Source organism: Psittacula echo (assembly GCF_963264785.1).
Source record: "Psittacula echo genome assembly, chromosome: 5".
NCBI classification, from domain to species: Eukaryota; Metazoa; Chordata; class Aves; order Psittaciformes; family Psittacidae; genus Psittacula; species Psittacula echo.
The window spans coordinates 50,118,359-50,179,306 of record NC_137739.1 but is presented as its reverse complement, the minus strand read 5'-3'; the positions used below and the strand labels follow the sequence as shown (position 1 = coordinate 50,179,306).

The window sequence follows — 60,948 nt, the reverse complement described above, 5'->3', positions numbered from 1 at the left end:
TTTCTCAAGGTGTAGTTTCCAGATCCCATATAAATCCATGGGCTACTGTGGCAGGCGGTGGTCCTGCTGTCCCACTAGTACTTGTACAACTATGGGCTTGGCTGGATTATGGACCTGACTGATGTAAACTAATCATTTGTTGCAGGATTAACGTGCAGCTGGAGTGATGCGCTTGCCTGTCTACTGTATGCCTGCGGGAGTGCGAGCTGTCCACACCTGCCGCCATCTCTCAGCAACGGCACACACTTACGTCAGTTTATGCTGATCATTAAACCTCACCCTGAGGCCATTTCTCGGCTCTGATTCACAGAAAAATGCTGTCCTGGGCTTGGACTCCCTGCCCTCCACGCTTATGTCCGGTTTAGTCTGCGGATGCTGGTGTTTTCCACTGTCATTAGACAAAGTGGCATTCAGTGGCTGTTTCTTAGCCTGAATGAAAGGCATCATCAGCCTTAGTCACGTAACAACCCATAGACCCAAGGCATATTATAAACCACTTAAATTTCTATCACTGTGTCATTGCAAAGTCCGTTTCACACACACGCTTGTAAAAATGCATGGGATGAAGCGCTGGTGCTGGGAAGCCCATCTCTCGCAGGGATGATTGATGGACAGAAAAGCAGGACAGCACGTAACCCATCGGTTATGCATACAGCTCAGGGATGGCAGCAGAGTTCTGCCTGTTATGCACGTTTTCAGGGATTCTGCACACTTGCTCTCGGTGTGCAAAGCAGTCGGGGTTTGTACACATGAACAAAGCCGCTCTCCGTTCTGCAACCGCACACGAGAAACATCCACCATCGAGCCGCAGACGCACTTTGAAGGCCAGGGTCTCGGTGGCCACCGACCAGCCCCAGGACCGCCGCTGCTGCGGCTGATCCAAAGATAAAACCGGGGCGGCAGTCGCCTCCTCCCCTTCTCCTCACGCCGCGGGAAGGGCCCGACTCCCGCCAGCGCTGCGGAGGCCCCGCCCTCCCCTCAGCAGCCGCCTACAGTCGGCGCAGGAAGGGGAGCGCCGCTCCCTCGCGAGAGGTGCAGCTCTCCGCAGCCCCGCCCCGCCCCGCCTCGCCGCCGGGCCGCGGGCGGGCTGTCGGGGGAGGGCCGGCGGGCGCGCAGCGCGGCGGGCAGCCATGATGGTGGGTCTCGGGGCGGCCGCGGTGCCGGGGCGGGGCGGGCTCGGGCGGCCGGGTCGCTAACCTGTGCGCTTTGTCTCTCCCCCCCCCCGCCCCCGTCCCGCTGCTGGCCGTGCCCCTCCGCGTCCCCCCGGCCCGCTCCGCCTCCTCCTCCTCTTCGCCCCCAGCAGGAAGGCTCGGACGACGGCCCAGATTTCCTCTCGGAGGAGGACCGAGGTGTAAGTGCCGCGGGGAGGTGTTAGGGACCCCGGCGCCTGGGGGCTGGAGGGGAGGGAGGGCGGGTTGACCCCTTTCCCCGTCGCCCAGCCGCTGCTGCTCAGCCCGAGCCCACTGTTGGGTACCCGGAGGGAGGCGGGATGCCTGGCGGAGGCAGGCAGCCGCGGCGCGGGGTGTGTGTCTCCCGGGGTCTGCGGACGTGGAGATAGCACGGCCTTCCTCTGGGACTGGTGTCCGTGTGTCTCGCCGTGAATTTTTCATTGTTCTGTCACCCAAGTTTTGGAAGGGCAGTTCTTCGTGCTTCTGTGGGGCTAGCTTGGCAGGGGATGTTGTGACTGTGCTGGAGATTCACGTCCCCTCTCTGTGTCCTTCCCTGCTCTGATATGGGCCCTCTCCCTCCGCACACGCCCAGGTTGTCCAGTGCCCCTGACCAGGCTGACGAGCCCGGTGGAGAGCACCAGGTTCCATCTTTATTCGTGAGCCAGGGCCTGTGTGAAATAGCCCTGCCCTCTCTTCTCTCTTTAGGCCCTAGAGGCTCTCCCATAGATAACAATGGGACATTTACAGGCACACGCTGCATAATAAACTCTTTATTGGAAAGAAGTTTTGTCGCTGGGACAGGATGCCACGATTATGTTCCTTACTGAGAAAACCTTTTCTCTGCCCTGCTGTTTCTGGCCTTCATTTCTCTTCTAACTGCTGCATCCATCTTTCTTTAACTTGCCTGCCTTATTTAAGCAACAAATCAGCTTATCAGTATAACTTACTCAGACTGATTGCCCCTATTGGTTAGAATCTTAAGAAAGAATGACTGAGCAAGGTAGGAGAGCAGCTTCTGGGTTGCCTAGGCTGTTGGTGGTTATTAAAAGTGGCTGCATCTAGTACATAGCTAAAAATACAAAATCTGAAAAAACACTATGTTGGTATATCCTGTTGTCATGTATGCCATACTCAAGCATCAAATATAATGTTAATTATTAAGCATTTTTTGACTGTATATATGTGGCAGGAATTCAGTGCGTTTTATGTTCAGCTTATGGCCAGAAATTAAAAAGGAATTCAAGTATTGTGTTAGGCCAGTTCAGGCCACTGTAGAGCTTTTGTCTTTAATTATACACCTACTTAGTAAGAATACTGGATGAAAAAGAGAGAAAGTGGAAATTGTTGTCCTTTGAGCATCTTCGGAACAAGGACGGAAGAACTTGTTATTTATGGAGTGGTATTTTGCCTAGGTTATCCCCCGTGTATAGGAACAAACACTGAAGTGCACAGTTAGGTTGTCTTTTTACCTGAAGGTGCAGGTAGAACATAACAATGCAGATCTGGTCCTGCGTGAAACATGTTTGTTTGTTTGGTGGGTTGTTAGTTTTCCCTCTAAGGCTATAGGTAGTCAGAGTTCACAAGGTACTTTGAAAGCCTTAGGAAATCTCTTAGCAGTCTTGTTTGTGCTGTTGGACAACTTACATCATCTCAGTTGGCCAAGTGCAGCTCTTCATTTTCCTTCCCCTCCCCCATCTTCATCCAGCACTGAGGAATTAAATGAGAACAGTGTCTTCCTCCTTTTGCTAATTTTTTTTTTATGTTGCTTATTTTCAGTCACTGGAGTTTTAATTTTCTCACTGCTGTGTAGATCCCTGGGGTTAAAACACAGTGTATTTGCATGATTTTGATACAGAAAATCTAATCAAAAGCAATACTGTCAATCTGTTAATGAATGGAGTTGCTGTGCTTTAATCTTCAAAATGGTAACTTTTTCTTAGCAGTAGTAAAAATAAGCAACTCCTCATAAAGTGTTTCCCTCATTCTGATTTGTTGCCTTTCTCTGTTTGCAACTGAAAAAGGAACAGGTCGCGCCTTTATTTGGAGGCATGGATGGCAAGTTCTGGTTAAAGTAACTGAGCTTTTCATTTTGAGAAAAAGTATTCTTTCCTCTCTAGAATTCAGATATTGCTATGATTGCTAATTCTTCAGAATCATTTTGGTCAGCTACAGTTGTGTTAAGTTTAATGTGGGGCAGTGGGATAGGAAGTGGCCTGGAAATTATGCTGATGCCACATAGAACAGTAATTCTCAAACAATTGTATGATACCATATGGAGCCTTTTCTGGAGAATTGTCAGAGCACTGAGAATCATCTTTGAGGAAATGGCAGTGGGTGGTCTATAGAAGGAACTTACTATAAATGCTCTGCATAAAATGAACTTGCTGGAGTTGCTTTTCTGAATCTCACTTAGGAAGATACGATTGAGTTCGCTTGGAGTAACTCTTTTCCTATTGGGGTTTTTTATGCTCTCTCTACTGTAAACAATATATGCTTTGAAAGGTAGTATAGTGTTGCTCTACTGGTATTGTCCTGTGTATTTTATGTAGATGTAAACTTAAGCCGACTTGGCTAATGCTCTTGTCCAGTCATTCAGGGAAAACGAGCTACCCCTTAGAACAGGTCTGCTAGGAACTTAATGCTGTGAAGACACTGTAATCTCCTGTTGTAAAAGTATTGTTTCCTTGCCTTGTGTATTTATCTGCCTATAAAGAACCCACTGAAGGAAGAGTCCTTTTTCTCTTAACAGTTTTGAAAGAACTTAGAGTACAGAAGTTACTGTTGTTAATGGATGACATTACCTAGGAATGTAGGGTTTGATTGTTTCCCTTGTCTCTACCAGCTTCCTTCCATTACCATTTAAAGTATAATTGATGCTTGAGCAAGAGCTAAATCCTCTTCCTGCATTGCGTTCTTTTAGTACTCTAACATTGCTTAGCCCTTGGCTTCTGGTGTTTTCAAGACTCTGAATAAAACTGGATATTTCTTGGTATTGCATAGGAAAGTGTAAAGCACCTAAATTAAGTTAACTTTTGTTTTGCAAGTTGTTCAGCATGGGTGTACAGTATATATCTAAGCATAAAATTACTGTGTGTTGTTGTATGTATTAGGTTGGGAGGGAGGGGCAAGATACAAAGGGACTGTATCCCACCTCCATTTTTTCCTGAATTTAAGGTAATTCCATTTCAGTTTTCATCCAGATCAGATTTTTCATCCAAATCAGGTTTTGTAGCCTTTTTTTTTTTTTTTCATTTTCTATTCTTTGTGACTAGAAAACCATGGTAGTGGTTTTCTTGTGGAAGTAGTGATGAAGAGATTGCTTAAGTTTGTTGTGGGATGATGTTGTTTGTGTATTTAATTGCCGGTAATACAATGTGAACCATTGTGTCACATGAATACATATAAAGTCTTTCAACTTTCTGATTGTCTTTGACACCTTTCGTAAATGCTTCATTACCACTGCAGATGAAAGGGTTCCCTGTTGGCAGTCAGGCTACACAGCATAATTTAATATATGATTAAACTCTTCAAAACTGTTACGAACTTAACTAGTATGAATCAAACAAATAGTCCTTTACAGTTGTATGTCATGAGTGAAGTTGTCATGTTTTGGTTCTAATTTTCTCTAAGCATGTTGTTTCTGGAGTTGTGAATAGTGCATATGGCCAGGGTGCACTGCGCTAGAGACTGCATACACACTAGTGACAAACTCGAACAGCTGTTACACTGAAACTTAGAGTTTTGTGTTGCACCACTTTTAAAAAAAGGTGGGAAAAAAAAGCATTTGAGTAGAAACTTTTGTGACCTGTGAAAGACTAGAAAATCCTTTTGGATAAGCCAGATTATTTGCTGAGATTGTTTGGTTAATGTATCCTGGGGGACCGGTGAAAAAAACAAACAGTATCTCAGACAGTGTGGCTACTAAAAACTTTTCTGCAAGCCGAAAAATGTGGTGTCATGACATAAGGCAGACATTGGTATGTCAGATTATATTTTTCTTTCCTAGATTAGATGGTAAGCACATTGGAAACTCAGTAGGAGCTAGGAGATTCTGTGTCTGAGAAGTGATCTGCAATGGATCGTTGCATGATAATATGCCTTTGTGTGAGGCTGTGACCCCCTAAACCTTGGAAGAACAAAACAAAAAGCGATGCCTGAATCACGTGTCTGAATATGTTACTGTGCAGTGGTTTTAATGATTTCCAACTTTGTAGTAAGGAAAAGCTATAACTATTTCTGTAATAGCTATTGAACGGTTATATTTTGCTAGCTTAGCAGAATATGCTAGACTGTATGATTTTGGTTTTACTTTAATACATTAATTCTAAAATATGCTAGTCTGGTTGCTGCTACATAAGCATTGAGGTTAACAAGAAAACTAGAATGGGTGCTGACCACTGTGATTTAAGATAAGGATTAAGATAACTGGTGGAAAACAAGATGTGGCAGTTGATGCTTCTCTCCTAGTGCTGTTCAGTGCCTTGCAGACTTACCTTCTAAATCTGCTTGTTTGTAACCTTTGTACTCTCTGTTGCTGATACTTAAAGGATTTTTGTACTTGAGTATGGACTTCAAAATGCAGTCCTGAGAATGCTTGCAAGGAAAAAGTCTTTATCCTTGTGTGTCGAAGTATTTTTATGCCGTAGAACGTAATGTAGAATTTCTAGAAAAAATGCAGCACAGAATAAAATGCAGGGTCTCAGTAAGGAGTAGGCCTCATGAGCATAGCATTGATACTTTTTTTTTTTGACACTGATTGGAGAAGATTTCAGAGTTAGCCTTACTACTTATAACAATATTCTGAATGTCTGTTGATCATGATGATGAAATTGTCATGGGACAAACTGCTCTAAAACAGTGAGGGTGCAAAGGTGAGGGGACTCAAATTCCTGGTTGGGGTCTAGATGAGGTTAGTTTCACCAAATACTGTTGAAGCCTTTGTCCAGTTACTGCCAAACATTGCAGTGTTCAGTCATCTTCAAATTTTTTTGTATTTGACCATTGTCTCTCTCGGTTTTTGTTTGTTTTTTTTCCCCCCCCCCACAATGTGAATTTGGAATTATTTTGTGAGACAGTTCAGGTTTCATGTCTTGTGGGAAAAAAAAGTATGTATTCCTTGTACTTTTGCCGTCACTCATGCTGGTTTTGAAGAGATTGAAATCTTAGTTTTAGTTGTTTGTGTGTTGGGGTGTTTTTTCTGTGTGTGGTGGTTTTGGTGGGTTTTCAGTTTTTGTTTCCCCCAGAGAAATATTTCCAGAGAGATTTAGGTCTGTGAAGTTCAGGATATTTTTGTCTTTTTTTTTTTTTAAGCTTTTTCAGTGTGTCATGGGAAATGTTAAACAAAAGAATAGTGTTAAGACATTGTGAGTAAACCATGTCTTTAGTAGCTCTTGCTTCTTTGGAATATAGGACCACTTTTCTCCCATAATTACCTTTACAAGTACATTTATTTACAGCAGGTTGTCAGTTTGGGAGAGTAGGGGGAATGAAGAGAGAAATAAATAAAAACGCCTTCTGAACTTGCTGCTGTCTGTAAGTATACTTTGACCATATCATTACTAGCAAGTTAATGATACACAGAAATAAAAATAGTGTACTAACAAGGAGTATGGTAAAGGAGATTGCTTGTATTGTCATGTGTGCCATAAGGAGAACTGCTGGATTTCTTTTTCTGCTGGAAACCATCTTTTAATGTTGATTTTTTTTGTAATCTTCAGTCTTTTATGGATGTTCAGCATTGCAGGATCATAGTTTTTCTCAAGGGAAGAATATGGGAAATATAATTAACTTTTTTTTAAATTAAGCTAAATAGATTTTTATTTGTTTAGCTTAGAGCAATAAATGTAGATCTCCAGACTGATGCTGCTCTGCAAGTGGATATCTCAGATGCACTCAGTGAGAGGGACAAAGTGAAATTCACTGTCCATACAAAGGTAAAAGCTTGAGTTTGTACACTGAACAACTTCTTAGTTATATAGAAGAGAAAGTTTCTTTAAACTATGTATTGAAACAAATGTAACACAATCCAGAGGAAGTGAAAAGCTAGCTTTATGTCATGTTTAAGAGATTGTGTAGCTGCAGTGCTAAAGTTGGCTAAAATTTAAGGAGTTAAAAAACTCTTTAGAAAAAAATGACATTCCAGTTTTTGTATTGTTAGGTTGTCATGCCATTCCCATGCTTATAAATTGGCCTGATTGCAGGTAGAATCTTTAATATATCTCAGTATACTTCAGTGTAGTTTTTTTTAGTTTTTTTTTTTTTTTTTTTTTTAGATTAGCTGTGATTTCAGATATTAAAATGTATTTCATAATGGAGTTACATTCAAGACTAATTTTTAATTACTGCTTGTTTATGGCTTTTCTTTTCTTTCTTAGATTTGAATGCTTATTGATTGCAGAATCACAAAATAGTTGAATAAAATTTCTGGAGATCATTTAGTCTCCTCCCTCCCTCCCACCACTAAATTGGGTGAACCAAAGCTCAGAACTTGTCCATTTGGGTTATGAATATCTCTGAGGGTGGAGACTCTATAACCTCTTTGGGCAGCTCATTCCAATTGACTGCTGCACTAATAAAGATGGGAGTAATTACTGTTGTATGAACTTTGATTTTGGTCAAATCAATACTTGGATGATTGGATTATTTTTATTTTTACAGGGATATTCTGTTGTTCCTTTAGGGTGCTTTTCCTGTAGTAATGGAAAACTTTTCATTATTCTTCTTCCTTTTTCCTCTCTAGAGTTCCTTACCAAATTTCAAACAAAATGAATTTTCTGTTGTCCGGCAACATGAAGAGTTTATTTGGCTTCATGATTCTTTTGTTGAAAATGAGGACTATGCTGGCTATATTGTAAGTATTACAGTTCTTTTGGTTTATGTGCACTGTTTTCTGTGGGCTGTATCTAAAGTACTTGTGGCTACTTTTAAATGCAATGGAAATGGCAGATGTTCGTTCCTTCTAAAATCAGATCAGATGCTCTAATACTTCATTTTATGCAGTTACACAAAATAAATGGTTGGAGCAAGGTTGGAGGAATGTTAATGTAGTTGTCATACTTTCTTGCCCTTCTCTCCAAAGGACCGAGTAGTTTAATCTGTATCCAAGTACATCTTCAGTCCACCATGCTAAAATTGTGGGAGATAGGTGAACTGTATAACTCGGTGGTATTGTTTTTACAAGCTAACGTTTAACCTAGTTGCAAGTTTCATGTTGCCTTTGTTTTAGCTGGAATGGCAGAGTACAGTGACTGACTCTAGTAATTACACTTTTCCAGTTTTCATGATGAAGATCAGAATCATTTTACCATAAATCAGTTGAAGGGAAAAAAAAAAAAAAGGCAATGCACATATCATCTAGAACTACAGAGAACCTTAATACACAACTGAACAATTCATGTTTTGAAGTTTATTTCAGGCCTCCAGGGAGCAGAGATCCCAAAATAGTCACCTTACAATGCTACCTATTAAAATTGAGCGCTGCTGTTCATACTTTAATTACAAATAATATTTTTTGTCATCTTTATGTGAAAGTTAGGTATTAATTTTGTTTTGGGGAGAGTGTGTGTACTGATTCACAAGGTAAACATATTTCTAATTGACATGGGGGTACATTATGATGAATATAATCTGTGATGTGTCATACCATTCTTGAGCTAGTCTTTTTTTAGTCAGAAAAACTATTTGAAGTGACTAGACCTTCAGTGCGGCAATAACTAGTTTCAGACAATTGACTACATTGATGCCAGATTTTTCTTTTTTTTTGTAACGCATTAATGTAATGGACAAATACTGGTGGCATAAAATTTAAGCATAGCTTAACTTTGTTCTGTGTCCCTTTTCTTATGGCAATTGAGGATTAGTTTGAATGAAGTGTTTTCTTTTTCAATCTTAATATACTGTATTACAAGATTAACCTAGAGACTTTTTTACTGTGTGCTTTGTTATTTCAACAGATGTATCTTTAATGTCAACTGTGCTGCAAGAAAGAACTAGTGCCTGCAAACAATATGGAATGGGTTTTTTGGTTTAAAGTTTTGGGGGGTTATAAATGGATGGTATGAAAACAGTTGTGAATTTATTTTTATTTTTTGCTTTAAATAAGAAATATTCTTACCAAATAAGCTAAACCAAAACCAACTAAAAAATAATGATTTCAAGTTTTAGTTCGTTGTCATGGGAAAGCTAGGTATCTAGATATTATTTAGTTTCTCTATTAAACCATTGAAGCCATGAATACATTAATAAAGTATTAACTAATACTTTCGTAATCTTCAAGAGCACTTGGCCAAAATTGGTATAGTAATGCAGTATGTCTAACTCATGAATGAGGCACTTTATCCATGAATGCTGTAATGAGTGATGAAAGAGAGCACCATATACTAAAAAGCTGCAGGCAGTCCACAGTTCCTGTACTGAATGGGTGTTGTTTGGCTGAGAAGAAGAGCAATTAAAAGAAAATTGATTGAATTCCAGATTCCACCAGCACCACCCAGGCCTGACTTTGATGCCTCAAGGGAGAAATTGCAGAAACTTGGAGAAGGAGAAGGATCGATGACTAAAGAAGAATTCACCAAGATGAAACAAGAACTGGAGGCGTATGTAAACTTGATTACTACTTTATTCTTTCTTTTTTCCTGTATCTCTCAACTTTTAATGCTGTTTGCTATTTCATGTTTCTGATCTCACTATAATGGTTCTCTGACTTATAGGCTTGAGAATCCAGTTGCTACATAACCAGGGTTATCTTAGTGATCATGATCAGAGCCATTAGGAAAAATGTAGAAATTTAATGGAAGATCTGAAGCAGGAAAAAAAAAATCAGGCTGTTCTTGAGCATTCTTTTATAAGAAAAAGACTAGTTAGATCCCTTTCTTCATAGAATATCTGCAAAGGGAGGAGGTAACCTCTATCTTAGTTCTGGTGTTCCACAGTTTATAAGCAGAGTGAGACTTTAAGGTTTATACATGCAGTGACTGAACTAGGGAGTTTTGGATGTGGTTAGTACTGTAAATATGGATGCCAACTTTCTATTCCCCAAGAAATACGAAGATTACTGGAAAATACTACTTTTTTTTTTTTTTCTTCTGGCACTCCCTTTTTAATTTATTTATCTTTTTTTTTCCTCTTGCACAAGGAGAGTGTACTTCCTGAAAATAGTATTTTCCTTTACTGTGAATTTAATGTGTATTGAAATACCAGCTCTAAGGCTTTTTGTTTCATTCTGAGTTACACAGTGAAGTTTCTCCTTGCTTCATCCACTTTCCTTATCATGCATTCACTTCTTTGATCTTTTTCCTGTCATTGGTTTCAGTTTTCAAGTGTATATTTACACTGCTTCTAGACTACTGCTATCACGAGCTCTGAATTGGCAAGAAAAGTACATAGAACTCTTAGAACTGCTGCTTTCTCTCCAAACTCCAGCTGCTGTGAGCAAATGTCTTAAAAAGCTCTGTTACTAGTGTTATGTACACAACATAATTTATAGCAGAGTAGATATACACTTCATATGCAGAAAACTGGAAATTAGCAAAACACTATAGATTTTAAAGAATCTGTGGTTTTCCAGCGGCCCTGATCATGATTCTCTTGTGGTCTGGTTAGGGGTTGGATAACACAGAAAACTTTGGGTTTCTTCTACTGCCACCTCCATCCTCTGCATCCTCCTTTTTTGTCTTCACTGAATGACTACTACTCTCACTGAGATCAAACATCTCCCAACACTGGCCCTGCTGGTTTGCTGGTATGTAAATCTTAACCTCCTTGCACATAGTGGAAGCAAAAGTGTTAATTATCATTTCACCGTTTGACCTCAGAATGGGGAAAGAAGCCCCTTCCTCATTTCTAGACAGGTTCTATCTTTTTGAATTTCCAAAGCAAAATGAATTCTAGCAAACTTGTATTGATAAGAAAGCCTTACCATTAAATTATAAAATGCTTTAATCTTGAGTTGGCTCAACTGAGCAGCTGTGTGATTGTCATGATTAAATGTGATTTTTATTTTTATTTATTTTTTTTTGGTTGTACCTGCCAAATGCAGCACTTAATTTTGCTTTTAGAACCACTATGAAGCAAGACATCCATGTAAGCTTTGTCCCCAAAGGCTAGGTGCTTTAACATGGAATGAAAGACTTCCATCTAAACAGCCAACAAAACTACAAGAACATTTAAATAAGTAAGGAGGGTGCAAATAGGCAAGGGGATGGAGATGGGGAGGAAGGAATTTGCACATCAGCTATATTGTGCCTAGCGACTGTAATCTGTATCTCAGTTTTTTTGTTTTTGGGAAGTTGGGAAAAGGACGATCAAATGAGGTTACACTTTCAGCAAACGTATGTTAGCTAGCCCTAAAAATTAGAATGCATTTGTTGCTCCTTCATTAAAAGCCTCTCTGTAATGTGTTCAGGCTTCAGATTTCCCACTAGTATTAACATTGTACTATTTATTTATGCGTATATCAAATACTGGAGTGATAACCTCTACTACATCAGCTTATAATTTTGTAGCCTTACTGAGGATCCTTTAAAGATGCTCACTAGGCTTACCTCAAGCTTAATCGCTTCATGTTAAATTCTTATGTCTTGTTTTGTTTCTTGTTTTCAGTGAGTATTTGGCAATATTCAAGAAGACAGTTGCAATGCATGAAGTATTTTTGTGTCGTGTGGCAGCACATCCTATTTTGAGAAAGGATTTAAATTTCCATGTATTCTTGGAATATAATCAGGATGTGAGTATTGAAAACTGAATTGCTGGGAAGAGAAATCAAGATGTACTTTTATGGTAGGATGGAAAATTGATTAAGAGGGCTTTATCTCCTGGAGCAAATGGCATCAACTTCTTCATTCCAGACATACTTGTATCATAAAAGGTAGAAATTCATTTAGGCTGTATGAGTTCGTTTTCCTGTGCCCTGGGGAACCAAATGCACTATGTGCTCTAGCCTCAGCTTCAAAAATACTAATGATAATCCAGTATGTTTTGGGTTGTTTGTTTGTTTGTTTTTGTGGGGTTGCTAACAAAACTAGAGATGATTTCTAATGGAATGTTCTGATAAGTAGAGCCTTTTTGTTAATAATGTAGGTGAAAATTTGTTCAATTTTTTTTTTTCCTAGATATTGGGCTACTGCAGGTATCTGCATGTTACATACTGAATTGCTATCTAATTTTTGAGTCAATGGAGACTTACTGGATTCATGATGACTGGTGTCAGAGATTGCTCATATTCTGCAAACAGTTCTTAGTTGCTTTTTAAAATTGCAGAAATTGGCATTAAATGTTGAAGAAATTATTGGAAAGATTGCTCAACTGAATACATGCATAACTTCAAAATATGTTACAGAGGATCCTCTTGTTTCTCAATGTAGAAATGCTTACTGGTTCAGGAACTCAGTTTACTTAAATTGGGCAAATTTAGATAGACAGGAAGAGTCTGAGACTGAAGCCAACATCTTCAGTGCACTGAGGAGTAAATGCTTTCATAGAAAGTCAAAGATCTGCCATTTGATAAATACTGTATTATTGATAACTGAAATGTACATCTTGTACGTTGGTATTGTTTGTAGGTGCTAGAATGTTGCTGGGTTTTATGTTGTTTTTTGTTGTTGTGGGTTGTTTGGGGGGGTTCTGGTGGGTTTGTTGGTGTTAATGCAGAGTGTAAGACTATCTGTTTATTTTTTTTTTAAAGCTTCTGTTGCCTTCAGAAAATGATCCAATTTGATAAATGAATTTGTTTTTCAGTTGAGTGTTCGTGGGAAAAATAAGAAAGAGAAACTCGAAGACTTCTTTAAAAATATGGTTAAATCAGCAGATGGTGTCATTGTTTCAGGAGTAAAGGTGATTACTGCTTAATTTGTCAAGATTTAAAATATATTAACTTTGTTGTCCCCCTTTTTTAATGAAGCAGAATTTTACATAGCTACATGAAAGCTATTTTTCTAGCAATATCTAACTTAATTCTTGAGAGGCAGAGCATGGAGAGGAACCTGCAGCCCTGGATGCAAGATAACTGAGAATTATCTGAGGGCTTTTAGTACTCTTTCCCCTGGTTTATGAAATTAAGCAATTTTTAAATCCATATCAAATTGATAATCTGGGTTTTTTTTTGTTCTGGCCTGTCTTTTTATATGGCTGGAAAGCTTTCCCAAGTGCTGCAGCTCGGAAGTTACTAAAACAAGTGTACATTTTACCAGCCATGTAACATCCTTCTACTGTTTCAAAACTAAGAGCAGTGATAAAGGTGATACTGTTTTTCCCAATAGATACAAGAATGTAACTGAGACAAAAAAAAAAAAGGCTGAAAAAGAATTTTTATGAAAATTCCATTTCATTTTGACTTTTCCAAAAGTGGAAAGATTGGTTTTGTAACAGTCATAAATTCTGCAGAAGATTATTTTGATCTTCTTTCTTCCTAGTGCTAACTTTCAATTTACAAGCCAATTAGAGGAGCTGAAGTTCCTAGTTGTAAAATCTTGAGTTTTAGAACTGCTGGATAGTTTCTGTAGCTGTGAATTATGACTTTGAGGAAAATATAAAGCCCGAATAATCAGGGGTTTTCATAAGCACATTGTTCAAAGCCCATGTTGTAGGCTCATGGTAATGAGCATCTGTGCTATTTTAGAGGTTTTTAAAAATAAGTATAAACTAAGTATCTCCAATTGTAATACAGAAAATATTAAATTTTACCTCTATTACCAACTTGAAAGAAATCTGTTACCAAGCTCAGTGTTCCTGAGCTTAGGAGTTTGTATTTTCTCTGCTGTGACTTCAGCATCTGTGCAACTGGGTGTCTCTCTTTCCCTGTCCCACTTCCCCCACTGCCCCCATTTTTCTAGGTAGGTGTCCTTTTATTAAGTACGTGACATTTTTTGTGGTTTTCTGTCATGAAAGTGGTAGTTAGCGGTTAAACTGTTTCCTTCACTTCAGGTTTAGCTATTTAGACCTTTAAGACAATTGGTATTAACTCTTATTGAGTTCTTCTTAAATTCTTAAGAAAACTTCAGATCATAACAAAATAAATGAAGAAGAAATCCGTTTACATAAATGGCGTTTCAAACAGTAAAAATAGATTGCATTTCATGTCACAGCAACAACAATATATGCAAATTTACTCTGCAGTTGCTCTGTACAGAGTGAGTGGAATCCTGTTTTTTTTAAGTTGTTCTTGTTTTTTGTAGGATGTGGATGACTTCTTTGAACATGAAAGAACATTCCTTGTAGAATATCACAACAGAGTCAAAGATGCCTCTGCCAAATCTGATAAAATGACAAGATCACATAAAAGTGAGTTCTTTCTCCAGGGTGAAAATAACGCTGGCTAAAATGTACAGAAGTGGTTCATGAGGAGTAGTAATTTTTAGGTTTTGGTTTGCATGTAAAAAGTGAATTAATTTCTCCAAATTTAGTCTTCAGAAAGTCTAAAGAAGTTTAATCTGACTTTCAAAGTTTAGCCTTTGTTGTAATAGACTAGATGAAGTAAGAACAGCCTGATGCAGCACTGAAGATATCTTAATGCTTCATGTGGAGAGAAACACACTTTCAGTAATAATATTTTTTCAAAGTCTGATTCTTAGTCTTATATGTGGAGGTCTGCAATATAGCAGTATGTGTGATTTTACTCCAGTGCAGTTGCTCTTAACTGGATGAGCTTGCATTCATCAGAGCACAGTTTCTTGCCACACTAAACATTGCATTACCTTGCTGAGCAACAAATTCCTATTTGGGCTATTAGTTCTAGACCCGGGAAGTCAGGTTTCCATTTTTCAGCTTTTTAGAATGGAGACGGGAATGTGTGCATGCAGTAGCTTGATTTGCAGGACCCCTTTTCTTACTGAGGCAAGATTTTCCGCTTAGCTTCCTGAGCTGAGTGCTAGCTATTGTGATTTCTGGAAGCTCAAGATAGTCCTCCAAAGTGCAGTGCATTTATTTGCAAAAATGGAAAGTCTTTGTTTTAGGATTACTGTGTTTGGTTTAGGATTACGGTGGTTTGAGAAGCTTGGAAAGAAGATGACCTTTATTGCCCCTGACTTTGAGCTTTTAGCGTCAATAAATCAGAATTGAACAACTACTAGATTCCATCTACTTTCTTGAAAGTTGTGTCTGATTCATAGTTTCCGTCTTTGCTATCTGTGGTAACACAGTTCACACAAAACCAGGCCACAAACCTTTAGTGAATTTTCATTGGTAAGGGCTCTAAATGGATATTGAATGAGACATTAAACCAAGAATTTACAGAGCTCTTCAAATGTTTCTCTTGCTGTTGTATGAAGAATGAGTCTTATGTAGTTTTAATGTTTATGTTAGGAGATGGAGAGAGTCATTTATGGCTTAATGAATTACTAAGGAACCCTGTGCCTTCATTTAGTTCCCACCCAGTGTGGCTTCTGGTGTATTGTTTGCTTTCTTGAAATGAAAACTGAAAACTGAACTTCATTTGTGGTAGGTAGGTGCCAGACTTCAGGTAGTGAGAGGGTGTTTCACATTGGTTGTAGAACCAGGAAAATGGTTAGAAATCAGGTTGTAGAGGATGTGATGGGAAAGGATTGATCAAACCTGTGACAAAGCTGCACTGGTTTTCAAGCTCAGATCACCTAGGATGTTTACTGGTAACTTCTATCAAGCTGCAAATGGAGAGAAATGGCCCCTTTAGAAATTCTGGCTAGTGGAGTACAGCAATGACTGGGAAACCTGTTTTGGAAATGGGCAACCTGTAGTAAAAATGTAGTAAAAAAAAAACCCATGTAAGTATGGATAACTTATTGACAGAGAGCTGCAGGGCTTGCCAATACTAGCTTCCTATTTCCAGCAGAAAATCTACTTTTACATTTAAATGGGAGGAATAAAAAGGGAGATTAATGGCTTCCTAATACCATTCTGCACTGTAACCAACTTCACTGATTCCCTTGGGATCTATGGAGTAATGAATTGGGAGGCAGGAGACCCACTCAATCTGTTAAAACAAGGTTGCGTTATCTAAAAAAAACCGTAATTCTGCTTGAAGGCATATAAACTTCAAAAATAACAAGCCAATGTATTTTCCTGTTCATTGCTTGGATCTGTTAGCATTTTCATCATCCACTGAGTTTATACTAAGAGCTTTTCAAAAAAGCCATCTGTGCAAAGATCTTATGTTTATGATTACTGTATAGTAATACCTCACTAGTCAAGTTATGCATCCTTCTTTATGAACCCTGCTTCTAATTTCATTGTTTAAAATGCTTTAACAATAATGTTATTTCAAACAGTGATCACTTTTTCATGAGGTAAGGGTTTCCTGGAAATGAGGTATGCACTAGAAAGTGTTGTGCATGTAGCACTGTATTGTGGTAGTTAGGAGTCCGTATTCACTTTACTGCTCTCAAGCACACAGACTTTACTCTTCATTATTGTTGGACAGTGATTATTTTTTTAATAGCTTTAGACTTCAGATTCAGATTTAAATTCAGACTTTAGCCATTGAGTTTGTACATCTTCCACCAAAATAAAACCTAAGTTGCACATAAATTCACCCAGCAGCTTCTAATTGTATTAAATACTCCCAAATAAATTACAGACTTCACGATTTGATGGGAGCTCTGTGTTTGTTGTGTGAAGTTATTCTTCATAATAAATGACATGATTGGAATTTTACTTCTGTTCTTGTGTTGTAGCATGTTCCTTTTAGGAAAACATCTCTGCCTGAAGAAAGAGAGCAACTTCAAAATTTTCAGACAGAGGAGGAATGAAATAGTAAAACTAGTGCTTATTTGTTTTTCTAGATGTGGCTGATGACTATAATAGAATTGGTTCTTCATTATATGCATTAGGAACGCAGGACTCCACAGATATATGCAAGTAAGATATTGTTAATAACTTACGGGGGAATTTGCTAAGTAGCAGTCTTAAATGGTGGCCTGCTGGGATCAGTAGTTCTCTTGTTATGAGAAAACCGGAACTTACTATGGTTATATCACATGAAGAGACTTTCTTCTCTAGTATTTATTTTCTGTAAAGGCTGCTTTAGTATTTTTGCTTTGCTCTTTGTCCGGAAAAAAAATGGTGTTTTTTGCAGTTTGTAGAAAATAACACAGATGAGATGGAAAAGTTCTCATAGAATAAGAAAAAAGCCCCAACTCACCAGATTTTTTTTTCCTAAGCGTTTTAAGTGCTTTGACATGTGCAGCAAGAACAGGTCTTGGGCTGAGTACGCTGACTTTTGTGGGTATTTCCTGCATCAACATCTTGAAAAGTAGTTTTGCTGTTTTGGCAACTTTACTGCAACTTTCTTGGAAAAGAAAGGGATCTACGGAGATCACTAGAGCTCTGAAAATAGAAGAGGGTCTCTATGTACAGATGTTTGTCCTTTTATCTCTCAGTGGTTTACCTGAGTATGAACTTTGATGTATCTGAAAGTAAAACTTGGTTAACTAGCTTAAAGATGCTGATGCTTGTGAATGTATACTCTTAGAAGAGTCAGTGTGATGACAGATAGGAGATTGGTATGAAAGGTAACTAACTTATTTTCAGTAATTTACCTGAAGTACCATGATACAGTTCCAGATCTGGTGATAGCTTACATACCAATTACTTTGATGGTAGTACTGAGATTTGATGGGGTCTGTTAGGAATTGTGTCTGACTTGTATCGAAACAGTATGATTTGACTGTAATTGAGTCTGCTGTCACACTGAACTCTTGTATTGTCTCCTGTGATAATGATGTGCCACATTGTTGCTCAGCCTCCCTGAATTCCAAGTCGGGTGTGTGTCATGTTTACTGCGAGCAGAAAAGCACATTCAAATCTAAGTGAAGGACACTTGATAATAACGTAGGACCATTAACCAGTGTGGTGGTGGTGGTTGGGGTTTCATTTACGAAAGCATAAAGAATCCCTGAGGAGCTGTGCAATTATTCTTTGGTAAAAAACATCCATCCCTTATGCTTTTTGTCCCTTATCTTTTCTTAAGTTGTACAATTCCCAGATGTTTGAAGCGCTACAATTTGGATCCATTATGTTCTCTGAGTTCTGTGAATTACAGTTCTGAGCAGTGCCTTTACAGACTTTATTGCCAGATACAGATTATATTTCGAATTCTAGAAAGTAATTAGACTGTTCAAATTAATGTTGTAATATAAGCTGTTTCCTTTGTGCAGGTTTTTTCTGAAGGTATCAGAGTTATTTGACAAAACAAGGGTATGTACTATGAAACCTTTTTAGATACATTCTTTGTGTACGTCCTGCAAGTGGTAGGACATCTTGTGTCAACTAGACGTTAATATGTGGATGTCTTATGGATGCTTCTATATGAAGCATTTAAGCAGTGTGTGGTAGGGAGTGAAAAAGCATAAGATTTCAGTTATACATTTTGTAAGATGATTGATCTTTAGGACTCTTCAGACTACTACACATTTCTAAGCAGTCTTCCTGTTTTCTATGTAATACACTAGTAAAGCTGCTGTTCCTTTGAAATGTTTCAATACTTGTTAATGGGTTATCACAGAACTTGCTATGGAAGAAAAAAAAATCAGGAATATAATCCTTAATCAAAAAAAATGGTAGTCATGCTGCTTTTTTTTTCTGGAGCCAAGATCTGTTTCTGCAGTTCTTTGACTCAAAGATACTATTGTTGATGCTCCTAACTAGATTTTCAAATATCTTATTTATTTTGCCTTATTTGTTTGGCTTAGTAGAGCGGGAGATGTGTGCCATGTATCAGGAAGACTTTCAAATAAAAAATGTGTGCATTTCCTAAACACAAGCAATTGTACCTATATAAGTACATACTTTAAAGAAAATGAAGTTAACAGAATTATTTGCTTTGACCTAAAATGTTGCCTTTTTGATTAAAAATATACTTGCAGATTCTGTTTCTAAATTCATAGAAATGTGTTCAAATACAAGCAAATAAATGGTCCAAGAGACCAATGAACTTAATACACACAGTTACACAACCAGTCTGCAAAGGTGCCTTAAAAATTTGTTTTCCTTTGATCTCAAAAACATCACAACTTCTTGTGCAACTCTTTATACTAGGTATGTTTTTGTTTCTCTGCTGTCTTTCTAGTATTTGATACATACAGTTGAAATTTGGAAGAAAGTGTTCGTTAACATAGAAAGGTAGTTGTCAGTTACTGCTCGAATGGTTGTTTTTTGTTTACATTTTAATACAAAATCTTAATACTGCCTCTCATGATGCATTTTTTAAGTATTCTGTCACAAATGCATCATCTTGATTTTTGAAAAAGACAATCTGTCATGTATTATTGTATATTCTATGTTTATTTACATCATACAAGTGAATACCCAAGGTCTGGATGTTTTTAAATTGATGCTTTTACTTACTGTTTTTCCAGAAAATAGAGGCCCGGGTATCTGCTGATGAGGACCTTAAACTTTCTGATCTTCTGAAATACTACCTAAGGGAATCTCAAGCTGCTAAGGTGAATTTATGGGCATTTGTTCAGTGCAGTAGTATTTATTTAAAAACAAGAAAGGGGGAGGGGGTAGAGATAAGGGATCATCTTGAGAAATACACAGTATGTAGGTTAAAATGCTGCCACCTGTAGCCTGCAGTTTATCCCTCAAGTGTAAAACTTGGATCTGCGTTGTATATAAGGAGTAACAATGCATTTGCTGACTGTGGGACCGTTTGGAATTAGCTTGGAACTGTGTGGTCCACTTATCAATGCCAAATTGTGCAGTATAATTAAAAACAGTGGAAGAGCTGTTGGTGAATTTTTCATGTGTTTGCTGCTTGTAGACTGTAAGCAATATTTTCTTTTTTTTTTTTTAATATTAGAAGTGGATGTTCCAGATGACCTGCAAGTGCTGATACAAAAACACATGGGCCAAATTTGATATTCTGTACCTACAGAAAATTTCATTCTTAATGCTATTTGATGTAAGGTAATTAAGTAATATGACAGAATTAGGAAGCATTTGACAGAAAATGTGTGTAGTTGGAAGATCACAGCAATAACTGTTGGACAAAAAATGCTACTACTATTTCTTGGGCCCTGTGTGTATTTCAAATACATAATCTAAATGTAGTTGGTTTTTAATCTAAGAAGCTGTGAAATTTCCCATGATTGCCCTTTCATAGGCTTTTTGTAGTATCATCTAAGCCATCTGTTGTTAGCCTTTGTCAGACAAGATGTAGACCAAACAATATTAATGTTGCATGTCTCATTCAGTATGGACATTGCTGTGGCTTGCAGGATAAAATAATGTGAATGCAGATAATTCAGTAGGAACTGAAATACAGCAAGGAAGACTAAATCTGATGTTTTCATATATATATATGTATATTCAGTATGTACTAAAATCCTTGGGTAGATTCTTGTAAACTCCATATAACCTTTATGTGATTTTTTTTGTAGGATCTCTTATATAGAAGATCTAGGTCACTAGTGGATTATGAAAATGCTAATAAGGCATTGGATAAAGCAAGGGCAAAAAATAAAGATGTACTGCAAGCTGAAACTACTCAGCAAATATGCTGTCAGAAATTTGAGAAAATTTCTGAATCTGCAAAACAAGGTACTTGGTGGCCTTTGATTGTATGTTACTACTTGAAAAGTAACAGATTTTAGAATATGATTAGTGAGAATAGATTTTTGTTCTATGTCCTAAGCAGAGCTATTATCTTTCAGTCAGTATTTACTTATTTTAGGAAGTTGAAATAATATTTTCCTTTGGCTCCTCACAGCTCCATTAGGCAGAGCAAAGTCTAGGTGAAGATTATTTATTAACCACTTTTTTTTTTTTTTTTTTTAGTATTTATGCATGGGATAGGATACAAAATGGTAATTGCTAGCAGTAATGGCAAACCTCATCTTTAAACGTATCGTTGAAATTCCCCTTTTGGTTTTATGCATTCTACTGTGAAGGCAGAAGTCTGTCACAGAGATGATACTACATACATGATAAAATGCTACTACATGATAAAAAAGGGAGAGACGTGAAATGGGATTTTGCTGAAGTTGCAGATTTATAGTGGCTCTAGAGAAAAGGAACCTTATTTACGTGTTGCCCTTTTCCTGAGAACTTAATTCTTTTTTTTTTTTTTTTTAGGCTGAAATTGTTTTGAATTAGTAGTCATCTAGCTCATTATTTGTGGCAGATTTGTTAAAGGCTTAAACACCACGCTCTTCTTTTTTTATCATTTAAGAGTTGTTTGACCCTGTAAATCTGACTAATGATTCCTATAAATGAGACAGTGGAGAATGAGTGATCCTGTTAGCCACAAAAGTATATGCATAAAGCATATGTGCTAATTTTAGTTTAGTGTCTTCCCTAAAGACTTTTACATAAAGCCTTGGAAGAACAATGCATGTGGAATGAGAGAAGTAAATGTTTAAAAGCACCTACATTGCAGTCTTCTTTCAAAAGAGCTTTGTGTTCACAAAAGGTTAGCTGGAGATGAGGAACTGCAATGATAATTTGCTTTCATCCAACAGTATAGCAATATCTTTAGCCTGGAATGTGCTTGGTTTTTTTCCCTGTTGCCTTCTCTGACCCTTTACCTATCCATCCCGAAGAAAGTCTGTTAGCAGTTCAGGGCAGTAGCATAATACTGCTAATTAATACATTTTTATTTTCTACAGAACTGATAGACTTTAAGACAAGAAGAGTTGCTGCATTCAGAAAAAATCTGGTGGAACTAGCAGAACTGGAATTAAAGCATGCTAAGGTAATTGTGATCCTTTTTGACCAGTATTTAAATTGATTTTAAATATTATATGCTTGAATAACCAAAATGGTTACATTTATTGTGTGATATGTACTTCACTTTCGGGAAGGGGAATTCAAAGGTAGGCACCATCCAGAAAGGTGAACTTTCTTCAATAAGGGGGGCAGTGGGGAAGTACATAGGTGAAATATCTCTGAGGGACTGGTGTGCTTGAGGTGCCTTTGGAAAACTCATCTCCTTGAAGACAGTTTTGGCTTCAGTTTTATGTTTCTCTAGCTGTTTTGATACTTCTAGAGACAAAGTTTGAATACGTGCCTGTTTTTAAAACCCCATCTTTCCCATTTTACTGTGAGATAAGAAGTGGTTTCTCCTGTTATCCAGGTGTTGGGGACTTGGTGTATAGGATAGGCTAACTATTAAGTATGAGATCACACAGGAAATATCTGAAGTCAGATCAATGTTACTCTGGTTTTTGAGCCTTTTTGCCCTTAAACTATAAAATGCTAACAAAAGAGGAATGTTGCAGATAGCCTTTTCAGTAAAATAAATTTTTGCAGGAAAAAGCCTAAGGGGCATGTACTGTCCTTGAATTTCACAATATATTTGATTCTTCTAATCCATATGAAATTATTGGTTTTGGTTAAATGGGGTTAACTGCTCTGGTTTCACGGGCAGGTGCAACAGTCTGTTACTTTGACAGTCCTATACCAGGAGGCGGCTTTCTTTTAAAAGGAAATTCTTTAGCGATTCTCATTATTATCACAAATCTGAAAGTGTGTTGACTACCAGGCTTTGAATTAACTCAGAATATATCTGTTGAAAGGACTAGGTAAGAGTGTATAGTGTTGCTGAGTTAATTTGTTACTGCTTCACACTTCTTTCAGCAGTGTTGGCAGTGTTCATTCTGCCAAACCCATTGTTTGTAAAATTAATGCACTATAAAAAGGGTTCTTTTGGGGACATTTTTTTATCTTTGTAAGTATAAGTTCAGCTTGATGGGATATTTTGCTGGTAATCAGTAAGGTTTGGAATACTCTAAACCCTTTTCATCTGAGAAAGGAATAATGTGCTATATCAGAAATTCAGCTATATTTCCCCTAGAGTTTTAAAACGTCTCATAATACTTGGCACTGTTCAGCCTTCCTATGTCTCTGTGTGTAACAGTTGCCTTTAGCCAGCCCTGAGTCTTCCAGAAATCCCCGTGTCTGGTCACGAATGTGCCAGTTACGTGTTTTAGTGAAATTAATAGTCCTAACAGTCATACTTGCAACAGTTTTTATTGATTTGCTGTATCATGCTTTAATAAGGGAATGAATCCACACCACTTATGTCTTACTTCAGTTACTGACTCCTCATCGTCTCTTGTAACTGACCCTTGCTGAAGTCCCCATGTGCCCTCAAGTAGAATGTTTTAACAATGTCTCTATCTTCTAAATTATACTTAAAGAATCATTGTATTAACTTTCTGTACAAGTCAAAATCGTGTAGCAATATTCTCTTGAATTTTGACAGCCAATAACTGTGGAAGGCAGAGGGAAAATGATTAATTTCTGTAGCTTTCAACTTCCTTGATACATGCTTCCTGATGTCCTTAATTTACCTGGAAAAGCTTGAATTTTTTTTTAGCCATTCTTCATTTGTCACCACAGTCCATGTTTAAGATGGAGGTCTTTAGATAGTCTGTTCTGTTTCAGTCTGTGACTTACCTTTGTCTTAGTAAATTTACTAACAAGGAGTATATAAGGCTATATTAGAAGTTTTGAACTGTAGTCCTGGTTTTGAAGGTGAACTTTTTCTTTTTACTGAGCCTTTTCACCTACTTTGTTATGGAGCACTGTAAGATTCACTAGACAGTTTTGAATATTTAAAGCTTTACAATATAAAAGGCCATTTGGACTAAAAGTGACGCTTTTTGAAATATTAACAAATGTTGAATGAAAAGATATTTTGTTTCTCACTAAGTTTGAAAGTTCTGTGTTTTCCAAGCCTGTGTTTCATATTTATTCAAGGCAAGCTACTACAGGTGGATCACTTTGGTTGCTGTGCTTTTGTTTCTACAGATTCTGAGTTGGATTATTACAGAATTTAAAAGTGCAATAGATCATATTTTTCGATTTTATATAGTGGGAAATTTTATTATTAACACTGTAACCAGCGTATTTGAGCACAGTCTTATGGATGGGATTTTATTAGTCAGTACAGAGTATTGAAGGATAAAAAGGTTTGATGGAGACTTTCTGAGGTAGTTCCATGAAAGAAACAAAGAAGATATGAAATGACTCCTGGGTTATTTTAAGGTAGCATTGTACCCTGATGTATGAAGTGTTAGGGGAATATGAACGTTTCTCCTTGTCCCAGAGAGGACGTTTTTATGTTTGTTGTTGCAGTGCAAATCATGAACAGTGCTCCCACTGAAAAGAAGCCAAGTGACCCTAGTTTTGGCTGGGCTAAGCTGGGGTGTTTGTAGACACCCGATTCCTCTTGCAGTAGAGTCAAAAGAGGGCTGGTAGAAGCAGAAAGAAAGCTGCTTTTTCATGTAGGTAATAAATTAAGGCAGTCAAATTAAAAGCTCCCTGGTTTTAAGGTTCTGGACAAAAGACTTTGCTTGATGCTGTGGCAGTCTCTGTGTTCATGCTTTTGCAGCTACAGGAGGCAGGTGAAGTTTTAGCAACCCCAGACTGGAAAGTGCTTGTCTTGTCAACGGCATGTGAAACACAGCACTCCCAGGCTTTGCAGCCTTATCTGTTACTCAGGTTGTAAGTGCGCTTCTCAGCAAAAATTCTAACTGGTGAGAAGGGGCTGGGGGCAACAGATAACACTGCTGCAGGTTTTCACTGCAAGTCTTCTATTGTGGGGTTTTGTTGTTGTTTTTTTGCTGGAACAAGTACCTCCAGACTAGATGTCATGCAAAGGCATCTGTCTCTGAAACAGTCTAGCTTCTGGACTTGGATTTGCCTGGCACAGAAAGCATGGAGGTGAAATCTGATGCAGCAGTGGGTGCTTGAACTCACCTGAGAGGCTGTCTTTGGGAAGAACTCAAGTCACAATGAAGGCTGCTACATGACTTACTGTTAAAAGTTATTTGCTCTGTGCAGAAAGAACACAAATCCCAAAACAGAGATAGCTGCACCAAAAAAGTCAGAATGGCCAAAGTATTGGCAGAAGGTTCAGAGGCACAGCTTGCATTTCCTGAGCTGTGTCTGGCCGTATGGCTGGAGAAGACTGGAAGGTGATAGGGAAATCAAGCTGTTAGAAAATCAAGGACACTGTATATCCAAATACTAAGCACACTTTCTCTGCCCAGTTATGTTTATAACACTTCCTTATAAAATACTTGCTAATATCTTCTTGTCCTTTCCTGATTGCAGCTCCAGCCTTTTGAAAAAGCTAAAAATTAGACTGTGGGTTGACATTGCTTTAAGTTGATGCAAGTGCAGACTGCTGCCAGGAAGGATGATGATGATGCATAACTCTGTTCCTTTCACTTATGCTGGCACTATTATGTGTGCAGCTGTGTAGTAAGATGAAGCTAAAAGTTGCTCTGTTTTTTTCTGAGCTTTACTTTCAGTCTTGTTTTCACAGCATGCCTTGTGTCAGAACACACAGTTTTGACTGGAAGGGTCTGGGACTAAAAGACAGCTGCCGCCTTAGCAGCGGCATGTACCCTAGATTTACTTAAAATAGCTGTCAGACTGCAGCTTCAGGTTCTGCTTGGTCTCTGACCTATACTAAACAGATCGATGTTTCTTTTTCTATGGCTGTTCTGTCTGATTATCCCCCTAGGTAGTGTTTAGCTTCTGTTTTGCTAGCTCTGTGTTTCTTTGTGGCTTCATGCAGCTGTAGTTAATGTAAGACATGATTAAGTGTTTTGATATTTAGTGCAAAAGCTGCATTTAAACCTATTCAGTATTTTAAATGATTGGATTTTGTGGAATTCCTGTGTTGGACTTCATGTTCAAGAAAGGAGGTTTGATAGTTGGTGAAACTACTAAGGCTATAATCATATACTTAAAGCATTTGTAGCCATGGCTATACTTTTAGAATCTTTTGACATATGAATTGTAACTGAGTAAAATAGCCACTTCCCTCAAATAAAAAAATCTCTTTCCACAAATATTAGTATATATGCTCTTGCCTTTGTGAGGTTTTTTTGGAAAAAGAATTAGTTGTGCTATACTTGCAACAGATGTCTGTTTGGAACTAACAGAAGAATAGAGTAAGCAAAATCCAATGCTAAGGGATTTGGTTATATGCTTTGTCAGTAATTCTTTCTTTCTAGAAAAGAATGTTTCCATCACAATGGTTTTGCCAGTAACTGTAATATCTAGACCTTAGGAGACTTGAGTTGACAAGAAAGGCTTTTCTGAGTCTGAATTTGTAGGACTTTCTCGAGCTATGTGATGTAAGTCAAGTATATCAGATTTTGCAGCCAGAAAGAGTAATGGCTTACAGCCTCTATTTTCCTTGATTTATTTTAATTTAAATAAGGTTGTTCTTGTGAACTTTGTACATTTGATCTAATGAAAATGAATGATGTGCCTGTTTGGAAAATTTCAGTAGACTGGCTGGCTGAGTCTAGAAACGACTGATGTGTAAAGGATGTCCTGGTACCATCTTTTCTTTAGGGTGCTACATAGTGGCCTGTGAATTGCAAATATACTTCCTGCTGCTGCTGAGCTATAAAGAGATGGCCAAAACTGTCATGCTTTTGTTATAGGTAACTTGTGTGTAGTCCACAGGTGTACTTCAGACTGAAGTATTTCATTTGAAGACTGAAGACTTCAGACTAAAGTATTCCTTTTTATTCATTACAGCCAATAATCAGCTTCAGTAACAGAGGCCTTAGATTTATGCATCCTCTACACAACAAAGATGAGCCACCAAGTCCCCATGCATTTCACATACATTGAACTTGTTCATCTCGCAGAAGCTGTTGAAGCCATAACTGAAACTGATGTCTTCTGGATAAGACCAAAAAGGATTCAGTAGGCACAACTTCTGCTTTGAAGCCTTTAATTTAGTTAATTGCTTAATCTGGATTATAGGAACCTTAATGGGGAATTGAATTACTATTTCTTACCTTTCGGGCTGAGGGACAAGTGTCCTTGACTACCACAGGTCATTTGGAATGCTTTCAACTGAAAAAGTAAGAATGACAAATTCTTTAGTACTTGCGTAGACTGTTTATCAAGGCCTTGCAAATCACAGCTACTGATACTGTTTAATGACATGCTTTTGTCTGTTTGAAGTTTTGGATACAAAGACTTTTTAGAAGGAAGCCATTTCTCCTGTGTACATAACTGGGCTGTTATCATACCTGTACTGTTCATTCAGACTGTTTTGTTCCTGCATTTTATCTGAACCTGATAGGAATTACTCTTCACACTGTCAACAGCCCAACGTTGTTGCTTACACAGAGCTTTCAGATTTGGGAACCAGTCTGCTACAGCTATTTCATAGAGTGATCTAAGCGTAAATGAATGCATGAAACAATGTGAATACCTGGTCAGAGGGGGTTGTGGGCTTTTTTTTTTTTGGGGGGGGTGGGGGGGGATTTTTTGTTTTGTTGATCTGGTTTTGGGTTGGGGGGAGGTGTGGGTGATTGACAAGTAAGCCAGGATTTATTTTCCAGGAAAAACAATCAATCACATATGCTTAATTGACAAGGGTATCTTTTTACGTGTCAATTCTGTAAATTCATTCAGAAATCTGAAAGTCAGCCTGTATGTTTCTATGGTAGAATCAGAATGCTTTAAATAAGATTAAAAATTGACCTACAGGTCTCCGAAAAAAGGGATAGAACTTGGCCTTAGAGATAAAGCTTAGTTAATGTTCTGATAATCGCTTCATGAGCTCTGGCTCTAATGGCTAAACTCAACTTTGATGGCTAAATCACTTGGCTGAGCACATAAATCAGTCTATCTTTAAACAAGTCCTGGTCTTGAACAGAGCTATGAGCTTAGATGGATCCTTTCCTAGTGAGGAGATCCTGAGTCCTGTGAATTGGTTAATGCTTCTTGGTGAATTCAGTATAACATATGAAGACTTCTGCTTTGGGAATAATATTCAAGCGACAGAGTAATGGCAATACTATGTAAAACATGAAGATTTTGTAACTTTGAACTTCATTGCTCAGAGTGTTCTGCAGTCACTAGTTTTTGTGATCAGACTAGATCTTTAGGAAGAAACATGGAAATGCTTATTTTTGAATCTCAAATTGGCTCCATTTAATTCCAAGACACAATGCTTCTATGTTCCAAAAACTCTTTAAGATAAAAGTTCCCTGCACAAATATTTCGACATAAGTTTAATGCCTGTCAGTTCTCCTTTAGTGGTGTCATTGCTATTTGAAAACCATCTTCTTTTGTCACAAGTGTAAAAAAGTAGGGAAATGTGGTCACGTTTTCCTTTATTTTCACAGGGTAACTTACAGCTGCTGCAGAGCTGCCTGGCAGTGTTAAATGGTGATACATAAGCTGCGCTCCGTCCTCCCACTGACAAGGGCTGCCCTCCTCTGGATTTTGTTTTCATGACTTTAAATAGGCTTTTACCGTTCCCTGGAGAAACATTTGACAAAGTGCATATAAAGCAAGCTTCTCCTTTCAAAAGAATTTAAACAAACACCTGAAAGTAGCTCCAGACTATATGAAGCAACAGCATACTTGTTATACATACATATTCATGTTTATTTAATCGTTATATGCTTTCATTGTTCAGAAACCAAATGCTCGTTTTTTGTGAAAATAGCCAATATAATTATGTTCATGTTATGAATACTATGATACGGCTGCCAATCTTATTTACCTTTGTAAGTACTTTCTGAAGTTAACCATTTGAAGCACATTGTTCAAATGGCGTAAATATTACCATTAGATATTTGAATATTGTCACTATAATGGCATTGTATACACTGTCTTTGTTTGTTTGTTTTTTTTTTATGTACTGATACCAAGAAACTTAATCTTTTTTTCAATTGTGAACATTTCTTAGAAATTTTGGAGAACTTTGTGTAACCTTTATAACTATGATTTAAAAAGAAAAGCAAATGCGTTAGTATGTTTGCCTTAACTTGTAGACTAATCCAATTATTGTAAAATAAACCATGAAATCAATGATTTTTCTAAAATTATGCAGACATTGTATCATCTGTAAGCTTAATATTTTCTAGTAAATCAGATTAATTTAATTAGCTTTTTCTCTATTCATCCTGTAAAACCATTGAGCAAGTATTGGATTGGTCTGACACTACTCGCCCAGTAATTTTTCACTTGCATTCTCAGGTTTATCTGTTTGTCTGTGACTTTCCTATCCAGTGTACTTAAAATCGTTTTGAGCTTGGTGGCTGACTGCAATTTCTTTGGCAGAATTTCTTTGGCTTTTCAGAGAACTTCTTGGGTTTCTTTTCAGAAAGGGGAAATAAAGTAGCAGAAAGGAGTTCACAAAATGGTTAAGATATTGATGAAAGGTAATACTGCCCCACTTTGGTACAGGTAAGGAGCTTTGCTTCAGAACAGAAGTGAAGGTATCCAGTAAAGGAGTGCCTGGAAAGGATCTCATTCGGCTAACTGGACTTAAAGCTATCAATCTGGTTTTATCTGTTGTATTGCTTTGTCTCTCTTAGTTGAACCATGAAACTTTTCCAAGAGGTGCTGTTCTGGTGTGTAATTTCGGGATGTTGTAAAATTAGGCTTTACTTGATGAATTGGTCTTCACAGTGTGATTTCTGCTTCATATGGGTTTGTAGACCTTCTATGGAGCAGCAGAATTTTGGGTGAATGGGATGTTTGGAGGTGCAGATCCATGTAAGTCAATGTCTCTGTGATTACAGACTCCCTCTACTGCCGCATAGAGGTGCGTGGTTTGGGGTTGTGTTGCTTTTTTTACCTGAACAGGGTGAACTGCACAGTGTAGTATGCTTATTACCCTGCTGCCTTGCACATGGAGAGTTTCAGAGGCAGAGACGTTTCTTAGCTGAACATGCTGTTTGCCTTGTGCGTCGAGTTGTGTACGCATAGCCTCAGAGTTTTATTACCAGTGCCCAACAGCTATTAGCAACTCACCTGCTATATATAATGTTTTCCAGCAATCGCTACTACACTAATACTGTGCTGTTTACCTTCCAAACATAACAGCTATAATTCCTAAGGAACTCATCTATAAATAGACTATAAGGGACAAAGATTACAATGTACATACAGTTAACAAAATTGTAAATATTTTAATTAGGATGTGGGAACAGTTTTTAGATTAGTCCTCGCTGTTCAGTGTGACTGGCTCATTAAATCTTTTTCAAGCTTCTTGGTATCGGGTGTGTCTCTTAAAGCCCCGCCTCTGTAACTGAAGAAACGTATTTAAAACGCGGTCCGGGGCTGTGCAGCTCCAAAAGCAAAGGAAGCGCCCCACTGGGCCGGGCGGCCGCTACCCGCCGCGGCAGCAGACGGGCTGGCTGCGTAGCTGTTGGGTAGCAGCTGCGGCCGACCCGCGGGACGACGCCGGTGCGGGCAGAGCTCGGCCGCCGGAAGCTAGGGGAGGCCCCGGAAGGGGCCGGGCCGGGCCTGGCTGCAGCGGCTGGCGGGTGCTTGCTGCCGCCATGAGCTGCTTACGGGAGGAGGATGACCCGTACCTGGTGGAGGAGCCCAGCGACGAGGAGCGAGCACTCAGCAGGTGTGGCTCGGCCCCCGCTTCCCTTCGCTCCCCGCTGTCGCCTGGCGTCTCCTTGTCGGGGTGTGAGGAGCGGCCGCAGGCCCGGGCGCGGAGCGCTGCGGTGCGCGGCGGGGCCGCCCGTGGGTCGCGGCACGATCGATCACCGCAACGGGCCTGCCGCGGTTGTCTTCCCTGAACCCGGTGTGTTTACACCTGTAACCGTGCAACCGCCAGTGTGTGAACAGCTCCCTGCTCCGACGCGGAGCCGCGCTGACCGGAGTCTCAGGCAGCCTGGCAGGCCGCAGCCTGAAGCTCTTCCGCATCAAAACCAGTAATAGGATATTTTAATAATATATTTACTATAAACACGAGTGCTTCCCAGTGCAGCCACACAGTTCAGGTGTTCGTTCTCTGTGTGACTCGGTGTTGTAAGTTGTTTGTAATAATCTGGTGTGTTACCCTCTCGTATCTGTAGCTCAGAGGATGAGGTGGATGTGCTCTTACACGGCACTCCTGACCAGAAGCGGAAGCTGATACGGGAGTGCCTGACTGGGGAGAGCGAGTCCTCCAGTGACGATGAGTTCCAAAAGGAGATGGAAGCGGAACTGAACACCACCATGAGGACTATGGAAGGCAAATGGCAATCGCCAGAAATGGGTAAATCATGCCTGACATCCATTTGCATGTGAAATTGTCAGTTACGTGGTGTCTGCTTAAGGTGGGCGCACTTAATGTGCGAAGTTAATGTATTATTCTTGTCGCTGAAGGGTGGGGTTGAGGGGATGATAACAGCTAAATGCTGTATGAAGCCTACAGAAAAGCCTTAAAATGGCTGATAGTGCGTGCAGAAGATATTCACTAGGTGCCATTTCAGTGAACTGAATGTTTCATAAAATGGTTTGGGATGAAAGGGACCTTAAAGATCATCTATTTCCAACCTCCTGCTGTGGGCAAGGACACCTTCCACTAGACTAGGTTGCTCAGAGCCCCATTCAGCCTGTCCTTGAGCACTGCCAGGGATAGGGCAGCCAGAACAATGTGCCACACCTGTATTTCTTCCACATGACTGAAGATCTGTGGAGTGTCTGGGATTGCGTTGGTTATATAGGGCAAAAGCAGGCATATTTTATGTGGTGTCCTCAATGTCTGAGGGAGTGTACCTCAGGAGAAACTTTGCTTTGAGCTGTATCAGAGATTCATCTCGAAGTGAGCAGCTTTGCTCTGAAAGAGCACCTGTAAATGAAATGACATAAGCAATGTGGATGATCGGGATGTGGGAGTAAACTGGGGGAGCTATTACTTAACATAACCAGATAAAGCAGAGCACTTCTAGATAGAGTAACTTAAAAATGAAGGTTGGTTCTGGGCTGTATACTTGCTGTCCTTTTGTTGGGTTGTTCTTACCACTTCTGTAATTTCACACGTAGGTACATCCTCCAGTTCTGGGCAGGCTGGACCTGCTGCCACTTCAAAATACTATGATGACATTTACTTCGATTCTGATTCGGAGGATGAAGATAAAATAGGTAAATGACTGAGGAGAGGAGAGAGGAGGACATCTTTACAGTAGCACTCTCAGATTGTGTGCAGTCCTCTTGAGGCATTAAGGGGCTGTTCCCGAAGGTGGCCTTTTGGGGAGAATTACTAGCCTGTATCATCTCAGTGTAGTTCCTGCAACTTTATGATGTACGCATGTATGTATCCCAATGTATGTAAGGTGTGTTAACACTTTGGGGTGAGGGGGATGAGCTAGACCCTTAGATTTATTGAGAGTATGAAAAATGAAAAATGAAAAACTGATATTTTGATTACTTAAGTAGAGAATTATCATATGTCTGATGGATGTAACATGCGCTTGCACAAATCTTTCCAGTTACACAGGACATCCGGAAAACCAGAAAACATCAGCAACGTCAGATTCTTTCCAATGATGAACTGCTGTATGACCCAGAGGAAGACAGTAGAGACCAAGAGTGGGTAGACTCACAGAGGAGGGGGTAAGAGACCAGAATAAATATTTGAATTGTAGGATGCTTAACATAAGCTGAAAAATGTAAATGAAAATGGTGAATATGGAGAAAAAGCTCATGCTGTCAAGTCCATTCAGTGAAAATATTTTTATTTAGAATTTACAGCAGGTGAAACTTAAAAAGCCTGTAAAATTTTTGTGTGTATGCAATGGAAGTCGAGTCTTCAAAATTACATAATGCCAAAACCTGCAGTTTTTTAAAACTCGAGACTTCCTAGTTCTGCAAGCCAGCTTTGTCAGTAGATCTCATCTAAACAACTGTGCAGTGGATGAAAAGGTTGTGAGGTACTTTGACTGCTGAATTAATCTCTGTTCCTGCTAATTCTTGTGTTTTTAGTTTTGGAATACTTTGATTTTTAGCAAGCCACAAAATGTTCAGATAAAATAGGAACAGCACAAAGCTGCTTTACTGAGGGGTTTTGAAGGGTGAAGTAGAAAATGATTGTTGCAGGAAAAGTAAAATTCTGCATGTAAATCTTATTAAAAGGATAATATTAATATATGTTCCCTGCAGTTGAGATACCCACCTTGTCAGAAGAGAGGGTCATTAGGCACAAATTCTTGTGCTGGATGTATTTGTCTCACCAATTAAACCCTTTGTACAAAGTAAATGAAAAGATATTGGTATAGTTTTTCTCTGGTTTATTTATTCATGTGTTTCGAGTTACTGACAAAGGTGTCCAGAAGGAGACAAGTATTAATTGGTGTATTTTAAGATAAAAAGGGCTTGACAGTTGAATTGATATGCCTGACAGCAAGAGCATGTGGTGTCATTTGTTGTTTCTCCTTCCTCCTTGCCTGAATTGCTAGGTACCGCAATCAAAGAAGGGTGCCGCAGCAGCAGCAACCTACAGCTGTTCCAAATAGTGATGCTGTTTTGAATTGCCCTGCTTGCATGACAACATTATGCCTGGACTGCCAGAGGTAATTAATGAATAACAAAGGGTCGTTTTGTAATGTCCTTTTTTGGCTGGTAGCATTTTTAGGGTACTTAATTTGATAAATTGATTTTATTGATTCTGTCTTGCAAGGTGGCACTAATAAAGAGAAGGCATGTACATGTGAATCACATCTAGGGATGAATAGTGTTTTGTAAGAATGATCGTCAGTTTAACCTGTAGCATGGAGATGAGGAAGAACAGGGAAGAACTTCAGCATAGTGGACAGTGTAAACTATTAAAAAATAGTTTAGTATTTTTACTAAAAAAAACTATTTTATTTTAACTATATTTATAGTATATAACTTTATAACTTTATTTTAACATAAACTATTTTACTAAAAAATAGTACGTTGCCTTGCTATTTAGATGTGTGAAATTATTCCAGGTTATTTTTGTGTTAAAGTGCCTTGTTTAGGGGAGGACTAAGCAAAATCCAAGGTAGTGTAGTCTAGCTTGGTTTGAGTCTTAGCAGTTGTGGTTTTGAGTAGAGTTATATTTAAAAATGCTTGGTAAACATTTAGGTGAGATTTCTCTGTGTGTTTTGCAGCTCTCCAGTATCCGACTGCACTGCAAAACTAGTTAGTACTGTGAACCTGTGCTAAGGAGGGGACTCCTGCACTCGGAGTAAACGAGAAACAAATGTTGTGCAATGAGGAGTAAATGCCTCTCATTTACTGAGTATTTTTGGTGATTGAGGATGAAATTCACAGAAGCCTAAAATCATCAAAGTACTGGGTGCTGTTTCTGTCTCTCCCCTTTGCTGGCTTTGGGTTCTGCTTGACCCTGTTCTACAGTTAAGTATTCCAGTTTGCTAAGCTGGCAGAAAACCATATGGTTTTGGTGTCAGACTGGCCTTTTGTGGGTTTAATAAACTGAAATAACTCAGCCCAGCCTTATACAAGCCAGCCAAAGTCGAGACAGGATTTCTGCAGCCATCTGTTACGTGGGTTTAGGCTGCTGTGAAACTGCAGCCCGAGGGACGTGGTGTTGAATTGAACTGCAGCCCTGAATTTTGCTATGTACTCCAGTTACAGTTGTTACACTGATGACAGCTGAAACTGTATTTTATATTTCATTATAGACATGCTATTTCAAGTGTGGTGTGTCGATGCTTGTTATTTATAAAAAGGAATCTCAGGCTTGCAAGACATTTTAGGGTATTGGTGCCACTAGTTGAGTCATTTGCACTCACACCTTCACGATCTTCTGCCTACTGTCAGCTACACATAGCAATGCATAATTCTCTGGTACTCTGAATTGTATCAACCATTGTACTCCAGGGTGTTTATTTCAGCAATAACCAGTGTGTTTTTTAAAAATGCTTTAAAAACAGGACAGATGGCTGCAATTCCATTTTTTTAATGATTTTTGTAGTTGTGACTTTTGTTTATAAAACTTCATGTTTATTTCGCGTTCAGCTGTTTGACATGGTACTTGCTGTATTTAATCCCATTTCCAGTGACGATAACAGATTTCGTGGAAGCAAGAGTTTTACCAGTAGTATGACTTGCATTTTCTCCCCTTCTCCATAGACATGAATCTTACAAAACACAATACAGAGCCATGTTTGTGATGAACTGCGTTGTTAATAAAGAGGAAATTCTGAAATACAGGAAGAAGCCAAAGAAAAGAAATAAGAAAATGAAGCACAGCAAAGAAACTACCTCTCTACAGTCAAATCAAGAAGAGGAGGAAGTGTATCATCCAGTACTGTGTACTGAATGCTCAACTGAAGTGGCAGTAATGGATAAAGATGAAGTTTTTCACTTCTTCAATGTTCTAGCCAGCCACTGCTAATGTGCAAAAGCAGGGGGGGGAAAAAAACCCTGCACTGCTATCAGACTGTGTTAGAAATGCAGGCATACTATAGCCTTTTTTAAATACGGTCTTCTAAGTTACATTTTCATGGGAGAACTTCTAAACTTTGTGCAAAGTTAATGAAGGGAATACAGTTCACAGTGTGCATTTGAAAGCAATATTCTTCCCCTCTGTCAGGCAGTTGCATCATTGGGGATTTAAAATTTTGTAAATATAATGTAAGTTCTGTATATTATGATCATTCCCTGTATATATACTGTTCATTAACTCAGTATGTGTTATAACTGCTGCTTAGAATAAATACTGTATAGTAACTGGTTCTCTCTATATTGATCATTTATATGGCACGTGGAGAACAACTTTCAGGGTATTTGGCTTCTTTACACTGGTACTCCTGGTAGATCTGCACACAGGTAGGTTTGGTAAAAGAGGAATTGTCATGTTTGGATTTTTGGCCTATTAAGATCTCAAAAATGGAAACTTTCATTTGTACAGAGTGGAAGATTAGCTTATATTGAGTTTGCTGGCATGGATAATTTAAATCAAGTATTAATGCTTAGTAATGCTGTTAAGAGCATTAAATGTATATATGTATATGAAGAAAATACTGGACTTTTCTTTCTCTTGTCCTTTTTCCTTACAGTGACACATTTTAAGAAGAAATTTATGGTCAGATCTACGATCATAGAGCCAGTTCATAGGCTTTTTCTGTTTCTTTAGTACGTTTACAGCTTTAGGGAAGCATAAAGAGCTTTTGCTACTTGATATTTAGATATGCTTAGTCTTTGATGCCAGTGCAATGTTAACAGTGGACCCTTCCCTCTTTTCCTCTGGGCATGCTCCCAAGACGTAAACTTTTGGGTTTTTTTATTAGTAAGTAATGTTTCCTCTTTATAGGCTGCTATTTTTTTAACACTTTGAGCAAGGCTCTGTCTGAAAAAATTCTCATCTTTATGCTTTTAACAGTACTAGGAAGAATTTGTTACATGTGCTTTGAGGAATTGTCAGAAATATTTAAACTTGGGAGGTAGGAACCTGAAGAACATACTTCCTCTGTGCTTGGGATGATAATAAAATCTTGTGACTCTCTGGTTACCTTTTCTCCCAAGTGTTCAGCAGCTGCCTTGACAGTTTTCTCCTTTGTCAAATGTAGGTTAAGATTCTGCTGTGGGGCATGCTGGCCTCTGTGTAGCTCTCTCCCCATTCCAGATGAAGTGTGAAGGGTCTTTGCATTGAGCTACTGGAAACGTGAGCGTGTGGGAATGTATGTAGTTCAAGGGCTCAAATGTTGATGTGGGTGGCAGCAGGAAGAACTGTATGTGATGGCAGTCCCTAAGCAGGAGTAGAATGGAACTGGCAAAGGAGGGGAAACTATACAGAGTAATACTGTCTTCTTAAGGGGCTAACTAGCAAATAAACTTGACTGAAAAGGCATAAGGGGCCTGGTGGGTTAGGGCAGATTTTGAAGCTGGCATGCCTCTAGATACTGCCTTTCCTCTCATCTCTTTCTTGCTGTTCTTATCACTTGAATTGCAGAGCTTCTAGTTAGGAAGCACAGGAGCAGGCAGGACTAGGGCCCGTTTGCCCCACCCATGTTGATAATATTCTTGCAGCTTTGAATGGGAGTAATGCTTTAGTTGTGCTGAATACCCCACCTGTCCTTGAACTTTGTACTTGTTTATATAGAAAGGAGGCTTTCATGATTACTGTATTTTCAAGCAGCAACACTAACACAAGACTTCTCCAGAAGCACTTGCAACAAGCAGCAGCAGTCTTGGATAGGGACAGTGGCTCCTGTAGCCAGTTGCTGCAGGGTATTAATTGTGTGAATGCTCTCCTTTATTGTGCTGAAGTAAGTCTGAATAGGTAAAGTGTGTCTAAATGTCTTCTGGTTGAATTAAATCCCTTTTCGGATTCTGCCACACAAAATACTTTTTCAGTTATCTGCTAGTACCACGGTTGTATTTTGCAGCTATGTAAGTAATTCCTATGTGCATCCTCCTGTGACTGTTTGCTTGTTACTCATTGTACTAATGGCACAGCTGAAGGTAGGGGTGGGGTGGCTGCAAGAACAGAATCACGCAGCACAGTGACATAATCACAAACAGATTTACTATGCAGGGCGAGTATCGATACCAGTTTCTAATCTGTGGTGTGCATGTCTGGTGTGTGAGGGCCTTCGTTTAGATCGGCCTTGCTGCCTCCTGCTGTGCTTAGTCATGGAGCCTGAAGGCTGTGTGTATACTGCTTTCCAGCAGGTTTCCATCTCCTGCCTTCCAAACTACAGTGCGACCATAGGCTGCCAACAGGCTTTCTAATCATGCAGTCCCACGCCAGGCTCTGGGAATTTCTCCATACCAGGCTGATCAGCAGCCAGGGCACGGCATCCCACACCCTCTGCTTTCTGGCCCAGGTGCCCAAGGGAAGCGCCAAGTTAGCAACAGTTACAGCTAACAGTTGATCTATGGCATCCTTATTCTTCCTGCTCATAAGGGATTAGCCTGGTCAGAGTTGGCCGATGTTAAGGTCTCATTTATCTCAGCCATGTTTTTTGGGTGGGTTTTGCCTAACGAAGACTCCTGCTGAGCATTTTCAGCATGCTTCCCTTGTGCCCCACTGACCACAGTCTCCTGGCTTTTGGAACTTCCCAGGACATCAGTTTAGATTACACAGGATGAGGACAACCGGCTGCAGCACCGTCTCCCGCGCCTGACTCACAGAGGCAGGCCGCTCGGGGCTCACGGCAACCATGTGATTTAACGAGGCCGGCTCTCGCGGCTCCACGCGGTGCCGCGACCCAGCGCCGCGCGGATGAGGCCGCTGCCACCGCCCCGCGCCTCCATTTCAGGGGGCTGCCCGGGCGCGGGGCGTGGCGTGGCGGCGGGAGGGCGGGTCTCGGGCTGCCACCGCCCCGTCTCCGCTCGGCCTGGGCCCGGCGCACGGCCGCTGGCGGGCGGGGAGAGCAGGGGGCGCGCTATGGCGCTGGGTTCGGCTTGGAAGCAGATGTCGTGGCTGTACTACCAGTACCTGCTGATCACCGCGCTGTACATGCTGGAGCCCTGGGAGCGCACCGTCTTCAGTATCCTTTCGCCGGCACGCCGGGGGCTGCCCTCTCCTTTCTTCCCTTCCCGTCCCCTCCCCTTGAGGCCACCGGCTGGTGTGGCGGCCCGGCGGGTGCGGTGCTGGGGAAGCGGCAGGGCCGTGGCCCTGCTGAGGGCTTCTGGCCGCTGGCGGGGCTCTCCGGGGCTGGGGCCCGCGGGTCGGCGGGAGGGGAGCGAGGCCCGGCCGGGGAGCGGGGCTGTGCCGCGTCGTGCCTGGGGCAGCTGGCCTGAGGCGCCAGCAGAGGAGCGGCAGCCTCCTCCCGGCACCGGCGCTTGTCCCCTACTGGCAGGCAGGGCTCCTCACGGTCACAAGCTAACGTTGGGGAGTAATCATCTTGCTGGTGTTCCTCATCCTGTCGCCGAACATCTAGCGAGCATAGGCTTATATCTCGAAGTTACTCCTTTAATTTTTCTTCTCTAGGGTTATGGTAGCACTTTCTCGCGTCTTTTGCACTGGAATCTCAATGTTTCCGTTAAACACTGATGTCTTTTATTAGTTCTTTTGTATTTTTGCTTATTGGAAAGTAAACATGCATGCTGCAAAGCCTTGTAAGCTTATGTTTAAGCTTATGGCGCTTTGTCACATGGCTTGTGTTAGATGAGTATTTAATCCTCCAACTGGTAAGTTTGCTTGGCTCTTTTGGAGTGGAAGAACTTGATAGCTGCTGACATGAAGCCATGTGTTTAAAAACTGCTTACAGGTTGGCTTCTTTACCCACCCCTTTCAGATAGGCAGTATATTCTCCCGACTGTTGTTAAGGCATCACAAGTATTTTTGTCTTAAAAGTGGTTGTTTTGATTTTGATTTAAAATGATGTCTCATGTGGATGACCCTGAGCTATCTCCAGTTAATGTTGAGAGGCAAAGAGAGTAATTAACCACAACATCAACAAAGATAAGGGTATAAGTAGTAGTGAGAAGCTGTTTTTACTGACATACTGGACAATTCTGTAAAGGAACTTGCATTTATTATGTGAAAGTGGTTGGTCAAGTTACAGCTGTGTGATTTAGGGTTTTTTTTACTGTGTAAAGTCAGTAGAAGTGGAGATAACTTCCTCTCTTTTCTAGGATTTATAGACTGACTATGCATGATTGTTTGGGTGGGGGATCTTACCTTCAAGCAAGTGCTCCTTGCTACCATATCTTCCTCTCTTTATGCTGCGCCTTTGTCACTGAGGAAGCTTCATCTTTGCTTTCCCTGCAATTATATTAGTAATGAGTTTGCTTTTTGTTGTTGTTTGTGTTTTGTGTTAGCCATGGAGCATTTTAACTTGTGCAGTGTATTTAGGTAAATTAAAGTGTGTGTGCATGTTTACTGTTATAAAATGTTCGTGTTGCAGTGAAGTAATTGCCACTTAGCTTACAAATGTGAGTGGCAAAAGTATCACTTGCCATCCCGGGTCAGCAAAGCAGTTTTGTGTCCTCACACGGGATGGTTTTGCTGTCAGAGGGCCAGGTCTGTACGAGTGCAGTGCCGACGCAGTGGCCTTGGGAATTAATGGTGTGTGGCTCTGTTGCTATGTGCCTCACTGCTGCTCATGCTCCAGAATCATGAGTGAGCGCTGATACGGAAACAGGGATTTATGAGTTGACCTTCATTTTAGCATCTCGTATTGTATAATCTTCTGGGACTAAAAACACACCAAGCAGCTAGTATGCTCTAATAAGTGCAACTAATACCTCTGCTCTGCCACAGGGAGGTTGGTCGCAGAGCATGTTACATGTGTGCTGTGGTGACTTGATTTCTCAAAGATGTGGAGCTTCTCTGGTTTCACCTGTGGAAACCGAGTACTGCTGTCCAGTGTTATCAGGCTTGTTAATCTCCAGTGCTTTTTATAGTGTTCCTGTCTTAAGTTTACTGAATGCAGGTAGTTGGATGAAATCAACAGGTTATTGTTAATTTCAAGTACTTTTGAATTTATGTAACCTTAAACTTTGAATGGCGTAATCTTTCAGTAATCTGATGCCATAATTTCTGTAGATAAAGCTTCAGGAACCCCAAAGCTGGACAAAGGTCCAGTTGTACGTATGCATTATAAGCTGTTGTCTGACTTCTCTGTGTATGTTTTACAGGAGGTCCCTGGTAGGAGTTCAACTAATAAAGTAGTCATCTTAAAATTATTTAGCTTCATGTGAAGCTTGTTTTGCAGTGTGATCTTCTAATGAGTGTCTGTTTACTTAAGCACATGACTTGAAGCTGAGGATTTGTGAGTGAAATAGTTAGGTGCATGTCACAATGTTACTCATACTTTTCACTTCTCCTGCGGTTTCTTTTTCCTGAATGCCTCCAAACAGCACATAAATTGAGGTGCTTGCCCACGAGGAAGGGTCTGAGTACAACATGTGGGTGGAGAAATGAGCCAAATAATGTAGTGACTTAGAGCCTAGAGGACACTGGCAGCTAGGAATGGATGTGAGGTTTCCTGACTTCATTGTGCTAACAGTACAACTTTCACACCAGATGTGCTCTGTGCATCATGAATTAAATTTATTAGGTCATTCTGTTCCAAGAAGCTGAGATCGGTCTCTAATGCTGTGTGCTTAAAAATGAGTAGGACATGCACAAATAAAACCTCTTAGTACAGCTACTCCTATTATTGTGGTTTTTGTTTGGTTTGTTGGGCTATTTTTTTTGCAATGGTTGACTTTTTTTCTGCTTGGCTGAATGGCGTTGGTTTTTGCAAGACTTGCTTATCACCTAGGAAGATGCATGTAAGAAGTTGTATATTCTCAGTACCCATTTTCTGTTCTTCCATCACACTTCCCATACTTTGGGCTGTCCTCTTGTGTCCCTGACAAGGCAGTGGATAACTTGCAAGGCATCATTCTGTAATTCAGCTCATTGCTGAAACCAGTGTTCTGGTTTTTAGTGTTCAGTTGGTTCTTCCAGTCTTTAATTGCTAAATACAGTCGAGCCCGTCTGATTTAAACATGTAGTGTTGTAAAATAGTTATCAGGAAAGTTTTAATGCTCTGTGATGTCTAATGCACTTTATATTTCAAATGCTCTTTTCCTCAACTGTAATTCAGATTCCATGCTCGTTTCCATCGTTGGAATGGCACTGTACACTGGGTACGTGTTCATGCCTCAGCACATCATGGCAATATTGCACTACTTCGAAATTGTGCAGTGATGAAGAACATATTTTCAAGAAGCAATCAGGCTTTGAAATCTGGTCCGCGAAGAAGAAGAATGAACATCTTAGTTTTAACAAGACTTCTGCCGATGTCAGAAAGACACAATTATGACTCTGAAGACTAGCAAACAAGATATGTAGAGCAGGGATGTGAGATGTCCCCATGTTGTGTTCATTCCTTTTAGTTTTACAGGATAGGCCCTTGTATAGTAGTTTTGTCTACTTTAACATTGTGATTGTACTTTGATATCAGTATTTTCTTAAATTTGTGACAGTTTCAATATTGCACTGTGAAAGCTTTTCTTAATTGTAATTTTGAGTAAATCTTAATTGCCTTCTATTTTTAATCTGAAAGTCATCTTATTAAATGGGGCTTAAAGCTTTTGCTATTGTATGGTATGTATTTGCCTGGATATTTCTATTAATGCATTTTGTAAGAAGATACATCTAGATTCATATTAGAGACATGAATATATTCGTCTAACACTATTTACAGAAGTTAGTTTGTACGACTGAACTCAGGTGTACTGTTTGCTGTCCAAACCTTGTTCAACAGTATATTTGTGAGTATCACCTACATTTGGAATTGGCAATTACTTCAAGTTTCTGTATGCTACCTGTTGGAGGAGGGAGGAGAGATGAGGCATTGAGGCAGGACGAAGACTGTATTTGTTATGTTTGAAGTAGTGCTGTGGTCTGGGGCTTTATCTAGTGGCGGGGAAAGTACTTTTCTTTACTGACATAGACCCACATAATGGCTTTGGGATAGCACTTTAAATCATCCCTGTTTTTCTAGCTACCAATTCTATTGTACTTTTACAGGATGCTTTATTATGTCCCAGTGGTTATGGTTTCTGCTAATGTTCACTCAACAGTGTAACTATGTCTAGGTTTGAAAGGGGTTTTCTATTGCTGCTAGTGTTCCAAACATGTTCTTGCTACAAATGACCAAAACGTAGGGGCTTAAATGGACTTGAGTTACAACTACAGCAATAAGCAGCTGAATACTTGGCTGAAGTCCTGTCTTTTTTTTAATAGGGATTTTTTTCAGTTTTGTATTCTGAAATGTAAGATGGTGACAGCTTTCCTAAGTGGAGGGTTTTTTTTGTTGTTGTTTAAAAAAAAATAAAAGTTTAAAAGCAGAGCTTTGATGCAGAGCTTTCTTGGAGAAGTTAGTGTCTTTCTGAATGCTGCTTGCTTTTTTCAGAACTTTCCAAAAAGAGATAAAAGATACTCGACCAAAGAATTGTGGCAATTTTTTTTAATGGCACAGTAGTAATAGGTACTGTTATATGTTTTATACAACGTGATTTATTGAAATCCGGAGTTATATCCAAGTTGTACAACTAAATTGTTCTACAAAGATACTGTCTTTTAGGTGTATTTAATTTTCTCAAGTGCATGCTTAAGAGAAAAGAGTGGGTTCCCCCCCTGTATTTAAGAACTTCATATGTGTTTGATTAAAAACTCCATTATCATCTTGGGAGCTGTAAGCTTCTTAGGTGAACTTTTGAACTTTTTTTGAACTTTTTTGAGCTTTACCAAAGTTGGCAGGAATCTCCCAACTCCCAGTAAGTGCCTTCACTTATTAAATAGCTGAATATCTAAACATAGTAGGGTTTTGGGTTGTTGGCTTTTGTGTGTGTGTTTGGTTTTGTATGTGAGTATTTTAAGTATATATGGAGATAACGATAGGTTAACATACTCTTTTTGAAGTAATGTAGCATAAATTCCTACTGTCCATGGATCAAACTGGTACTGTGATGTTTATTTCTTTTGAACTACTACTGTGATTGATACAGATCTACTGCTGAGAAAGGGATTTAGTTGTATGTGGGGAAGCCCTTCTGTGTGGTGGCATTAGGAATAGTAAACATAACTTTTAATTGTGAAAGGTTTCATAAAAGGGCTTTGATATACTGACTTATCAGCCGTCTGCTTTTTGTTGAGAGGGGAAAAAAGAGAAACCATAACCTCCAATTGTGTTACGTTGGAGTGGGCTTGATTGATAATCATACTTGAATTCAATTTGTTAATTTCAGTGCAGTCTTTTTCAGCATTTCTGTTTTTAATTATAAACCGAGAATCTTATAGTCTTGGGCTGTTCTTTTAGATTCTGGATACTTTGTTAAAGATGGAATATTTTCATTAATAAAATACTGTATGTTACTGGAGTTTGAATTTCTAGAAGAAAGTTTCTGCAGCATGTCCTTTTCCTAAAGTTGACGTAGTGAAGAGGTGGTTCAAGGGGTGATACTTATGAAGCAGAGTAAGTTTTCTTTTTTCACGTAAGAGTGTTGATAGGGATTTAATTAATCATTAGATTTGAATAATAAATGAATTAAGGCTGCCAAATTGTTTTCCCACTGCAGTCTGCTTTATTGTCATGTTAGTTGGGGGATCATGTCTACCATATGATAAAAATGTGAGCTTTTTCTGTGCAAACTGGAGGTGGAAGGCAGCTTAAATACCATTTGGTGGAGGTAGCTGGTCAATTACGCTTCTGTTTAAAGAGGGTGATAATAATTGAGCCATCAGTAACTTAGATAAAGTTGGAAAAAATAATTGTGAGAAATGAGGAAAAAAAATTGAGCACTCTGCAAGTGGCTTTATAGTAGTCTTTTAATAGCAATAGCTCTTAAGAGTTTAGATTGAGCCATCAGAAATGCATTAGCTGTGTTAACAGCATGACTGATCATACCAGCTCCATCAGCAGTCCCCTGCCTGGGGCTGGCAGAAGGTGTGGCTGGGACACCTGCACGGTGGGATGACTTGCTGTGCTGGTCACCCTGGCAGGGACCCCGCGTCGGCTCTGACCCCAGTGGCCTCCAGAGCCAGCTCTGCAGGGGCACCTTGGCTGGCATCAGGGCTGGGTGCTGGAGAAGTAATCATTAAAAACCTTTGCAGTAGGGGCTACCTTAACCAAAAGAGGAAACTGAGGCATAGTATTGCGGAAAGTCAGTCTGGAGATGGAAACAGATCCAGGATCTGTGTATGTATATGTGTCCTGGCTCAGTTTTTTTTTTATATATATATATATATATATACACAAAATTTATATACACACAGATACATAAAACCAGTTTATTTCTTGTTAGAAATTATTATGTTGTAATTAGTTTAGAGACAGGCTGTGTTACTGTTTTGCTTTGTTTTCTGGTTTCTTAACTACCCTGTGAAGGAAATCATCAGAGAATCCTGAACTGAGACTTTGTTGTCAAAATTTGGCATGAAAGCCATTTGTGCATTTGTGTTAATATTAAAAAGAAATAGGTGTGAAAGGTGCATGACACTGTAAAGATGGGTCGTATGTTACAGATGTGCACTGTAGTACTGCAAATTGGTGTAACTGGTGTGGGTGCAAAGTGTTGCCCTGTTTCATTCAGATGCAGTAATGAAGTGTGTATTATAAATACTGAAGAAGTGGTATCTGCTGTTGGCTAATGACAGATAGAGGTTTTACTGAGGTGAAGAGACAAAACTTGGAAGAGATCTGATACCATGGGGTTAGTGGGCTGTGCATAAAGCTGTGGAGACAGCAGCTACCCTCTGCAATGCCAGAGCAGCATACTCTGGACTTGGGACTCCAGTAAATGTTTTTGGTGCCAAGAGTTCCTTTTGCCTGCTAATTTGCCTGTGGTTTCTGCAACTGCTGTTGTAGGAGAACAGTTTCTTCCCCTCTTGCTGACCTGTTATCCTGACACCAGTGTTTGGGGGTTTTTTTTGGTTGGTTGGTTTGGTTTTTTAAGACAAAATCATGAAGCTTTCTGACTGGCTGGTGGTGTTTTCTTCATTTGGTCTGCTAGGTCAGCCTTAGACAGCAGTCATCGCTGAGCACGAGAGCTGCTGTCTTCTCTGCCTTGTGTCTGTGTAATGGTGGCTTAAGGAGAAAATCTGGCATCATAGTCCAGAACTGGATCCAACTTCCTCTCTATGTAAAAGCGAGAGATTAAATTGTAGATCTGATCTCGATCACTGTGTGGAATTTCAGCAGAAACCTGTCCGCTTTTTTGTAACCTGTCATCACAAGATCCTCAACCCATCTAAATGGTCTTAGCATGGTTGAAGACTGAGAAATTACCAATATCCACTCTCCCTGAGAATTTACCTGGATAAGAGTTGAACAGGCCTTGATGTAAACCTGATTCAAACACTGATCGGATTTCTAAAGCATCATTAAGGTTGAGCTTTTTCTTCACGACAGTTTTGCAATGGCAGCGGGTGTCTCACTCAAATGTTGCAAGTACTTACAGTTAAGTAAAGCAGGGAATTATGTTATGCAATACCTTATCACTAAATGTTTAACACAATATACAAAAGCTGGTAGGTGGCCTTGGCTGAAAGTCAGACTGTGCCAGGGTTGTGTTGCTGCTCTGCCTCTTTGCTGTGCTCTTGTGGATTCCATGAGCCATCCAGCATGTACACGTAACAAAATTTATCTTTTTGTTGGTGGACTTCTTGTCGTATTAAAAGAAAAAAAATAACCAACAACCCCAAAACCAAACTAAGGCACTGGCTAGCACTTTATTTTGTAGGTGGCACTGCTTATTTTAATAGTGAATAAGATGATGTATATATATAAGATATATGATATGATATGATGTGATGATATATGATGATATGATATATATATAAGAATATATGTACAATTTATAAGCTGTTTATGGATCAGGTGTTTAGACTTTATAATATGAATGTACAGAGACATGCTTTATTTTGGAGGGAGACCTGTCAAGTGTCAGACTCCTGTTTTATACTTACAACTGTTCCCTTTGTTTTGCTGTTGCTAAGATTTGTAATCCCACAAGCATGTAACTGCTTGACATTTTGAAGTCTGTTACAGATTCTACTTTCTTGTGTGGAGAAGAACCTCTCTTAATGGCATTCTTCATTCTGCAGGAGTTTTTAAAAGAGTTACAGAGATTCTATCTAAAATTGGGTCATTATGTAAAATCAAAGGGAAGGTGCGTACAAGTGCAATTGATACCAAAGACAGACTGGAAATGAAAATTTTTTTTGAGCAAGTGACAGGGTGAACTGAGAGATGAAATCTCTTTTACAAAGCCTCTGGTTTCTGTGAAACTTAAATCTTTATAAAATTGTTTTTTCTAATTTTTGAAAAATGTAGGAGTTATTTCTTTAAACAGAAAGTGTAGTTTTGTTTTCAAATCTGTCGTGGTTTAAGCCCAGCCGGTAATTCAGAACCACGCAGCTGCTCTCTCACTCCCCCACTTTGACCCCCCGGCACCCAGAGGGATGGGGAGGAGAATCGAAAGAATGTAACTCCCATGGGTTGAGATAAGAACAGTTTAATAGCTAAGGTATAACACAAATCACTACTGCTGCCACCACCAATAATAATAATAAGGGAAATAACAAGGGAAGAGAATACAACTGCTCACCACCTGCTGACCGATACCCAGCCCGACCCTAGCAGTGTTCTAACCCTTCTGGGTAACTGCCCCCAGTTTATATAGTGGGCATGACGTGCTGCGATATGGAATAATACTTCTTTGGCTAGTTTGGGTCAGGTGTCCTGTCTCTGCTTCCTCCCGGCTTCTCCTCCTCCCTGGCAGAGCATGAGCCTCACAAAGTCCTTGGTCAGAGTAAACATTACTGAGCAGCAACTGAAAACATTGGTGTTATCAGCGCTGTTCCCAGGCTGAAAGTCAAAAACACAGTGCTGCACCAGCTACTAAGAAGTAGAAAAAATGACTACTACTGCTAAACCAGGACAAAATCTGAAGCTGATCCCTGTGCTAAGCCCCAAAACTTACTAGACAAAAGAAAGTATTTCATATAAACATAATGGTTACCAAGCTAAAAGAGTTGGTGTAAGAGGGGATAATACTACCCTGGTAATACAACTGCATATTTAGGCTGTGTGGTTGGAATGTGTGGACCCATGGGTTTTTATCTAGGTTGGAGAACCTTTATGCCAAAAAGGCACCTGCTAGCACTGGTAGGATGTGATAGTGATTTATATATTTATTTAGAGGTTTAGGGTGATGGTATTTGGGATTAGAGACTAAGTAATCATCCTAAAGGCTTTACTGTTATACCTTGTGTTACGTAAATGGATGTTTTGATGAAATAAACTGATGGAAAACCCTGCAGCCTTGACACCTGTCTTAAGCTAGACAGATAATTGTGGAGCAGTAATCACTAAATTGGATATAGGACATGCCAGTTGCAGACAGATAATCATGGAGCAGTAATCACTAAATTGGATATAGGATTTGCCAGTTGCAGCTACACACCAAATGTAAGAATCTTGGAAAAGGCAGTGTGTCTGTGCGGGGAACAGCCATCCTTCGTGTTGGTGATTTTGTGTCACAGCCTATTACTGGCTGAAGCGTACTTTTATAGGTTATAGGAAGACTCTCTCTTTGTTTTTTTGTTCCCCTTTCTTAACATTTAAGGGTGTGTGCTGTGAACAGTATCAATCTTGTCACAGCAATAAGTTTCAGTAGGCTGTATTATGTTCAGGGTGTTTTAACAGTGAAAAGGTGACTGATGTCATAGATGGCTCCTCTATTGCTATTTATTTCAAGCAATAAAGACTAAAGACTTCCAGTCTTTAATGCTTAGAAATAAAGCATATGATTAATAAACAGCTTACTACTATCTTCCCACAAAAAAGAAAAAACAACCAAAACCCATAGTATTTTACTTAATCCTGTTAAACATTATCTGGATAACCTCTTTAATAAAGAAGCCCAAGATTCACTTTATAGTTGTACCTGGTTGCTTTCTCATTAAAGCTGACAGTACATGGATGTAAATCTTCATAAGCCTGCATGTTCCTGTATGAGCTCCTTGCTCTAAGATAAATCTGATGGTTGGAATTAATAGATGATCACACTTCATAATATTCATATGATTACAACATCATGTCTGCCACCTCTGGTTTTTATTCATGCCCACATCCGCAAGTGGAATTGTCTTGTCATAGCTTGCATTTTATGCTTCCTGTAGTCTGAGACGGACAGTGTATCTCAGGCCCATATTTCACAATGACAAGAAGATGTACTACGTAGCTCCCAAAAGAATTCTTTGGGGAAAAAATCGTCTTAGCAATGATTGATCTGTATTTGCCTTTTCTATGAAGTTTGTTTGCTTGATACCTTGGGAGAAAAACTAAGTATGATCAGATAAGAATTTAAAGCAAAAATCCTCTGGTCAAAGTTTGTATTCCTCTCCTGCTTCTTTAATGATTAGCTGTTGTCTGCTCTTTGTTTTTCCTTCAAACTATTCTTGCTTCGTGTATTTCGAATAGCAAGAAATTGATGCCTCAGAATACATTTTCCAGTGTTACTATTTAATACATACGGGTAAAGTTACGAAATGCTGGAAGATGTCTTTGCATAATATTCTTGCTGGCATAACAGGATTGTGCTTATCAGATCATCTGCAAAGTTACCAAAGGCATGCTAGGTCTGACTTGAGTACTGTCCTGGGTTCAGCTCCTGGAGAAATGGGGAGGAAGAAGGGAGGGAAGTGAGCGAGTGGCTGCATGGTTCTGAGTTACTGGCTGAGCTTAAACCATGACAAGTACCTAGTTACAGGTGTCAGACTCTCGTCAGCTTATTCTTTTGCTTATGTTACTGCCTCAAAACTAGCATTTGGAGAGAAAGCCCCATGTATAAGCAAAAGGCTTACTTATATAAGCAAGGTGCTTGTTAGTGAACTAGAAGGCTGAAGAGCATACAAGAAATGTGAAGAAGAAAGGACAGGCTGTAGAGGAGATGTGTAAAAGGATTGCTTAAACAACCTTATATGGCCTTATATGATTAAAAGATGACTTATGTGGATGAGGGCAGTGGTGGATGTTCATGTACCTTGACTTTAGAATGGCTTTTGACACAATCTCCCAGAGTGTTTTCATTTGGAGTGGAGGAGGCATGAGTAAAGTGAATGCACTGCTTGGTGGCTTGAACTGGCTGGACCACCGGGCTCAAATCAGTTGCTCACTGTTCGTTTGTAAGATGGCTAAAAGTGGAATACTCTGTAAGGTGATACTGGGTTTGATGTTTAGTATGACCCTGATTATTACATCATTCCTCTATGAGGAAGGGAATTAATATGCTGAAAGATAAGAGCCGGGGTTCAAGATTCAGCTGATAGAAACCTCATGCAGTTTGATGAAGAGAAGTGCAGAACTCTCCATTTTGTTGAGAGAGGTCCTGGGAGACAGTGGCGTGTGCTGAATGTGAGCCAACAGTGAGTTTACAACACAAATACATCAGTCTGTTTGCATAGGAAAACACGGCCACCAGATCAAGGGAAATGATTATCCTCTTTGTGCTTTTGAGGCTGTAGCTGCAATACTGTGTCTGGTTTGGGGCTCTTTTGTTCCGGAAGCATGGTGAGAAACTATCCAGAAGAGGCTACAAAGATGGTTAGGAGTCAGGAACAAGTTTCTTAGAGCAGTTGTGAAACCTCTGTCCTTGAAGGTTTTCAAGACTTGGTTGGATAAAGCCATGACTAACCTGATTGGAACTACTGCTGGCAGCAGTCCTGCTTTCAGTGGGAGGTTGGACTAGGTGATCTCTAGAAGTCCCATTGAACCGGCTTTTCTATCGTTCCTTAAAGACTAATGAAGAAGTGATACCAAAATATTTACATGGATCATGATAACAACTGAAGCAGTAGGCATTAGGAGAATTATACAGAACCTGAAGTATTAGGAACTCTCAGGATGACAGAGTAAAATTACAGGGAATGTGTGAGATGACGATGGTGATGTGGTCCCAAGGTGATCTTTACAGCAAGATTGTATTTCCCTCAGTTCTAGTATTAGCCAATAAGAAAGTTATAGTTAATGAGACTGAAAACACTGAAGAAAACAAAGTGCTATTTTCTGAGCTTGAAATGAGAAAAAGAATCAGGAAGAGCATGTGCTGCAATATTTTGAAATCTGTTTCCTATAAAACTGAACAGCTTATGAACTGAGCAGAATTATTTGCCTTCTGATGAGCTGTGTTTTCAGAATAGGTGTCTCATGGACTTGCCCCATGCCTTGTTAGTATATTGTTAAAGTGATCCCCTCCGTCCCCCCGCAATGCATGTTCCAAGTTGTCTTTTGGGCTTAATCATTGATTTGTCAATATCCACAGCTGGGGACTTTTATACTTGAAACTTAGCATGTCATAGTCGTGAATGGCTGCTGTTAAGAAATCCAAATGTCTCATCTCCATTTTCGGTATTGTTTCTGGAAGAGAATAGAGAGAAAAATTGAATTTCCACTAATTTAGTTTGAGGCTGTTCCCTGTGGAACTCAAAGATAGCTTATTTATGGGAGCTGGTTGCTCTTATGAAAGGCCTGAAACTGTAAACCAGAGAAAACAAGCCTGGTTTTGCAGTCAGTTTTGTGGAGTAATTTTTTTCCCTTCCTTTCGGTTATTATAGAATTGCTGTCGATGTTGTTTTGTGAATTCCCAAACAATGTGTGGTTACGAAGAATTATTAAAAAGGAATGCTTTGTTGTCTTCTAGCCCCGGATCTTCCTCAAGAAAACCCCTCACTTTGTAAAGAACTTTTTTCTTTGTAGGTGTCAGAACACTAAAAGAGTGCCACTTATGTGCCTTCAGTCAGAGACTAGACCTTTATTTGATGTCCTTTTGCAGTAGTTGAAAAGGGTGGAAGGGAGCTTTTGCTCTTGTCTGAAGTAATTTTTAGCTTCTTTGGACTATAAGAGCTCTGAGATACAAAATGAGGATCTTAATTTCTCTTGTCAGTATGTCTGTCTTAACTGGTACAGGATGCAGATACCCTTGGTAGCTGAGGTTAACACCAACTTTACTTAGGTAGCTAAAATGCAGTAGTGTGGTGACACACCTGGGGGAACCCAGCTTCCAGTCCTTGCTTTCACATCCAAATGAATTTAGGAGAGCATCAGGAAGACTGTTACATCCTTATTAGTACATGTCCAGGCTAGGTATCCCTTGATCCACCCTATGTGTTTGGCCTCAAATGCTTCCAACTTTGCTTTACAGCTGAAAGACTGAAAACTTCACTCTGGGAATGAGATAGATTTCCCACTGACAACTGATGTATCAGGGTAACTACCTGATCCCTGCAACCCCCCTGGCAATAACTCAAAACTCAGTGACTTGTTTTGAGTGATGGCACTCAAGGAATTAGAGCTTACCTCTATGGTATGGGTGAAGTTTGTGAAAACAGTCCCTGCTTTCCATTTAATTAGCCTGTTTTGTCATACCAGCTTGATGTACTGGTATAACAAGCCAGAATGTCAAGTGGATTACAAACATCAAACAACTGCTATGCTTTTAAACAAGCTGTAAGTTTAAGGTTTGTAGTCAAATCAACCTTCTCGCAAAGCCATCAAGCAACAATCGCCCCCCAAGAATAACCCTTTACCGAGAGTGCTGTTAGTGAGCAGGGAGTTTGCACTAGTGAAAATTAAATGTCATCCGTCTGTCTGGAAGCGGCTGATTCCCCAGCTGTTTCCAGCTGTGTGCTTTTGCAAAGCTCTGCGTGAATTACAGATTCATTTTGGGGACCGCTAGCACAGCAAAAAGCAGTGCCTGGCCTTGAAAAGAAGGCAGTCTTTGTGATCAGGGGGTCATCTCCAGTTCTGAGAGCCAAAAGATCTGGTTGTTCTTGTCCTTGCATGTCTTTTCAAGATGCTTTTTGCATGCATCATGTGCTTGTACAAATAAAGGAACAAACTAGGCAACCTGTTTGTGGGGTGGGGCTGTTACCCTTCTGATTATGAAGATTTTCCTCATTTCTAACCACAGTTCTGCTCCCATCTAAGCCTGTTGCTACCTGTCCTGTCCACCGTGTGCACATATGACTTACTGTTCCTTTTCTCTTTGCAGCAGGCTTTTAGATACTTCAAGGCTGGAGGGATGAGGCAGGGAATTAACAATCTCCTATAAGCTAAGGTGCCTGGAATCTTTTCTGAAACTGGATGTTATCTCATCTGAGGCCTTATCAGTGCCAACTAAAGTGGAAAAATTGTATCCTGAAAGACACATGAAATAATCCTGTTCATAGATCCCTGTCTGATGTTTGCCTTTTCACAGTGGAGTTACATTGACATGCCTTCCGCTTGATATCTATTGCTTTCCCATCCTCTTAGGGCTGTTACCTCACCAGACATTTCCTGTCCCAGAGTCATTCAGTTGGATGTTGCTATGAAAATTTAATGCTTGATGTAAGCTCCTGCTGCATTTGTCTCCTTTTCCCAAGTGCTTCTCCAGTTTGTTTATTTTGAATTCTGTTTGCCATCCAGTATACTTGCAGTTCTCCCTGCTTTCTCATGTGCAGATTTAATAAGGTTTATTCCATTGTCCGAATTCTGAGTGAAAACACTGAATGTAGTTGGAAATGGTGCAGTTATCCATGAAATATCCACCTCAATGCATCTTTCCTTTTTGACAGGGAACTGTGGATAATTACCCCTTAGGAACAGTGTCTGATGACTTTTGCAGCCATCCTGTGGTGGTTTGATCTAATCTTTGTTTCTGCACCTTGCTTACAAGATTGTCATGTTAGGTGACATCAAAGGCCTTTACTAAAATCGAGTTTTGACATTGATTGCTTCTTCTCTGTCCACAGGCCTGTTGGTCTGTTGTGAAAGCAAATCAGATTGGCTTGGTGTGATTTATTCCCTAGCATTCATCTGCCTTAGTGCCTTTGGTGGGTTTGCAGATGGTATACTTGATTCTAGTAAATATTCTGGTAATTCAACATAGCAGGTTTTTAATTTCCAGCTCCTCTTTTTCCTTCACTGGTTAGAGGTGCAGTAGATTTTCTGTCTGCCAGAAATTGTCTGCGAGTTCTCCAGGATGATCATCAACACCTCTGGGATTAATTCCTAATTGTTGGTTGGTTGGTTGGGTTTTTTTTAATTATTCTAGAACAAAGAACATTATATGAACAAATACGCAAAGGATGGCCAAGTTATCACAACCTATTCTCCTTATTGGGGCTTTTGGGTTAAAAATTGTCTTGGACTTGTGCCATTTTTGGATATTTTTCTTTTCCGAATTCCTATTCTGAATTTCCTGTTCTTCTAGTTGCTGAAGAATTTGTGTTAATGTCCCTTTCTAGTTAACATCTCACTTTATCTTGCCATTCCTGATTTTGTCCCTAGGCACTCCTGCTATTCTCTGTCTTATAGTCATCTTTAGTAATGTGACCTAGATTGTTTTCTGTACACTTCCCTGTTTTTATCTGAGGTTGACGAAGAGCTTTTTGTGATTAACTCCTGATGCAGTCCAGACCTCACAGCATTCTCAGAGTAAAAGGCAGAATCTTTTATTCTTTTTATCTTATCTGTCCTTCCAGAAGAAATACTGCCCATTCACATGTATGTGACAGGGCAAACCCGATGGCCTGTGGATGAGCACCTCCTTGCTCCTCTCCTGTATGCAACATTGACCTGTACAAAGGGAAGGCAGGAGTAGATGTAGAAGGGAAGAGGTGCAGATCAGTTATTAAGGAAGTGAGGACATGTGTCATAAGGCCACTGAATATGTAGTGAAGAAGATCATGTGGCCTAATCAATTACAAATCTTGATAATTTCTGGCTGTCAGCACTGCAGCCGCTGGTTGGCTGATTGGCACCCTTCTTCCCACCCCAGGAATGGTTCTTAGGCATCTTAGCAAACACCTTGTATGCAATGTCTGAAGAGGAATAAAGAGTGACTGTGAAGTATGTTTGGGAAGAGATAGTAATACCCACCCCACCTCCAGAAAATACTCTTCTTTCCCAAAATGTTGTCCTTCCTGGCAGCTGTAAGAAGTGTGCAGCATTTGTGGTTGGTGAAGCTGGGAGAGGGCAGAGCTAAGGTCGAAGGCTCCAGAGGCTGGGTGTGTTCTTTGTGGAGCAGGGGAGAAATGGAAATGGAAAGTGGTGGTGAAAGATAAGGAGGGCTGGCTGCAGGGAGAGCAGCAGGGCGTGCTAATCCAAACCCTCAGCTAAACGCATTCTCTGTAGGGCTCATCTCAACCTGAATAAATGAGGCAGTTCAGTGTTGTTTAATGCAAGCGTATCTATCCAAGGCTACCTGATACACCTAATGAAGCTGAAGGGAGATGAGGGTCACAGCATGTCAATAGGCTAGTCTTTAAAGTGAAGAGCAGGGCTTTGCACACTGAGGCTGGGAGAACTGAATTTGAAAAAGCCAACAACTTGTACAGAAACCCTGGGTGGTTTTCTGATGCTCACCGGTGAAAGCCCCCTTCTTGGTGACTCAAGGCAAACAGAGTGATGAGAGAGGAACAGGAGTGTAAGATGTACATATTCTAGCAGCAGATAATAATTTTGTGATGCTTCTTTGCCTTTAGAAGATTTTGTTCGGATTCTCACCGGGGAAAATGTTGTAGCTCATTTTGAAACTGCTGAAGCTGGCAGTGGTACAGCCTATCACTTCAGCTGCTTCTAAGAAATGGTGAAGCCCATTGCCTTCACCTGGCTCCTTTCTCTTTCCACTTAGTGCGCACTTGCAGCAGATCCAGTGCTTTGTCAGCACACTCTGCAGTGCTGCGGTGAGGGGCATCCTGGTCTGGACCTCATGAGCCCCACGCCTTAATGGTGGTAGCATAGCAACCAGCTGTGAGTGGAGAACAGGCCTCTGCTTGTCTTGAGCCAATGCTCTTGCTTTCTTTCCTCCTCAGTTTCCCAGTGGTCTTCAGATGGATAGTGCAGGGATTAGGTGACTCTGGTGTTACAGTACTAATTAGCCTGGTCAAAACGCTGGGCAATCCCAGCCACATTCAAGTAGGCGGGATTGGTGTCACTGATGCGTCAAGTGTTGTGATTCCACCTCGGTGTGTCTGAACTGTTGGGAGATTGTGCTACCTTGCTGTATTGTGTGCTGAGTGCAGTGTATTTACCACTTATTTGTTCTCCCTCTGTAAGTGGGTACTTAAATTTCAAACCTTAAGCCAACTAAATCCAATGGAGCTGAATAGTTGCAAAAAACTTGTATTTCCTTGTACTCAGAGTAAATGCTTCTGTAAAGTGAACTTGGTGCTGGTGAAGTGTGGTGTCTGTTTGAAGGCTCTGAAGTGAGAGATCTCTATCCTCAAGGCAAATCAACAGGGAACTGCTGATGCAAAATCCTTGACTGAACAGCTCCGTCCTGCACAGGACTGAGAACTGCAGATAGCCTGAGCTGACTACAGTATGGGGTGTAGTTCAGTCTGTGGCAGCACAGAGCGGATCCATGTGAGATTTTTTACTTCTTATTTAGGGCAGTTAGGTACATTGAACTTCAGTGAAGAATAAAATTAAAATACATTTTCTGATGAAAGTCCATTTGCTGCACTTTGTAATGAGTGTATCTCTGGCAAACTGCCTAAAAACCCTCTCACAGTTTAGACTGCACTTTAGGCTGTGCTTAAGACATTTGGTTGGAAAAGGCTCTTTGCCTTCCCTTGAGAGATGTTCAAATAGGACCTACTTCCATTAGCTTTATGATACTGTTTCAGACCTCTCAAAGCCACATGAAACCCTACCTCATCCTCAGGTTGCATGTTTATTGCACTACCAGCTCTATGCTACGCCACTGGTGATGGTGTTATCATCACTCATCAGCACCAGAATATGATGGATGAGATTGGAGCGTGCCCTGCAAAATTAGGGAGAAATGTTTCCACTGCTTACCATCTTCTGCAGATCAATTCCCACTAACTTTAATGGGGAGTTTGGCAACAGCTGAGGAAGGGGAAGGTAACCAGGGATAACAGAAGGAGAAACATCAGAGATTTTCAATTCCTGCAGACATATACTGGTGCTAAACGCAGTCTCTTTTGACGTAATGAAGGGCTGAAAAGGGGGTAATCCAATAATAAAATCACAGAATGGTTTGGGTTGGAAAAGACCTTAAGATCATCTGATTCCAACTCCCCTGCCATGGCAGGGATGCCTCCCACTAGCTCACGTCACCCAAGGCCCTGCCCAACCTGGCCTTTAACACTGCCAGGGATGAGTTTCATGTCTCCTTTCTGTCTGCTGATATTAACTGTGTTCCAGGTTGGGTTACAGCTGGAACCTCAAGCTGAAGAGTATTCAAAACTTTACTCCAAGGAACAGGCATTTCTAAAGGATGGAATAAATGTGGATACTTCGTGTGAACCTATCTGTCATATGTACTTCTTGGCTCTTATTGGCCTGTGGAAATCCAAGTATTTCTTAAAAAAAGAGGAAAAAAAAAAAAAAAAAAGCACGTTTTCCTAATGCATTCTGTTTTGGAGATAGAAACAAAATTTAACAAATTAACAAAATTCATTCTGAAATTAACCTCTTTTATCATAATTGGTGAGTGATTGGCAGTGGTAAACATCCATACATCTTAGTTTAACCTGCTTTTGGTAGGATGATAGGATGATTCAATCCTGACTTGAAGTAAGGACCATTTTATATGATAGTGTCTTGAAAAACTGGTAATAACCTGAAAGATGGGATTGCCTGGTATTGGATGTTCATGTGTTGCTCAGTGGAAGCTTATAATTACACCAGTAGCACAAAATGTTGATTATTAATTATTGTTTTTATTAGGAGCCACTAGATACATGATTGCAATGACCATCTATGGCTGAAGACAACAGAAAACTGGATTAAACCAAATTCCGGCTCACAAAGTGTTTCTGAAGGGAGATGGAGCCTTGCATGAGGCATTACTGACTCCTGCTTCCCAGAATCTGCTTCTGAAGGCTGTGGCCTGGCTGGAAAATGGGGAGCTGAGGAGGTGGGTTAACTTGATGTGCTGGGTAAGAGCCAGGCCTGTTCCCATCAGTCTGTGCTAGAGGGTGTGTAGTTGTCCACAGCATCATGCTTTGCTTTGGGAACTGGGGCACTGACTTTCTGATTTACACTGGCTTATCTCAGAGTGTGTGTGTATTTTGTTGTGTTGTTGATAAGTAATTTTTGCACTCTGTGAGCGTACTACTATGATATATCCTACCAGATGCCTGTGGAAGAAAGCAGCTTTGCTGTGTTCTGGGTATCTTAAGTCTCTTCTTATACTCAAGAAGCTGAAATAATTCGTTGTCTTTAGGACATTACTTCTTATCTGAGTCACTGCCACCACCACCTCGCTCGCTGTCCCTCATCAGCCTCAACTCCCATTTGTTTTCCAGAACTGGCTCCAACTAATCTTTGGAGACTGGGAAGCACGGTTCAGTGTCTGTGCCAGCCTCTGCAGCTCCCAACCCTTGGCCTCAGAGCCAGACCTGTAGTGAAGTTTTCCTGACGTTTGTGAAGGGTGGGAGGTATGCTGCATAGCAGGGTGGCGGGTTAGACATCTTTTTATTATGGATGTAAGTACTTGTGGTCAAACTTGGGTAAGTAAGCACCAATGAGAGCCTAGGTAACAAACCAACAGCATACAAGTACATAGCATTGCCTGGTAAGGAGTAGTACTGAGATGAAGGGTAAAAATCCTCACTTCTGGACTGTGAGTTCAGGCACAGAGGTTTTATATGCTGTCCTTAATTGTGCTTTTATCTCAGCCTCTGAAAACCTCAGCAGGCAAATATGGAGTCAAATAAAACTCTCTGCTCTGAGGACGGTGGAGCTGAGTGGGGATAGCTTGTGCCCACAAATGTACTCGGCTTTCCTGCAGTTGCAGGAGCGTGCTCCCTGGGTGCTTTCTTCTTGTGATGCACAGAGACCAGAAAGGTTATGCTTGTTTTCCAGCTTGTGGGTTTAATGAAAGCTTTGAAAACATAGTCTTGTTTATCTTTACTTGAAGCTGACTTCCAGAAACTTACTTTTTGTTTTGAAAAGCTTATCTGCATGGAAAAAACTTATTATGTTACAGTGGGACAAACCCATAATTTAGGTGGCTTATGTTTCAAGTCACATCTGGACATAGCTGCAATGCTTAAAGGGTAGGCCTGAAGGTAAGTTAAACACAGTACTCCTTCACGTCTCTCCCCTCTTCTTGATCTGCCATAGCTCTTGCAGTTAAAAGGAGCCACAAGGACGACTGCCTGGGCACAGCACAGGAGGAAATACTCTGATCTCATCACCACCTCCATTTTGCAAATATGTCCAGAGCACAGCAGTGACAAACTGTTATTTATCCAGTTCCTAATTGCCCTCAGAAATGTGTTACGTGCCAAAGTTTATCTGGAGCCTCCCATGCCTCATTTTAGGACCAGGCACTAGAGACATTAAGCTCCCCGCTGCTCCTAGACCTTCCACGCATCACAGCTGGAGTTTGTTTATATTGCAATTCAGTGCCAAACAAGGCACACCCGAGCACAGGCTCTGCACACAGTCAAAATCTTTACTAAACAAAGCGAGTTTAGGAAGATGACAAGACTGTTCTTTTCTGTTGTCCTCCTGCTTTTCTTCTGCATTTGTCCCTCTTTGCTTTGTCTTTTCCCTTTCAGTTCATCTGCTGTTTTAAATTTATGCCCTTTCTGGTTGTACTACAAGCCTGTTTCCTGGTTCATCTCATTTTCTTAGCTTTTGGCTGGTTATCTTTTCGTTAAGGCTTTTAAGGCAAGGCCATCTGCATTTTAAGTTATGGATAATATAATTTCTGTATTTATTACCTTACTGTTTTGGTTTTATTTGGTTTGATTTTTAACATACCCTGTGCAATAACAACTCTTCCTGTTTGCTTACCCAGCTCTCTTTGAGCTTTCTGTACATCCAGATTTACACTTGTGTTGTACTTATTTGCTGAGGTTGTTTTCATACAGCAGCTGTAGATAGATTGGTTTGAAAAGAAGTGTGGAGCGCTAGTTACAGATTACCTAGGAGCTCTGCTGGTGAGCCACAGTACACTAAGTTGCTCTGGCTTCGCCTGCCACAAAATTACTCCTGATTATGACCTACTGCTTACTCCACTCTGCAGGTTTTGTATGCTAATGGAAGTTTCCCCCCATTGTCAGGGAAGGCTTGTACAGACAGGTTGCTGATTCTTGTTATCAGAAGCATTTGGTATGGGGAAGGAACGAATATCTGCTTTTGTAGCTTTCAAAAGCACATGTAAATCACAGCTCTGTGGTGAAACCTGGTAGAAGTATGTGTTTTCACTTTTTTGTTGGCCACCAATAGTGCTTGCCTTTAAAATACAAAGACCAAATGACTTGTACAGCTGAGATGCATCCCATTTCATATGGGAAGGCTCTTGTAGGTTCAGCTTTTGCTGTCATACCTGGCATGCAGAGCATAATGACAGCAGTGCTCAGGTAACGCTGTGCTAGTGTCTGTTTTCTTCGGTCTTAACAGCCCAACTGTGCAGTGATCTTGGCTGCTCTGGGCCCATCTTTAAAGCAAAGTTTTACCAGCTGTGGCTTCCTGATCCTTTGGGATTACTGTGGTCAGACTGGTGCTTGGTGTTTTACAGGGCTTCCAGCTGGGGGCCGATGACAGCACTGCCTTCCTGGCTGTGTATGTGGAGGGACCTGGCTGTGGACAGGGTGTCCAGGACCAGTGACCCCCAGCACCTCTGCTCCTGTCCCAGAAGGTGAGGAAGCCTCTGTCTGGCTCGGGTATGCTCCTACCACACCTCTAATTGCACTGTAGCTTTATGTCTAATCTAGCAGGTATTTTACCTGTCTTCTTGATCTTAAGCATTCCAGCTGCTTTTGGGCAATCCATCCACATATTCGGACAGAGAGGACTGGTATGTGGTACTGTTCCACCTTGTGGTGAGGTGATTTTTGAGCACACTGGCCAGTGCAGTGCCCCTTTTCTGATTCCCTCCGCTCACAAGTGTGGCAATTTACTTACGTTTTCTGAAAAAGTGTAATGGTCAGTGTACTAATGGTCAAAACCAGTTAGACTGCTGTGAAGGGAAAGCAGCACTGACTTCTTTGCACATTTGTGAGTTTTTAAGTAAACAAGATGTTCGTTTTGATGAATAGGGAGGGGGGAAAGTCAAGCCAATGCTAGGATAGCAAAATCTGAGATTCATAGGAACAATGAGGCTGGACATTGCCTTACTCATCTTCCACCCAAGTGCAGGACCAGCTGTGTAGATCAGCAAGCATCATCTGCTGAACTGAAGTCTGTCTAACCTGAAAGATCACCAGTGATGGTGATTTCATAACATCCCTGTGCACCTCCTGGATTTTGTGATGGTCATGGAGAAGGGAAGCAGACGTGGGTGATACTGTGCCTGGAGAGTGCCCACCTCTTGTAGGTCTGTTCTGCGATCCCTGGGGATGGGTGCTGATGCTGCACATGGGTGGCCTGCATGCAGTGCTCACATCATGCACCAAACAGTTAGCTCTCAGCACTGTGAAGAGAAAGTTGAATCTGCACTGGTCAAACTCCATGGTTTTAGGTGTTTGCTGTTGTCTGAACTTAATATTGAGGGACAGTTAGCTCAGTAATGGTGAACCTCACAGCCTATCATAAAGCTGATGTTCTGGAGGCCAATAGAAAACACGTGCAAAGTTGTTCCTTGTCAGCGTAATAACAATAATGAAAATACAATGTCAGCAGTG

At 40.2% G+C, this 60,948-nt stretch overlaps 3 protein-coding genes across 8 annotated transcripts; all 3 read left to right on the top strand.

The window, feature by feature from the left end:
- Positions 1-1,080: 1,080 nt before the first annotated feature.
- SNX6 (sorting nexin 6) lies at positions 1,081-29,239 on the top strand. Of its 5 annotated transcripts, none has more exons than XM_080619330.1 (14): positions 1,081-1,136; positions 1,301-1,351; positions 6,998-7,102; positions 7,909-8,019; positions 9,642-9,763; positions 11,769-11,892; positions 12,903-12,998; positions 14,339-14,444; positions 16,919-16,994; positions 18,293-18,332; positions 19,493-19,579; positions 20,519-20,678; positions 21,746-21,831; positions 28,253-29,239. In XM_080619330.1, the coding sequence occupies exons 1-14, from the start codon at positions 1,131-1,133 to the stop codon at positions 28,304-28,306; spliced, it is 1,224 nt and encodes a 407-aa protein (XP_080475456.1). In that variant the 5' UTR covers positions 1,081-1,130; the 3' UTR covers positions 28,307-29,239. The 5 variants fall into 5 exon arrangements, with proteins under 5 accessions (XP_080475456.1, XP_080475454.1, XP_080475455.1 ...); XM_080619328.1 differs by lacking the exon at positions 28,253-29,239 and adding an exon at positions 26,646-27,033; XM_080619329.1 differs by lacking the exon at positions 28,253-29,239 and adding an exon at positions 26,646-27,033 and having other exon boundaries at positions 1,099-1,136; positions 1,304-1,351.
- A 979-nt stretch (positions 29,240-30,218) lies between these two features.
- EAPP (E2F associated phosphoprotein) lies at positions 30,219-35,783 on the top strand. Of its 2 annotated transcripts, XM_080618542.1 has the most exons (6): positions 30,219-30,495; positions 30,950-31,131; positions 31,902-32,000; positions 32,348-32,471; positions 33,314-33,427; positions 34,977-35,783. In XM_080618542.1, exons 1-6 carry the CDS (start codon positions 30,422-30,424, stop codon positions 35,239-35,241), a joined length of 858 nt encoding a protein of 285 aa, XP_080474668.1. In that variant the 5' UTR covers positions 30,219-30,421; the 3' UTR covers positions 35,242-35,783. The 2 variants fall into 2 exon arrangements, with proteins under 2 accessions (XP_080474668.1, XP_080474669.1); XM_080618543.1 differs by lacking the exon at positions 31,902-32,000.
- Positions 35,784-38,188: 2,405 nt separating this feature from the next.
- On the top strand, positions 38,189-44,669 carry SPTSSA (serine palmitoyltransferase small subunit A). The gene is made up of 2 exons (XM_080619591.1): positions 38,189-38,341; positions 41,393-44,669. The coding sequence occupies exons 1-2, from the start codon at positions 38,239-38,241 to the stop codon at positions 41,494-41,496; spliced, it is 207 nt and encodes a 68-aa protein (XP_080475717.1). The 5' UTR covers positions 38,189-38,238; the 3' UTR covers positions 41,497-44,669.
- The last annotated feature ends 16,279 nt before the right edge of the window (positions 44,670-60,948 follow it).

Excerpts from the sequence above, each read along its gene's own strand:
- SNX6 (XM_080619328.1), top strand. Across the intron at positions 9,764-11,768 it reads ATGAAACAAGAACTGGAGGC|TGAGTATTTGGCAATATTCA; the intron begins GTATGTAAACTT and ends TCTTGTTTTCAG. Across the intron at positions 11,893-12,902 it reads TCTTGGAATATAATCAGGAT|TTGAGTGTTCGTGGGAAAAA; the intron begins GTGAGTATTGAA and ends TTTGTTTTTCAG.
- EAPP (XM_080618542.1), top strand. The coding sequence starts at position 30,422 with ATGAGCTGCTTACGGGAGGAGGATGACCCGTACCTGGTGGAGGAGCCC. Across the intron at positions 30,496-30,949 it reads GAGGAGCGAGCACTCAGCAG|CTCAGAGGATGAGGTGGATG; the intron begins GTGTGGCTCGGC and ends TCGTATCTGTAG. Across the intron at positions 31,132-31,901 it reads ATGGCAATCGCCAGAAATGG|GTACATCCTCCAGTTCTGGG; the intron begins GTAAATCATGCC and ends TTTCACACGTAG.
- SPTSSA (XM_080619591.1), top strand. The coding sequence starts at position 38,239 with ATGGCGCTGGGTTCGGCTTGGAAGCAGATGTCGTGGCTGTACTACCAG. Across the intron at positions 38,342-41,392 it reads CTGGGAGCGCACCGTCTTCA|ATTCCATGCTCGTTTCCATC; the intron begins GTATCCTTTCGC and ends ACTGTAATTCAG.